This window comes from Theropithecus gelada, chromosome 4 (assembly GCF_003255815.1).
Source record: "Theropithecus gelada isolate Dixy chromosome 4, Tgel_1.0, whole genome shotgun sequence".
Taxonomy (NCBI): domain Eukaryota; kingdom Metazoa; phylum Chordata; class Mammalia; order Primates; family Cercopithecidae; genus Theropithecus; species Theropithecus gelada.
The window spans coordinates 3,106,259-3,177,232 of record NC_037671.1 but is presented as its reverse complement, the minus strand read 5'-3'; the positions used below and the strand labels follow the sequence as shown (position 1 = coordinate 3,177,232).

Genomic DNA, 70,974 nt, shown 5'->3' with positions numbered 1-70,974 from the left:
TCCATGTGGGCCCCCAGCACCCCGTGGAGCCCTCCCTTTTGCGTGTGAATAGATGATCCCTGCCTCAACTTCCCCTCCAGGGGCTGCCCCAGCTTGTGCCTCGTCTCCTCCACTGCTTCTCATCCTTCCAGGGAGCCAGGTTGGGCTGGGGGAGGGACGGGCCCACCAGGTGGGCATGCAGGTAGGTGGGCAGGTCCTGGAATTGGAAGGCTAGGCCCAGGGCCTGAGGAAGCAGTGAGAATTAGACGCTGGGACTGAAGTGTGAGGGACAGGCACCTGATGTTTCCATGAGAAGCGTGACTCAGCACTGAGCCAGGACCCCTGGCAGACAAGCCCAGGGGCTTCCTGCTCGGTCATCACAGCTGGGCTCAGGAGAAGCAGCCGAGCCCAGAGCAGAGATGGCTGTGCCGGGCTGGGCAGGGTGGCAGCCCTGAGGTCCCCACCAGGCTGGCTGCCCAGTTCCCTCTCCTAGCTTTGTCCCTCAGTCCTCCTGCCTGACCACCCCGTCCCTTCTGTCCACCGCAGCCTCCGGCCCCTCCTAGGCCCTTCCTGAAAGCCCACAGTGACCCCAGTATGTTCACATCACCAGCACATAGGACAAGCATTGTTTCATTTGGAAATCCCGGTGTCCTCTCCTAGAGGAGTGGACACAATGAGACCACATCTAGCTTTCAGCTGACTCTCAAAGACCCACTCTGACCCCAACTTCCTGTGATGCTGGTGGCCTGGAGTCATGGGCTGCAGCACGCCACGGAAACAGCCGTCACTGGCCGGAGACAGAGTGACCGCCCCCGGCCCCGCCGCCCACCTCCCAGATTCCCTGGCTGCTCCGGTGCGGGTCCATCTTCTGTGCCCCTGACTGACCACCGCCCCTGCTCTTTCCTACCCGAACCTCTGACTATAACGGGGCTGCTCTTCATTTCGAGAAAGATATTTCTGTTGCAATCAAACCATTTTTCCAGGGGCCTGAGTGCCACTGTGCCTGCATTTCTCTGACAACCGTTTCTTGAACAGTTCCTATGATGGTTTCTGGAAAGGCCCAAACCAGGGCCCTAAACAGAGTCTTCGATCCTGTTACCTGTCTTGGTTCCAGAGACTCCACTGCATGAAGCAATGCTAAAAACGCAGGAAACCAGAAGTGGCAGAGAGCGTGTCATTGGAGGTGTGCCCCACCTCCCTCTGCCTGTGTACGGCCATCCTGACGAATCCCCTAAACTATCGCTTCAAACCCCTAAAGGCTGGAGGAAGAAAAAAGCAAATGCCACCACGGTTGCCATCTGAAAAGCAAGAGCAGCTCTGAGAGCCTGTGTTTGTGAGTCCCCGTCGCCTGGCCCAGCCGCTCTCCCTCCACACCACGCCCTGCCCTCCCTAGCAGCATCCTCTCGCTTCCTCCCCAGTGTTGTGGTTTGGGCTTTGATTTCAAACTCACTCAACATCCATTCAGTTCATGTCATCAAATTCATTCACCACGCATTTACCTCAAGCCTGCCGCGCCCATTCTCTGGAGCTCCCTGAGGCCCTGCGCCTGCTGCCCCTCCCTACAGGGCCCCCCGGAGCCAGGCTTGCTCCCGGGTCCACACCTTGGTCCCTGAGGAGGGCTTGTCCGGCGGACAAAAGCACGAAAGGCCTGAGGACTGGGTTGCGGCGAGGGGCTCCCCTTAGTAAGCTGGGACCCAGGGCCCACATCGCTGTCCGCGTCCACCTGTGTCATTCACGCGATGCCCACCCCAGCTTTGCGAGCCGTGTGCTGCTGCACCCCCACTTCATAGACGATGAAAACTGAGGTGCCCCAGGCGCCCGGCCGATCAGTGGCACAACCTGGAACAAAGCCACAAAGACCCAGCACGGCCCTCAGGAGACAGGGTGTGCAGGACCCAGCACGGCCCTCAGGAGACAGGGTGTGCAGGACCCAGCACGGCCCTCAGGAGACAGGGTGTGCAGGACCCAGCACGGCCCTCAGGAGACAGGGTGTGCAGGAGAAGGTGAACCGGCAGTCCCGCCCGCACCCGTTCTACGCTCCCAGGAAGCTGCTCCAGTGCTAATGGGAAGATGTTCTTTGTTGTTGTTGTTGTTGTTGTTGTTGTTTCCTGAGACGGAGTCTCGCTCTGTCCCCCAGGCTGGAGTGCTGTGGCCAGATCTCTGCTCACTGCAACCTCCGCCTCCCAGGTTCGAGCCATTCTCCTGCCTCAGCCTCCTGAGTTGCTGGGACTGCAGGCGCCGCCCCCGCGTCCAGCTAATTTTTGTATTTTTAGTAGAGACGGGGTTTCACCGTGCTGGCTTTTGAACAGCATTTTGCAGCTCGTATTCCCTTCCCTTGGTTCCTTTTCCCCACTTCTCTGCCTTACTTTGGGCCCCCAGTTAGTGGGTTAGAAACTCTAGGAAAAACAAAAAGCTGCACAAGGAAGGGAAGGCCGCCCGGCGCCCCTTGGCCCTGCGGGGAAGAGTTTCCTGGTGCTTCAGGGACGTGGCCTCCCCGTTGGCTCCCAGCTCAGCGAGTAGACAAAGCCCAGAAGACTCGGTTATGGTCGCCAAGCAAAGCCCACATCATCAGCTGCAATTTGATCACAGACGCCCGTAGGCGTATTGGAGTTTCACCCCAGAAGGAGACCCTGGCGCTGAGCGGCAAGGTGAGGGGGCCTGTGGGAAAGGAAGGGGGATGCCATGGAGGGACAGCCAGCTGGACAGCTGGGGACAGCACTGTCACCATTGGGGCGTGCGAGGTAGACGGCTCTCGAGGGCAAACTCTCACTCATGGAGGACGTCAGTAGGTGAGACAATCAGCAGCCCAGGGCACAGGGCGCGCAGTCTTGGGTGGAATCCAGATGGAGGCAGTCCTGGGTCCACGGTCCTGGGTGGAGGCACCTGCAGGGGCACCGGTGGAGGGAGCCGGGTGCTGCTCTGGGGAAGGAGTGTCTGGGGCTTTTTCTTCTCATTCTAAGCCTTGCTGTGTTCTTTGACATTTTGCCACAGATGTCATTACCTCGACAATTTTTTACAAGACCAGTGAACACAGGACCAGAGGAGCTGGGTGCATGTCTTGGTTTCCTGTTTGGGCCACAGCTGCCCACCTGTAGTTAGTTAATGAATATCTTCCCCACGGACGCCCACACAGTTGTTTTGAGGCTCAAGGGAGATATTTAGATAGTTCCAAATCAGCCAGGGCATTTTCAACTGGTAGCAATGGTAGTAGTGATTACTGCATTATTATCATTCTTAGAACAGGGAGGGCAGACGTGAAAACCAGTCTAAAAATAAAAATACATTAAGACACTAATGAGAGCCATTCGACACCATTTCGATGGAGGGAGAATGTTTATAAGCGAACACCTGAGGCCTGCAGAGATGGCACCTGTATCTGAAAAGGTGCTGGTTGCAGTGAGGGTGGCTCTGCCCTCAAGGAGGCAAACCCACAGTATGTAGACAAAATTATTCAAAGGGTCACCCTGGACCCACTCACTCCACTTGTTGAAAACGTATTCCTTGGAAATAATTATTGATATGCATGCACACATCTAAGGGGGCCAACTTAAATTTCAACAGTGCAGAAACTAGTTGTAAAGTGTGGCTCTTGGCCAGGCACGGTGGCTCACACCTGTAATCCCAGCACTTTGGGAGGCCGAGGAGGGCGGATCACCTGAGGTCAGGAGTTCAAGACCAGCCTCGCCAACAACGTGAAACCCCCGCTCTACCAAAATACAAAAAAATTAGCCAGGCATGGTGGCGCACACCTGTAGTCCCAGCTACTTGGGAGGCTGAGGCAGGGGAATCCCTTGAACCCGGGGTGTGGAGGTTGCAGTGAGCTGAGAGGGCGCCACTGCACTCCAGCCTGGCGACAGGGCAAGACTCCGTCTCAAAACAAACAAACAAATGTGGCTCTTAGTCCTGCTGAAACATGCTATGAATACCCTGTTTGTTCCACTCTAAGTAGACAATACACCTGCATTTATACGATGACTGTAGCCATGTCAAAAACATGAATACAATTGGAAAGGAATAGCGGAAAGTAAAAGTATCTGTTGTGTTAGTAAGTGTGCAATAAAAGATTATTTTCTAGATTTTCACTCCTTCCTTCATTCAACAGCCATTCCGAGGAGAAGCAGCCCCTCCCTCTGAAGCTGAGGGTTAGTCCCGCGGTCCTTAGGGAGCCATCACTGTGCAGAAGGGACGGTGCCACAGCATTTTCCCCACCGTAACTTGAGAGGAAGAGTCTGGCCAGGAAACGTGAAGACAAATGGCTCTCCTTGCGATTAGGAGGCCATGGAAGTGGACATGGAGGAGACGAAGGACAGAAGAGGGGGACATTTCACAAAATGTGCAGTTAACTTGTGACCCATGTTTGCCCCGAGAATTTTAAGAAATGAATATACAAACAGGTTCCCAAATTTTTTATTGCATTGGCTGGGGGAGCTTCTGTGACTGTCCCCATTGTGAGTGAGTGTCTGGGTGGTGGAGTCAGTGGGGGAGGGCAGAGGGGCCTGCAGAGGGGCAGGGCTGCTGAGGTGCTGGGACATTGAAGTGTATCAACATCATAGAGGTCCCCACCACCGAATACCAGGAAGCCAGGCCTATGTCCTCCACTCAAATGCACCCCAGCCTGAGGGCTGTGGCCAGGGCTCCCTCCAGGCCTCCATGTGGAGGTTAACCTGGGGCTGGGGGAACACAGGCAGGACACACGAATGGGTCCCTGAGCTTGAACATTGACAATGCAGAGGGTGGGATGTACCAGAAATATCTGCTTTTCTGAGCCTAACACACGTCCCTGGGCCTGGCCCCTCCCGGGAGGGCTGCCAAGTGCACAGGCCATGTCTCCTCCATGGATTCTGAACCTGCATCCCACCTGCACCCCAAACAGGAGGTGACAAAAGAGGCAGCCCTTTCCCAGAGGCCAGTCCTGCCACCAGAAGCACGGTGGAGAGAAATGAAGAGGCCACTCTCCTTGAGACTGGAGGCGCAGGAGGGATTTGGGAGGGGACAAAAGGAATAAGTGTCAAGACCGCTTCGTGGGTCCCGGGTGAGCCGGGAAGGTGGGCCACCCTTCACCTGCAAAAGGCCCCTGTGGCTCTTGTGTGGCAATGGAGGGCTGTGGACCGCCCCGACTCCCAGAGCACGAGGGGAGGTGCCTGCCGCAGCCGCCTTCCACTTCCACTCAGCCTGCTCCCCTTTGAAACCCACCTGAGGGTGGGCCCTGAGCGGGGTTCAGGCAGGAGGTGTGTTGGCAGCCGGAGCTGCCCTCAGGTTCCACACGAGTGTCCTGTAGAGTGTGGCAAAGACAGGAGAGTGGGTGGGCTGCAGGGGAGAAGCAGGAATGCCCTCGAGCTTCTCTGACAGCGCCTCCATCACCCCTCGGCGTACCCTGTGCCAGTTCGTAAGTGTGCGCCTGGAGGTGATGGGGTCACTTCCTCTCACGTTTCAGCTGTTGAAGTCCGTAATGTGGCTGAACTTTCCTCAAAGAAGCCAGGGGAGTACAACTCACCAGAAAGGTTGTGAAACCTCATGCTTTCTACAAAGGGAAATCGATTTTGTCTTCAGTGATGGGAGGGGGGTGCCAAAGAGTAAAGACAGTGCCTCTGTGCTGTAAATAACGAGTTCACTCCTCTAGGCAGCTGTGGATGGGAAGGGATGGGAGGAGGTGGGAGGGATGGGAAGGGATGGGAGGAGGTGAGGTGGATGGGAAGGGATGGGAGAAGGTGAGGTGGATGGGAAGGGATGGGAGAAGGTGGGAGGGATGGGAAGGGATGGGAGGAGGTGAGGTGGATGGGAAGGGATGGGAGAAGGTGAGGTGGATGGGAAGGGATGGGAGAAGGTGGGAGGGATGGGAAGGGATGGGAGGAGGTGGGAGGGATGGGAAGGGATGGCAGGAGGTGGGATGGATGGGAAGGGATGGGAGGAGGTGGGAGGGATGGGAAGGGATGGCAGGAGGTGGGATGGATGGGAAGGGATGGGAGGAGGTGGGATGGATGGGAAGGGATGGGAGGAGGTGGGATGGATGGGAAGGGATGGGAGGAGGTGGGATGGATGGGAAGGGATGGGAGGAGGTGGGATGGATGGGAAGGGATGGGAGGAGGTGGGATGGATGGGAAGGGATGGGAGGAGGTGGGATGGATGGGAAGGGATGGGAGGAGGTGGGATGGATGGGAAGGGATGGGAGGAGGTGGGATGGATGGGAAGGGATGGGAGGAGGTGGGATGGATGGGAAGGGATGGGAGGAGGTGGGATGGATGGGAAGGGATGGGAGGAGGTGGGATGGATGGGAAGGGATGGGAGGAGGTGGGATGGATGGGAAGGGATGGGAGGAGGTGGGATGGATGGGAAGGGATGGGAGGAGGTGGGATGGATGGGAAGGGATGGGAGGAGGTGGGATGGATGGGAAGGGATGGGAGGAGGTGGGATGGATGGGAAGGGATGGGAGGAGGTGGGATGGATGGGAAGGGATGGGAGGAGGTGGGATGGATGGGAAGGGATGGGAGGAGGTGGGATGGATGGGAAGGGATGGGAGGAGGTGGGAGGGATGGGAAGGGATGGGAGGAGGTGGGATGGATGGGAAGGGATGGGAGGAGGTGGGATGGATGGGAAGGGATGGGAGGAGGTGGGATGGATGGGAAGGGATGGGAGGAGGTGGGATGGATGGGAAGGGATGGGATGGGATGGGATGGAGTAGGGTGGGATTGAAAGGGAAGAGATGGGATGAGATGGGATTGGAAGGTAAGGGATGGGAAGAGAATAGACAGTAAGGGAAGAGATAGGATGGGATGGAAAGGGATGATATAGGACGGGAAGTGATGAGACAGGGTAGGAAGGGATGGGATGGGATGGATAGGTTGGATGGGATGGATGGGTGGGAGAGGATGGAAGGGAAGGAAATGGAAGAGATGGAAAGGATGGGATGGGATGAAAGGGATGGAATGGGATGGGATGGGATGGGAGGGAAGGGATGAGGTGGAAAGGATGGGATGGGATGGGATGAGGTGGAAGGGATGGTAAGGAATGAAATGGAATGGGGTAGAATGGGATGGGAATGATGGGGTAGACTGAAAGGGAGAAGATGGAATAAAATGGTGGGAAGAGACATGAGGGGAGGGGATGGCATGGGATAGGATGGGAATGGAAGGGATGGGAAGGCAAAGGATGGGACAGGTGGAATGGGAAGGGAAGGGTGGGATGAGCTGGGATGGGATGGGATGTGATGAAACGGACGGGATGGATAGAAGGGATAGGATAGGATCAGAAGGAAAGGGGAAGGGCGAGGAGGGCAGGGGAGGGGAGTGGGGAGGAAGGGATGGGATGCCTGCTCCCCAAACGAGGGCCAGTCCCGTTAACTCCCAGCCTAGGAGTGGCGTCATGGGCTGGACTGTTACCGTCCAAGACCTTGCTGACATGCCCAGTCCCAGCCTCAACCCGAGAAGACAAAGACCACTTTCAGACTGGCCAGAGGTTTGAATAAAGGTAGTCCAGCAGGCAAGTGTGATATGAAAGGACCTCAGCAAAGGGAACAGGATGCTCGCAGGGAAGTTCAATGCCAAACGTGCCTTTGCAGACAGGACCATCGCAATGTTGGTACAAGACTGGTCCTGTGAACCACGGGTGATAGAAATAGAGGTGTACAGCGAGACGACGCAAGCGAACGTAGGGCTCGTGAGAAGGTGCTGGATGAATGCCAGGTACTTCTCTTAGCGTCCAAGCCACAGGTGGTAGATTAGAGTGTTAATTACTGTGGAAGACTTGGATCATGTGGCTGCACTGACTCTATCCCATTGGAACTCTCTTTCCACAAGAGCTGCTGCAAAACCCTTTGCTTAGGCTTCCTCCAGTTTTCACAGCATCACTGGCAGAGAGTGATCTTGTTACACCCCTATCAGCAGATCAGTAGGTCTCTCCTGGGAAATCTAAATTTCCGATGTTTTCTAGTATTGCGTGATGCTCTTCTGTTTGGCCATATTTTTGGACAATGAACATCCACGGAAAATTCTGAGTTTCAATGCAAGTAGACTAGTAGAATATATTTGGTACATTTATATCAGGAAATACTTAGATTTCTTTCTGGTAAATTCAGACGAATCTAAATAAAGCAAAATGACAGCTATTTAATACAATCCTGAGTTGATGTGTATGATATATTTATGTTAAATATTCTGAGACATATAAAAATTTTCTGAGACATATGTCTTTTAAGATTCATTTGTTTCTTGGCACAATGTCTGCGATTTATTCCAAAAGAATTCTAGGGGAGGGGCAAAGGGCAGGTCACGGATGAGACAAGGCTGGGGCTGGTGATGAGTATACGTGGCCATTGTGCTATTCTTTCTGTCAGTGCGTGATTTAAAAGTCATTTCATGTACACTTGGAACAGACAAGTTCCTATAAGGCATTAGAGCAATTCTTGGTCTGCTGCTGACAATGAAAAATGTATGATGAGATCAAATACCTGGTAAGAATAATTTTCACATGTTGTCCACGGCTGAAAAAAAATTATGTGCAGTGAGCTGGGTTTGACCCACAGTCCATCGTCTGCAGACTCCTGAAGTGATGTCAGAGAGAGACGAGCACGAAGTCAAGAAGGGACGGTGTGAGGCCCAGAGCCAGCCCACCGACCCCATCCGACAGCCGTCTCGCCAGGGAAATCTTGGTGTCTATAAAGAAAGTCTCACTGGAGCATGCTGACCCCTTCACAGAAAAAGTCTGCCACCCCCCGTGCTACGTGCTGTATGTTTATGCTCATTTGTTTGTTTTTATTTGTATCCCCAGCCACAGAGCAAGCACGACGAGGGCAGGTGTCTGCTTCTTCACCACTCTTCAGCCTGCAGAGATGAGATTAAGCACAGTCAGGCTACCTGGGGCAGAACTCATCCCCCTCATAAGCCGGGTGACCTTGGGTAACTTACTTGACCTCTCTGTCCCACATCTGTAAAATGGGAAGACCGTAGTACTTCCCGCATAGAGCTCTTTTAATGAATCAGTAAGTCAATGCCGGCCAGTAAACGACAGCTATGGATGTGTCCAGTGATTACCGCCCTCGTGGCAGCCGGAAGTCATGGAGGCTGAGCTCCTTTGTTTTGCATTTCTACAACTCAGTGTCCCTTCAGCCAGTTTTCCTAGATTTACCCTGTTTGCCAAAAAGAAAGAAGAATCCACTCTGTCCTAAAAGAAGACTGACTTCTCCCACTCTGAACAGGTTCAAATTGTGGCAGCTTTCATAGAATGGTGTTTTCTCTGCCTTTACCATCAAGGATTTGGGGGCTCCTGGGACACAAGTGCAGGGCCCCTCCCCGTGCACCCTGCTGGGTGCTTCCGCCAAGCACCTGTTTCCACCACCGCACCCTGCGGACACAGCCTCCTTCGGCATTCGGCTGAGGATGCCTCTCTGGGGAAGCCTGCCGCGGTGAGGCCGGAAGTCCGGTTCCCATCCTGGCTCTGCTACTGCTGCACTCACTTCTGCTGGGCATGGGATCTGTTCAGTTAACATCAAGTCTTCACACCTGTCTCCATTAAAAAACAGTCAAATCAGTGGTGGGAATGTAAAATGGGGCAGTTGCTGCGGAAAATAGTATGGTAGTCCTCAAAAGTGAAACAGAATCACGACCTGGTCCAGCAACGCCACTTCTGGGTAGAATTCTAACAGACGTGAAAGCAGGGCCTTGAGATATGTGCACACCCATGTTCATTGCAGCATTATTCACAAGAGTCAAAAGAAAGCAGCGAGTGTCCATCAACAGAAGAATGGACCCGCAGAATGTGGAATGACACGATACGACGGACAGTTACTCAGACGGCAAAACAAAGGGGATCCTAAGACATCCTACAACACGCATGGACCTTGAGGATATTTGCTGAATGGAATAAACAGGTTGTAAAAGGAAAAACACTGTGTGGTTCCACTTCTGTGAGGCTCCCACAGCCGTCGGATTCATAGAGCAGAGTGCTGGCTGCCAGGGGCGGGTGGAGGAGGAATGGGGAACTGGTGTTTGATGGAGACAGAGTTTCAGTTTGGGAAGATAGAAACGTCCTAGAGGATGATGGTGATGGTTGCACAACCCTGGGAACGTGCTTGATGCCACCGAGCTATGCACAGAAAAATGGTTAAAATGGTGCATTTTTATATTATCGTGTATATAAAAAAGCTGGTGTCTGTGCTTCCTTCATCTTTCTATTCCCTGCACCCAGCTGAGACCCCTGGTGCTGTCTCCAGGACTCATTCCAGAGCAGAATGAAACACATTCTCTTCGAACATTCACAGTGGTTTCCAGTGAAATTGACTTGGGGAAATAGCCAGATATTACTCAGGGTCCAGTCAGCAGGTGGTGTGTGGTTCGGCACTTGTACGTGGCGGCAAATGGATGCGACTGCCTGTGAATCCAGAAACAGAAGCTTAAACCTGCGACCGCCACACAATGCGTGCCCAGAAGGCAGCACGGCTGGTACACACAATGGGTGCCCAGAGGGCAGCACGGCTGGTACACACGATGCGTGCCCAGAGGGCAGCACGGCTGGTACACACGATGCGTGCCCAGAGGGCAGCACGGCTGGTACGGCAGGCATCTCCTGGGCCCGGAGCCGGGCATGGAGGCCAAAGGATGTGGACTCTCTATGGGGGCTTCCCAGCTCAGAATGAGATGAGGCTTGGCCTGTCCTGGGAGGGAACTGCGCTGGACAGGACAGAACTCAGGAGGATGCCACGTGGCGAGGGTGGCATGACGGCCGCTGATGGGCTGCCCCTCCAACCCCCCAGAGGAGCCCCTGGACCAGAAATCGTGCCTCTGCAACTTTGCAGGCCTCCATTGGTCCATTAATACCTCAACTGATAAAAACATTTCTTTCCCATTCCAACGCGTCCTAATCAAAAACAAATGAGACCAGCTTGTGGGCGGATTGCCTCGTGTTTCAGTTCATGCCAGTGGCTGAGGCCAAGGAATTGGGGGAAACCACGCAGCGTTTCTAATAACTGAAGAACCGCGTTTGACCTGGGCGTTTTCCCCGTGAAAGCCGACAGTCGATCAAGCCCAGTTTCAGAGATGAAAACCGGGCGTCGGCGGCGAGATGAGTCACAGCGCTCCGTCCCTCGCGGTGGCCCTCCTGCTGCCGTTCCTGGGCTGCTGCCTCTTCTTGCGTTTGTCTCCACTGCGCAGCTTGCCCACGGGGTCTCGGGCACCGCGAGGCCACTTTGTAAAGAGTGGATGGAGCATGGACACACACGCCTGGCATGTTCCTGCCGGGCCGCAGGGGACTGAGATCTTTCCCTGTGCTGCTTTCCAGCTCTGCAGTTAAGGTAATTCTCATTGGAATGGTAAAATGTTTATTCCAAGTGTGCGTCATCCAAAAGCTCGATGAAAATAGTCCATCTAAGACGAGTTAACCTCCCCCCAAAATGCCATCTTGTGTCTCTGACAGAATTCTGGCTCCCTTCCTGAGCAGTGGAGCCAGGGGTGGCAGTCCTGGCCCCGTTACCGTGCATTGAATTTTTAAGCACATCTTGCTGAATCAGCCATGACATCCCAAGCTATTTGTTGGTGCCTGGGGATACAGAACGAGTAAGATGCCGCTCTGGGTCTGGGGTGGAGGGAGGAGACCTGTGGGCCTCCAGGGACTCGGTGTGTCCCCGCACCATGGGCTCCGTGGTTCCACAGCCTCTCAGGAAGACTGTGGGGTCAGGAGGGCCCCGGGAAAGTGACTACAGGACTTTGCCTTTCCTGTGTCCTGTGCTGGGGGTGCCTGGCCACAGCTGAAAATAGGTTGGGTCCTGGCATTTTGAAACTTGCCCAGCAAGACAGAAACGCCAAGGGAAGAAACAGAACCGTGAAGAGTTTGGTGACAGACACAGAGACACTGACCATCTCCTCCTCCCTCCGTCCTGGCCCATCCCGTGGCCGGTCTCCGTGGCCCTGGGCCCTTGTTCTAGGTCTGCAGGTACTTGCTGCCCTTCACATAGGGAACATGCTGTGAAAGGAAACAGGATTACAGGCAAATGAAAGAGGAGGTAGTGGAGATGCTGGCAAAGTCAGAAGTGCACCAGTGTCGGGCTGGCCCCGGGGACCAGTGCCTGCCTTTGTCCCGGCAGAGCACAGCAGCAGCTGAAGTCCAGGCCCGACTCTGTGCTGCTCACACACGCCCTCAGCCTCCGCACCTGTAAGCAAAGGCGTGCGGGGTCTGGAGGCACCTTCCAGCCTGGCCTGCGGTGCTCAGGGTCCCGGCCGCGGCCTACTGGATGTTTACTTCTCTTTGCCGATCCTTTCCTGACCTGAATGAAATGAGGAGACTATAAAAGTTGTCAGTGACGTCAGCTTATTTCTTTCTTTTGTTTTTATTTTTTAAGTTTAATTTTGGCTCTTCTAGGAACATTATATATTTGAAACCAAAATGCTATGGCATTCCTCAGTGGGAAACCACTTTTTCTCAGATCCGAAGCTACTAAAATGCCTACTTTTGATGTAGGGTTTTTGTTCTTCTGTTTTTAAAAGGAAAGTTAGGTGCAGTAAAATTTACTTTTTTTTTTTTTTTCCAAACAAGGTCTTGCTCTGTTGCCCAGGCTGGAGTGCAGTGACATGAGCTCAGCTCCTGGGTTCAAGCAACTCTCATGCCTCAGCCTTCTGAGTAGCTGGGACTACAGGCTTGCACCACCATGCCTGGCTAAGTTTTGCATTTTTATTTTATTTTTTTAGTAGAAACAAGGTCTCACCATATTGGCCAGGCTGGTCTCAAACTCCTGACCTCAGGTGATCTGCTTGCCTTGGCCTCCAAAAGTGCTGGGATGACAGGTGTGAGCCACCGCACCCGGCCAGATTCACTCTTTCTGGTGTGCGTGCATCACATTGGGTAAGCACTACCGTAAGCGGTGCTGAACAGTCAGGACCCTCCTCTGCTGCCTGGGGCAGACTTCTCCCACCCGCAGCCCCTGGCGCTCCCTAATCTCTCTCCTCTGCTGTTACCATGTTTTGCCTTTTCCAGAAGGTCGTATAAGTGAAACCTACAGTAGGTAGTTTCTGGAGTCTGGCTTCTTCCACTTAAATGCACTGAAAATTAATTCATGCTTATGTGAAGGTAAGTTTTCATCTTTCTTGGTTAAATGCCTAGCAGCAGGATCTTTTGGTCAGCATATGTTTAACTGTATAAGAAACCACCAGGCCGGGCGCAGTAGCTCAAGCCTGTAATCCCAGCACTTTGGGAGGCCGAGATGGGCGGATCATGAGGTCAGGAGATCGAGACCATCCTGGCTAACACGGTGAAATCCCGTCTCTACTAAAAAAATACCAAAAAAACTAGCCAGGCGAGGTGGTGGGCACCTGTAGTCCCAGCTACTCAGGAGGCTGAGGCAGGAGAATGGCGTGAACCCGGGAGGCGGAGCTTGCAGTGAGCTGAGATCCGGCCACTGCACTCCAGACTGGATGACAGAGCGAGATTCCGTCTCAAAGAAAAAAAAACAACAACAAAAAAGAAACCACCAAACTGTTTCCCAAACTGGTTTTACCGTTTTTCACTTTCACCAGCAACACATATGAGAGTTTTGGTTGTTCCCTGTCCTCTGGGTATTGCCAGATTTTTTCATTCCCGTTTCAGCCATTCTAATAGGAGTGTGGAGCCCATTGTAACCGAACTTGAATTTCTGAAATGATGAATGGCATTTAACAGACTTCTATACGCCCATCTGCCATCCACATATCTTCCTGGGTGGAGGTTTATTTGCTCATGAAATATCCAAACATGCAAATGTAACAGGTTCTCCTCTGCCCACTCACCACTGACGTGGAGGACTGAGTCTTTGGCTGTTGGTGTGCAGCATTCCCGTGGATGCTTTTGTTTATTTATTACTTATATCAGTCACCACAAACAATACAGCTTGCGAGGCAGCATGAAAATAGAATATTTCCGGAAAAGCACAATGGAAATGGAGATTGCTACCCACCTTCAACATCTGGCTGTTTTGGCAATAATAGCCACTGGGCGCTGCTAGGTGGGAGAGAGTAGGGTAAGGGTTGAAAACTACTTGTTGGGTGCAATGTTCAGTACCTGGGTGATGGGATCCAACGCATCCCAAACCTCAGCATCAGGCAATGTACCCAGGTAGCAAACCTGCACATGCACCAACTGACTCTAAAGAAAAAGCTGAAATTATATATACATTAAAAAAAGACCGGGCTCTTCAAGTCCACATCTCCTGATATGCTCCATGAGCTGGCCAAGGCTGCATCGGTTCTGTTGTGTGGCCACACCCTGACTTTTCTCCTGTGGTCTCTCTACAGGGTTGGCTGGGATGTGAGTGTAATCTCTGGTTGGATGTGGTCACACACAACTGTCTCTTCTCGGTTCTTTGCAAAGCTATGACTGTTCCTGTGAAGGTGTGGTTTGAGGTGGCTGCTGGATTTGACCCTGACTTCAGGAAGTTAAAGGCAGGTGCTTATTCCCCACCCACCACCCTGCGGGAAGGACATGCCTGTCTCGTGTTGGCTTCTGCCTGACTGCCCGGGTCATGTGTTTTTGTAACTATTAAGGATGACTCCCGGGGAAATGAACAGAGGTGGCACCTCTGCATGGGTCTGAGGCTAGTTTCACTTATTTGTCTAGTGAGGGGTTAAGAAGACCAACGCCACGGCATTGGAACCAGTGGTTACCAAGCAGGTGTCAGCCATCCTCAGAGCACGTGTTTCCATGACTATCTAGGAAAAGAGGTGGCAGGAAGGAACTAACGGTCTGCCACCCCGGGAGACAAACCTGCTGGAGGCCCGGTGCTGGTGGTCAGCGACATTCTCTCTCTGTGGGAGCACAGCATGTTTTAAAGCTGTTTCAGATGGTGGTGATGCCTCTGCCAGAATAGACACCCATTTCTTGGTCTAATGTTGCCCCAGCAGAACTAGAAACCTTAACTCAATATCTTACTTTCACAAGACCACACGGCTCCAGGGGCATCCCCAGTCCTTAGAGACACGCCCAGGAGTACATTGACGGATGCTCAGTGCACAGGAAGCAGTAATAACAAAACATGGCAGAGCGGGAGTGTGACACCCACCACTGCCTTTCACCCCATTCGCCTCAGTCCCCACTTTCTGTGCTCACCTCTTCCACATACTTTTCTTCCCGGCTGATGTCCTTCTTTATCCTCTGCCTCCTCATTTGTCCCACTGTTATGGGACCTGTTTCATCCTGCCTGTTAGTCTACAGTTAGTTTGTGTGTCTGCTTCCTCCAGTGGACTGATGGTAAAGAGGGCTGCTGTACACTGTTGTCCGGGTTTTACGGTGCATAATTCCAACACACCATTCACACTGTGGTTGCTGTATGTGTATTAATAAATATACACATAGATGTGATATGTATACATTTATTAGCACAACTTTCTGACTGTCAGCAATAAAATTGGTTTCACAAAGAGGTGCCTCTGTCTAATTTGTACAAAGGTCCAGTCAGGCTAGTGATGGACCACGTCTTTTCAGAATATATATAGGCTCTATTTTTCAGAGTAGTTTTAGGTGCACAGAAAAATTATAGAGAAAGTACAGGGAGTTCCCAAATGCTGTCTCTCTCACCACCAGGAACCATGTCTTTTTAAACATCAAGCTCCTATATCCAAGCCCAATGTCTGCTACCCAGGAGGTTTTCAATCCATGTTTTTTAACACATCAAATTGAGTTACTCATAACCGATGATCTCTACCAGAAGGTGGTCCTGAATTACCCCGACAAAAATCTGAGAAAGGATGTATTTCCTAGAACCCCCAGAAAGAATGTCACTCAATCAATGGGTTCAGCGTACCCCTGTGTGCCAGGCACCAAGCAAGATGCCTCCTGGGGGTCATGGACTCTACGGGATTATGTAGGCCTCATGGGTTAGTGGAATAGGTATTTGTACCCTCACTTTTGGCTTGAGGAAGCCTGGGTTCCAGCAAGATAGGATGATGTCTGAAGTCACATCCGTAAGAAGCAGAGGAACCAGCATCAGAGCCCAGGCTGTGCCTCCTGACCAGAGGTATGTCCTCATCTTCACAGTTGAACACCACGGCCACTGGCCACATGTGACTACTGAGAACTACTGAGGGCTGGTCTGCACCGAGATATACAGGAAGTATGAAATGCGCACCGGGGTTAGTGCCAAAAAGAATACTAACTATCTCATTAATCATTGCTTTGATTGAGTACATACACGTTGAAAGGATAATATTAGATTATATAGATAGATAAAATTAGCAATAATATTAGATTATTATAATATAATAGATTACTAAAATTGATTCCACCTGTTACTTTGTACTCTTTTTGAATGTGGCTACTAAGAAATTCGCAGAAGCATTCTCATCTGCAGGCTGTACAAGTTTCTATGAGACACTAACTGCTAGGAGAAACTTAGAGAGAGTTTCCCATTCTGAAAGGGAAGAACACGTCAGGGACGCTGAGGACCTGGGCAGTCTCTGCTTCATCAGCCATCCAGCCCTGGGCCGGTCCCTTTCCTGCACGCTACCTGAGTTTCCTTCTTTAAGAATGTGGAAGGCTGGACTGGGTATGAGGCAGGAAGCTCTCTCTGGATGTCTGGTTTTAGGCACCCAAAAAAACATCATGCCCTGCTTCTTGTCCCTCCTAAGAACACAGCCAATTACCCTCGTGGTTTGTGGTTTAGACACATCACTGTCCAGTAGCGAAGATAATGGTTTTCTCCGGGTCTAGAGGAAATTGTCACGATGCTAATGCTGTTCCCTTAACCCTGAAGGGCACAAAGGCCGTGCTTCTCATCCACTGGGGGGACTGGTGGAGGTAAAGGAATCATCAGATGTAGGAGAGTCAACTGGCTTTGGTTCTTAGCCATTGTTAGCACAGCGTTCCTCTCCTACTCTTCATTTCTTTCTTGTGGTTTATTTCATCAATAGAGGACCTTGATGTAATCATTTCCCTGTAATTTGTAGATAATATCTCTCTCACCAAATATAGAACACTGCCTCTATCTGTGCCTTTTACAGGGAAGTCCTACTTTGCATGGAAATTAAACAAGAAATTAGAATTACTAATAATGACTTAACAGTTGAATGTAAGATGACTAAACGAAGAGAATAACATCATTGGCATAAACAGGCCGGATAACAAATTGTACCCATTGCAACATTTCCCCTCGGGTTCCAGCCACACAGCTTCCAGAGCAGGCGCCCTCTGTTTATACAGCACTCTGTACATTATTTCAGCTGCCTTGGTGGAAGCCAGTATCTAGAAAAAGCAAGGTGGTAGCCCCCCTGTGTGCTCTGCTCAGTTAACACCTGGAGAATTGTGTTTGATGTTCAGCGTTTTAGGAGCAGGACGCGGAGTGAAGGCCGGGCTTGCTTCTCTCCTGCAGTGGCACGACTCACTCAACGGAGTCTGCTCATCTTGGGATGAGGGACGGGGCCAGAGACCGTCGTCACTCCCACGGTTACACCACTCAACTGGTGTCTCATTTCCACATGACGTCTCTGGTGTTAAAGAAACCCTTCTCCACCCTGGGCGAAATGCGTGGGAGGGATAGTGAAGAGATGAGACACCCAGACCTCGTAGAGACCGTCCAGTGGAACTGAGGGATATTGGCAGCGGGCCAAGGGAGATGGGGACGGAACCTACCACTTGGGCTACCTTTCACTTTTTCGGATTTTATTTTTATTTATTCATGTCTCCCTGCCCCTGAGGAAGTGAAAATGTTGGGTTTCAAGAAGAGAAGGGTCAGCAGGAGCAGGAGAGCAGGGACGCACGCTCGAAGGGCTGCCGTGAGCAGAGGGGTGAGACTGCTGCCTCCCCTTGAGCCACCTCCTAACAGGTGCAGCAGGTGTCTCGGCAGGTAGAGGGCTTGGGACTGTGCTGCTGCTGGGACCCATCAGACATTCCACAGGTGGCGCGTCCGGACAACTGAGGTACCCTTGAGCCCTCTCCTGGCAGGGCTGCAGAGCCTGCAGAAAGGCGCTCTCACCTCCTACAGCTTCCAGGGGCTCGTGAGTCACGGGCATGAGGGCAGTGGGCGTTGACCCTGGCTACGCAGCAAAGTGGTCCCTAAGAAACAGCTCTTGCCCCAAGATGGGGACAGAGACACGCATATGAGCCCGCCGGGCGTCTTCCCCACTGAGAGCGGCTGCACGTGTGTGGCCACGTCCCTGTGCCTCGGTGCCGCTTCTCCCACGCTGAACATGGCTGCAGTTTATTGAGCACCTTCTGTGTGCTGGGCAGTGTGGGAGGGGCTTCCTGTTTTTTCCTTGGCTAAGCCTGTAGCAGGGCATCCTGGTTCTGCAGAGGAAACCGTGCACACACTAGCCCAGGCCCTGTCCTGCCGCCCCTCTCCACCCGGGACAAATGCAGCTCTCTCCACCCGGGACAAATGCAGCTCTCTCCACCCCACCGTCCGGGAGGCAGAGGCGGTCCTCGGGGAAGCAAACACGCCTGCACTCAGACCCTCAGCAGCTCCTTCTGCAAATGTGGTGCCCTGAGATGGCAGAGCCTTGACGGTTTCTCAGGAATCACCTGCCATGTGGGACCAAGGCAAAGAGGCAAGGAGAAGCCTGATTTGAAATAAATCTGAAGATGATGGTGTGAGACTCCTCAGATCAAGGGTCAGCACTGCGTCTCTTGGTTTGGCCAAGCAGGTGCCTGGTTGGGGGAGGTGGAGGTGGGGAGGCTTGGACACCTCCACAGCAAGGAGTGTCGGTGGCTGGAGAGAACCCAGTGGGTTTTCCCGCCTCCCAAGGCCAGTGTGGTTGGCTTCTCGTTCCCTGCCAGAGCCAAAGGAGGGGTTCTCCAAGACACACACAGAAAGCCTGCAGACAGCTGCACGCAGGAGTTACGCACACTCATCTCCCTGGCCCCAGTGTCTGAGAAGTGGGGAAAGATGCCTGGAGAGAGAGGGAAAGGGAGACACAGACAGATGTGGGGCAGCCGCCGTGTGGGGAGGCAAGAGTGAACCCAACAGAAGTCGCTGGGCCTGGCTGAGTTGGCCCAGCCCCAGGACAAGTGCTTTGGGCAGGGCCTGCAGGGACGGGACTTCCAAGAGCTCTCCTTCCATCCCTACGAACCAAGCTCCTGGGGAACTTTTCCTCTGCCTCACCCAGGACTCATTCAGGAGAGCCAGCCCTTGGACACCTCTGCCAGCCGGAGCTGTACAAGGAAAAGCTGTATTATAAGGTTACCAGAGAGGGAGAGGCCCAGTCCCTCTCCATCTCTGCTGTCCTTCCTTCTCACCCTGATGGCCCCAAGCTGCGAAGACCAGACGTGGAAGGAATGGGGAGCAGAAGAGCAAACCAAACCCACTCAGAATGTGCAGATGCACGGCTTGCAAGCCGCATGGAGGAGGGGGTGGGGCAAGCCCTGATGTGCGGTGTCTGCCCATCCCTGTGGTGTAAATACTCCGCCAGCTTCAAGCTGCCAGCCTGACGCCCCTGAACACAGGACTGGAAAAGTCTGCCCTTGAGCACACCCTTCACCCCAGGGGCAGGCGGCACACAAACCACCGCTGAAGCAGAGACGCTAGTAAAGGCAGTTGAGACATTGCGAAGTAATCAGTAGTTGGAGTATTTATTACCTTTGTTTCTAACATAATTCATTAGAAGTTTACGCAATGTATTTTTTATGGCGGCTCTGTTGAAAAACAGCAGAGAAGCTGACCCTTGGCTCTGGCCCCTGGGGCCCCCCAGCCCCGGCCTGCCTCGGCAGAGACACCCGTGAAGGGCGCTTGCATCCGGCCAGATCCTTCCCCTGTGCCTTAGAGCCCAGGGCTGCTCCCGGGTCTTTGCCGGCAGGAAGCCGCGCGGCCTCCTTTGCTCCTGCCCGCAGGGAGCGCGTGTGACCCCGGGAGCCCGGGACTGCCCGGCGGAGGCACACACGGGAGCGCCCTGGCTTTGAGAGTTTCGCTCCTTGGCTTCAAGACCAGCCTCAGGGGTCTCTGCCCAGACCCTCTGCCCGTGATCCTCGGCCGGACCCCCGGGACCCCCATCCCCGCTCCAGTCCCTCCCTGTAGCGGCCTCCGCATCCCACTCCCGCCGGGCTCCGCTCTGGGCGCCGGGTTCCCGCGGTGCCCCCGATGCCCCCGATGCCCCCGATGCCCCCGATGCCCCCGATGTCCCCGGAGGAGGCCCCGATCCCCAGGCCAGGCCCAGCGCGGGGAGGGCGGGGAGGGCGGCGCAGAAGGGAAGGCCCAGGGGACCCCCGTCAGCGGGGAGGGGGGACGCCCCGTCCGGGGCTCAGCGGGGAGGGAGGGACCCCCCGGGCCGGGGCTCAGCGGGGAGGGGGGACCCCCGTCCGGGGCTCAGCGGGGAGGGAGGGACCCCCCGTCCGGGGCTCAGCGGGGAGGGAGGGACCCCCCGTCCGGGGCTCAGCGGGGAGGGAGGGACCCCCCGGGCCGGGGCTCAGCGGGGAGGAGGGACCCCCCGGGCCGGGGCTCAGCGGGGAGGGGGGACCCCCGTCCGGGGCTCAGCGGGGAGGGAGGGACCCCCCGTCCGGGGCTCAGCGGGGAGGGAGGGACCCCCCGTCCGGGGCTCAGCGGGGAGGGAGGGACCCCCCGGGCCGGGGCTCAGCGGGGAGGAGGGACCCCCCGGGCCGGGGCTCAGCGGGGAGGGGGGACCCCCGTCCGGGGCTCAGCGGGGAGGGAGGGACCCCCCGTCCGGGGCTCAGCGGGGAGGGAGGGACCCCCCGTCCGGGGCTCAGCGGGGAGGGAGGGACCCCCCGGGCCGGGGCTCAGCGGGGAGGAGGGACCCCCCGGGCCGGGGCTCAGCGGGGAGGGGGGACCCCCGTCCGGGGCTCAGCGGGGAGGAGGGACCCCCCGATCCAGGGCCCTGCAGCGCCCGCCGCCGCCTGGAAGGGACCCTGCCGGCCGGAGAGCCCGAGGCCCAGCGCCAGGTGAGTTTCCCCGACAGAAAGTTGTGCTGCTGCTGCTGTCGGCTTCCCGTTGCGAAGGGTCCTCCCGGCCCCTCCTGCCCTGGTCACGGCCCCGCGGGCTCCTGGAGCTCGTCCCACCCAGCACGGGCCGCGGCCGCATCTCGCAGCCCCGGAGCCTCTGCAGCCCCCGCCCCACCCCGGGCCCTGCCCTGAGGCCCCTCCACCCACAGCCCCCGCTTTCCGGGGTTCCTCCTTCACAGCCTCCGGGACACAAGCAGCCGTCCTGGATGCTGGGGGCCGATCCGGGTCTCGGGCAGACTCGTGGGACTAACGTGCTTCATTCTCCACCTTGTTCCACTGCTGACTTCGTCTTCTGCGCTGCGAAGCGACTTTCTGAGGCCTCCCTCCTCCATCCCCAGAGGAGGCGGCATCTTGTGCCACACACGTCTCTTTGGAGGCCGAAGAAAGTCTGGAATCAAGAGTAAGAGGCACAGGGGCTGCCAGCTCCTCACCCAGAGTGTCCTGCAGAGCAGTGGGAGGGCAGGGACCCCGTCCAGCCAGGCCACAAGCCTGTGGAGCCGTCCGCAGCCCCTGCGCTCACCTTCCCCTCTTCCCTGGCTGTGGTCACCGGTGAGGGGAGACAGAACCAGCGCCTGATTCCAGGTGGGAGGAACCGGGTGGAAGGGGAGGGACAGCCCAGCACAGAGGATACGAAGAGCAAAGTGACCAGCCGGCCAGGCCCAGGTGGCCGCATGTGGCCAGGCAGCTCACGCTGCTTATTCTGCTTATTCTCTCCTTTAGACGGTTAAAATCTACTTTTTAAAATTTCAGCCTAAACATTTTTTAAAGTTTAATGTTTTGTATCGTGACCTGGGTCCTAAATGTAAAAAAGAAAAAAAAAAAAAAAAAACGAAAACCAAAACCCTGAATTCTGCTTTGCCATTGCTCGGGAACCTGAGGGAAAGCAGGCCACTTGGTTCTTTCATGAACCTTTAAAACACTGAGCAAAAGTGATGTGGTCACAAAATCACACGATGGTGAGTAAGGCCCGGTGCAAGGTCACCCAAGCAAACACAGCCACGGGGATGACTGAAATGTTCGGGCGCCGCTGAGGTGAGTATCTCAGCTCCAGTTGTTTGCATTTCTCGGCTTTTTTTTTTTTTTTTTTTTTTTTTTTTTTTTGCCAGGAAAAGACTCCAACATGTAATCATTTACAGAGGAGTCATGTTTCAGCAACATGGAAAAAATGTAAATCCATCTATGAGACTGGCCATGGACAGGGACTTTATGTTCCTTATCCAGAAGGAAGGCAGAATTTCCCCACAAAGCTGTGATGTGGGAAAGCATCCAGTCACCAGGCTTCAAGGAGAGATTTGCTTGCTGGAGATTTATGACTGATCACAGAAAATGGTTGGCCAGAGAAAGGAAACTCCTCCTTCTAGTCTATGACTTGACCTACTGATTAAAGTTACAGGGTAAAAATGAAGAAGATCTCCCCTGAAGTCAATAATCAATCAAGTAATTAACTCTTCTTAATTGATTAAATTTTTTATTCATTTGATAAGCATGAGGCCCAAACAGCAGATGCTAGGCACCATGGGAGACAGAAATTTGGTGTCTCTCTAAGGAGTACTACACCTGCCACAGGTAGAATCCAGAGGACTTCAGATGCATCTAAAGGCATTTTAATTCGTATTAACTATTTTAAAAAGATATTGCAAAATAGATTTATCACTGGCCCATCAAACTTGTGGCTTTTACACATTTTATTGCTTAACGTGATACTAAAGTAGATAATTAACTTTAGGCCAGGCACAATGGCTCATGCCTGTAATCCTAGCACTTTGGGAGGCTGAGACGGGCAGATCACCTGAGGTCAGGAGTTCGAGACCAGCCTGGCCAACATAGTGAAACACCATTTCTACTAAAAATACAAATATTAGCCAGGTGTGGTGGCACATGCCTATAGTCCCAGCTACTCAGGAGGTTGAGGCAGGAGAATTGCTTGAACCCAGGTGGCAGAGGTTGCAGTGACCCAGGATGGTGCCATGGCACTCCAGCCTGGGTGACAGAGTAAGATTTTGTCTAAAGAAAAAAAATTTAAAACCAACAGTCTTAAGAAAATAACAATACTGTTTAAAGTATTTTAAGAAGTAGTGTTTTAAATAGATAACAGATACTAAATGCATAATAGTCATCATGTTTTTAAATTAAACAATATTTAAATAAATAATCAATGAAAGTTTGAAGGCAGTGTAAATAGGACTAAAATTTAGGAACCACTGAGGTAAGAAGATACTGCCCTACTCTCAGAGGAGCTTCTAATGAATACTACGTTAGTCGTAGTCATAGCTGCTGTGCTTTAATTGTGTCCCCCACATTTCATGTGTTGGAAACTTAATCCCCACATTGATTTGCTGATGATATTTGGAGGTAGGGCCTTTGGGAGGTAATGAGGATCAGGTAAAGTCATCAGGGCGGGGCTCCCGTGATGGGACTGCTGGCTTCATAAGGAGAGGAAGAGAAACCTGAGCTGGCATGCTCATGCCCTCTGGCCATGCGACACCCTCAGCCATGCGATGTTACGGTACAGCAAGGAGGTCCTTACCAGGTACCAGTGCCATGCTCTTGGACTTCCCAGCCTCCAGAATCATAAGAATAAATTCTTGTCTTTATAAATGACCCAGTCTATGGTATTCCATTACAGCAACAGGCAACAGACTAAGACGATTCGTCGACATTTACATAGGATTAACTGTGCCCCAGTTAACTCTTAGTACTTTATCACCAATCCTGACAACTACGCTGTGAAATAGGTGTCCCGTTTCATAGAAGAAACTAAAGCACAGAGAGTTTTGTAGGATGAAGATGAAGCACCTGGGTAGGACCAGCCAGGTTTATATCCTTTCACCAACACTCGCTCACCACGGGACCCTCACGAGATACCTCCCTGTCCTCTGTGCCCCCGTCTGCAAGGTGAGAAATGAAAATGCCTGTCTCCCGGGATTACTTCCGGGATTACAGGAGTTGACACCTGGCAGTGCACTTAGCACCTCATAAATGTTAATTAGACCTTTATGCCTAATCCCAAACCCTTGGTTCTTCTCCTTTCTTTGTGGAATAGGCTTGTTTTCTCTGCTCCCATTCTCTTTCCCCACCTAAAGAAATTGACTCCCGTCTGTGGGATGGCTCTTTGTTTGACTCTTTTCAAAGAGGCCAAGCATCTTAGAAAGTCTGGGTGTGATGCTGGAGGGCTGCTCACCAGTGGTGTGGATACAGGTACACCGTGTCACCTGTCTGACTCTGTCTGTCAATGCTGGAAGGGAAGGCAGGCTGGCATCAGAATTAAGAGATAAGGCTATGAAACCAGAAAGACCTGAATTTGAATCCTGGCTTTCCCTTTTAGTAGTTGTATACTAGGGTAATGGCTTTACACTCCTGGGCCTCAGTTTCTCACCTTAAAAATGGAGAATGAAAATATTTCCTTCTTGGAAATGTCCTGCTCATAGCGTCTGTCTCAGTGTTTGCTGTCCTCCTGCACCCACCCAGAAGCTGTGCAATTCAAGCTGGCTATCCCTGGAAAACGGGGAGGGTAAGGAACATGGGGAGTCTTCAGAAGATGTTTGTTGAATGGATTGTTTTTAAAAAATCAATGTTCTTCAGAAAATAGCAAATGTTGCTGAGGATGTGGGGAAACTGGAATCCTTGTGCATTGCTGGTGGGAATGTAAAATGATGCAGACGCTGTGGTAAACAGTATAGTGGTACCTTTAAAATATTAACTATAGACTTTTCATCTGATCCAGCAATTCCACTTCTGGGCATATACATGAAAGAACTGAAAGCAGGGTCTTGAAGACCCATTTGCCCACCCATGTCCACAACAGCGTTATTCACAATAGCTAAAACACAGAAGCAACTCATGTGTTCAGGACAGATACATGGATGAACAAAATATGGTCCACCCATGCAATTATTTAGCCTTAGAAAGAAAGGAAATTCTGACACATGCTGCAACATGAACGAACCTGGAGGACATCATGCTAAGTGAAATAAGCTAGACACAGAAGGACAAATACTGTAGGATTCCACTCCTACAAGGTGTCCAGAGTAGTCAGTTTCATAGAGCTAGAAAGTAGAATGGTGGGGGGGGGGGTAAAGGGGCCAGGGAATGGGGAGATAGTGTGGGATGGAGACAGGGTATCAACTTGGGAAGATGAAAAAGTCCTGGGGATAGAAGCTGGATATGGCTGCACAACAATGTGAATTACTTAATATGTGAATTACTTAATATGTACACCTAAACATGTTTAAGATGGTAAATTTTGTGTCATGCTTATTTTCCACAAATAAAAAAGAAGAGTCAATGTTCTTCTCCTTCCTGTCTCCAGGGAACCCCAAATGCTGACATTAGCATGAGGGGAAACAGCAGGGCCAAAGGCAGAGTCAGCCCTTGCTGTACAGAGACTGTGATGACTGAGGAAGGGCAGGGACTCAGGAGGGTCCCAGAATGGGGGTGAGAGCGAGAGGGAGGTTCTCACATAGGGGTTGGAGGTGAGGGAAGGAGATCCCACAATGGGGGTGCCAGTGATGGAGAGAGGTCCCCACATGGGGGTGGGAGTGGGGAAGGGAGGTCCTGAGTTGGGGATGCTAGTTGGGGAGGGAAGGGAGATCCTGTATTGGGGTGCTAGTGGGGGATGGAGCTTCCGCATGGGGGTGCTGGTGGGGGGGGAGGTCCCCCATGGGGGTGCTGGTGGGGGGGGAGCTCCCGCATGGGGGTGCTGGTGGGGCGGGAGATCCCCGCATGAGGACTATGGTCGGGAGGGGGGTCCCCACATGGGGATGTTGGTGGGGGAGGGAGGTCTTGCATGGGGGTGTTGGTGTGGGAGGGAAATCCCATGTGGGGGTGCTGATAGGGGAGGGAAGTCCCACCTGGGGGTGGGGACGAGAGGTCCCCCACGGGTTGGGGATGAGAACGGGTGGCCCAGGGAGTTTCCGCATGGGAGGGTGGGAGTGGCAGAGGCAGGTTCACAGGCCGGGGGTCCCTGCATGGAGGCAGTTGCAGCCAGAAAGCTGAGAGAGCGTTCATCCACAGTGTCATAGCTCAGAGGACAAAGAAGCCTCTTGGGAAAGATGAGGTAGGGGAAAGCATATCAAGGGGAAATGGCAGGAAGAGAAATTAATGGAGACAGTGCTGGGAGACGGACCCTGAGCCCCTGAGCCCCTGGTCCCTGCACCTCCTGCCCCACCCCCAGAGCTCTGGGGACCCCACAAGGCAGCTTGAGAAACTGGAAGCCCACCAAAAAATGTAAAGGACATATCAACTAGAAAGATTACATTTGTGCTTTTCTCCCTTTCTAGTAACAACATATGTGGTCTCAGGAGAAATTTTGAAAAATACAAAAATGTACACAAGAAAATTAAAGATCTCCATAACCCCACATCTCAGGGGTATAATTTACACTGTTGAATGTTCTTTTTTAAAAAATTCTATGTATGAGCTCCATAAAATTTAAAAAAGATATCACATTGTTTTGAAACCTGTTTCTTTTTACTTTACAAAGTAACAACCATTTCCCCATGCCATGAAATACTTGTATACTGCACAATTTGTAAGTGGTTCTATAGCATTTCATGCCATAGGAGGGTCATCACTTAGCCAGCATATTATTGGACACCGTTGGACATGGTAGACATCAAAGTTCACCAGCTGTGCCATTTCCTGAGGATTCGACGGTGCTGACTATGAGCCAGGCGCTGCACCAGTACTGGGTGTTCACTGGAAAGCACAGTTCCCTTCCTCAAGGGATTTATAGTACTGAAGACAAATTAATAAACAATTACAATAAAGAATAGGCAGTGTTATGCTATGGACGTGGTGGCAGAAATCTAAGTCCATAGCCAAAGTTTTAAAGAAATATAATTCATATTTTCTTTAACAATATAATTGTTCATTTTAAGCTCATATTCGACTAGGGCAATGCAAATTCAAGTTCAGTTCACTTTGGATCCCTCTCCTTCCCTTGAGCTGGGGCTCAGTTTGGCATCGCTCCCACAGAGCCAGAGCCTGTGGTGGTGGGCAGGGGTCTTGTCCTCAGTGCAGTTTCTGCTCAGACACACCCAGGCATGCCCACTCTCTGGGCCCATAATCACCGATCCACGCAGGTTACCATGGAGTTATCCTTCAGTCCTGCCCACCTGGCCCCTTCGTAACCTGCGGTTCTCACTGTTCCTTCCCACAAACTTTTCTCAAGTTTGCTGTCTCCTCAAGGCTCTTCCCAGGAGGCAGAAGATCGTCCCCCTTTATCAGGGAGTGGCTGAAGTCTAAACACGCATTTATTCCATCCTCAGCGAGCACTCGCTCTCCCTTCCTCAACCCTCAGCGTTTTGCTTTAGTCTCAAGTAGCAGGCCAGGAGGGGAAAGGGGCTTAGCTTCCTCACATCCCAGCCAGTTTGAGTCCTGAGCGCCGGTGGCCCAGCTGCTTGGAGAGTAAGGAAAGGGGAATGACATAGTGGGGGAAATTGTTTCTCAATACAAGTATCACACTTCGAAGTCCCAAACAGAGGGTGGAAGAAGAAGTGAAGCAATGCCTGCAGAAGGGGAGTGTGCCACAGCCAAGACCTGTGGGAGCAGACTGGCCAGGGGAGCAGAGGCAGAGGCAGAGGCAGAGGCAGAGAGCAGAGAAGGAAGGAGTCTTTGAAGACCTCCTAAGGACAGATGTTTTGCCAACACGCTACCAGCCTGGCAGGAGGAGGGGTCACTGAAAAGACCGGGTTGCCTTCAAACACCATATAATTCATAATGCTACACTAATACAGAGAATATATGTCTGCCTGGGTTAATTTAGGTATAGCCTGCCCAGAGCTCCTTTGCAGAGAGATGAGATAGGACCCAACATGTCTTTCTCACCTAGGGGAGCACTGGTGGCACACTGGAACAAGCGTGTTTAATTGTCAGGTGATAATTGTTTTCAGGAAATCAAATCTAATACAGTCAAACTTGTGCTGCAGTTACAAAACAGTTTAACTATGAGAATAAACACTGGTACCTGAAAGATACATAAAATTACTTCAGAGTAATCTCAAGGGCTCAAAACCCTTTGGAATACCCTTTTAGATATACCAGTTGGTATATTATTTAAAGAAAAACTTGCTTATGTATGTATACTGACTTGAGTCCACCTATATTTGTTGAGCAAATGGAGCCCCGAGAAGAATGATAAGTTTATTTTCCATTATTTCTATTTCATTATGAAGGAAACCAAAATACTTCTTCCAAAAATATTGAGGATTATTAAGTTAAACATACTGAAAGTGCGAGGAAACACTCTGCCTCTACCTCTGTTTGCCTGATGTCAGGACATAAATCCTTCCTTACCAGAAATCGGCCCAGAGAAGGCATCGGCAAGCCCCAGAAGAATCTGGGAACAAGTTTTACTATCTTTCCACATTTTCTCAGTCTTCAAAAGACTGGAACTGCTCCCTCCTTTGCTTTGTCTCTGTGCTAAGATTTACTGTTTTTGTTAAAATGCTACTTAAGAAAGATTCCTCATCTACTCTGCCCTGAGAGAGAAATACATTTGAACTGAGGCCTTCTCCTATGTGATGGGTACAATATTCATCAATAAACCTCTGCTGGCTTTTCTCTTGTTAATATGACTTTCTTTCCAGGAAAGTGTCTCAGGTAAGAAAATATGAGCATTGAGAAAATAAATCATATTTTCTTTCCTTCAATTTGACAACCACAAAGGGACACTTTGCTCGCACTAGGGCCAGTGGATGCAGATCTGAGAGATCTGACAGAAACCAGCAGGAAAGGGTAAGGTTTCTTACCAATGTCAGCTCTTCACATCTCTATTTGTAGTGCTCAGTTGAGAGGCGAGGGTAAGAGTTTTTTTTTTTTCCTTCATTTCCAAATTCAAATTAATAGGAGAAAATTATTTGTATAAATTAGCTCTTAGATATAGTGACTCTGGTGTTTTTATTTTTGCTTATTGGTTTAAATCACTTTGAAATAAATTAGACTGGTTATATTTAAAATAAATTTCTTTTAGAGAAGTTCACTTTAAATCACTTTGAAATAAATTAGACTGACTATATTTAAAATAAATTTCTTTTAGAGAAGTTCATGTTTCAATTGCCCGTAAGTCATTGCAAGATTGACAAAACGCTCTTCAGCTTGATTCTCTAAGCCTTTCTCAGCCCATGGAAGATGTTAATCTTACCACGTTTTTGAAATGTTATTCAGGAAATTAATTAAGCAGCATTCGAGCAGAGATTGGATTTGACACAGAGTTAAAGTTCTTTAGACCCACTACCAAATTGATTTCCTTAGTGAATACCTTAGCTTGGGAGAGAAACATTTATACATATTAGTTTAAATGGCTTGTTTTAATTATTTATATGAGTCTTGACTTTTTGTGGTACCCATTGGTAATCCTTTCTACCAGCATGAACAGCTTTTGATTTCCTCTCTTACAGATTGTCTTCTTTATTCGTCTATCTATGGACACATGGGGTTGTAAGGCCTTTGCGTACTTTGTCAGATGAGAACCTGAGACCCCAGATAGAGGTGCTAACAAAATTTTCCTTTCTTAAAGATACCACATGACCGGGCTGCAAATTTTTCAAACTTTTATGCTCTGCTTCCATTTTAAATATAAGTTCCAGTTTCAGGTTATTTCTTTGTTCACACATATAAGCCTAAGCTGTTGGAAGCAGCCAGGTCACCTCTTAAACACTGCTGCTTAGAAATTTCTTCTGCCAAATACCTTAAATCATTGCTCTCAAGTTCAAAGTTCCACAGATCTTCAGAGTAGAGGCTCTTTGCTCATGAGTAACAAAAGTGACCGTTACTCCAGTTCCTCATTTCCGTCTGAGACCTCCTCAGCCTGGCCTTCATTGTCTATATCACTATCAGCACTTTGGTCACAATCATTCAGCAAGTCCTTCGGGAGTTCCAAATTTTCCCTTATCTTCCTGTCTTCTTCTGAGCCCTCCACACTCTTCCAATCTGTTATCCAGTTCCAAAGCCACTTCCACATGTTCAGCTATTGTTATCACAATATCCCACCACTGGTACCAATTTTCTGTGTTACTCCATTCTTGCACTTCATAAAGAAATAGTTGAGACTGGGTAATTTATAAAGAAAAGAGGTTTAATTAGCTCACAGTTCTGCCAGCCATACAGGAAGCACAGCAGCATCTGCCTGGCTTCTGGGAAGGCCTCAGTAAACACATTCATGGTGGATGGTGAAGGGGAACCAGGCGTATCTCATAGGGCAGGAGCAGGAGGAAGTGGGGGAGGTGCCTCACACTTTTAAACAACCGGATCTTGAGCACACTCACTCACCATCATGAGAGCAGTACTGAGAGGATGGTGCTAAACCATTCACGAGGGACCACCCCATGAGCCAGTCACCTCCTACCAGGCCTCACCTCTGGCCTTGGGGTTTACATTTCAACATGAGATTTGGGTGAGGACTCAGATCCAGACCATACCCTATGGATATGTTATTAATATGTGTGCCAAAATTGTATGAGATTCCTAAAAATCTGTTTTGGTATATGTTGTCAGTTATAATTACGGGTATTATGTTAAATTGTTGTAGGCCACAGAAAGTAACCAAATTTCCATGTCAGTTGTGCCTTTAACTATGTCCATTTTGTCTTGTTATTTGCTACTAATTGCTTTATTATGATAATTTTTTCTAAAAGCTGTTTGCAGATCCTAAAGTGTTATGTCTTCAAGAAGGTTCATAGAAAGGACTGCAAGAAGTACTCTTGAATACAGGTTCCTGACAACTTTGACACCATATTACTGGAGTCCCTATAAATTCCCAGAATGCTAATGAAAAAAAAAAAACTGGACTCATAAAATTACTAACCCCAAATCAAGCAAAACAAGAATTACAAGAAACTAAACCAAGGAAGGACTAACATGATGTTTTGTGACTTTTTTTTGTTTAAAACATTGCTGATTCTTTTTATGTTTTCTTTCCATAGTTGAGAAAACGTTTTTTTTCCCTCTTAAGTAGTCTATGGCTTTACGGTAATTTTGTAAAGTATATCTTTGTGCACAAATATTGAAACATTTATCTTTTTCTTTACCCAAGCCCTCCAGGATTTAGAAACTATATGTGAGAAATTGTATTTTTATGGCAAGATAGTTATTTGCATAAGTTCACTAGGAATCTGCTCTCTTCGGATTGGAATGATTGGAAACACAGGTTATATCACCAAGGCTAGGACTGGGATGTCAGTTTTTCAGATATCACCGGACTGCTTTAAGGAATGAGCATTAACTTTAAGCAACCAATAAAAACCTTGAAAGAACTGGCCTGGCACTTTGTTCTTGAACTATGTGGTGCCCTTCCAGCATTTCTAGCCTTGCAGTAAATAAATAATGTCATTCTCTGACAGGCCCAGGAACCTCAAAAACATTTTGGGGACCTCAAGAAAAAGATTTTAGCCAGGTATCTCAGATAAAATATGTTGGTAAGTCTGTGGCACAGTTTCCTGGCCTGGAGAGGGTTTTAGTGTTCTAATCTAATAAAATTCTTTACAAAAAGTTCCAGCAAATCCAACTTAAAAAGAGCTTATATGTTAAAGCACTGTTCTTGCTGTACTTAGGTAAATGATCAGGTTAAATATAATGACACTAAACTTATTTTTTTAAGTAAATTGGACTTACTTTGATTATCTTTGGTAAACAGGGAGGTGATTGTAAAGAGAAAAATTATGTTTCAGAATAGCTATATTATAGCTGTTATTAGATTCTAGCTCTGTCCATTGTTTCAGAGTTTTTAAAAATTATCTGGACTGAATCCCGAATTTTTAGTTTCCTCTAATACCTGCTACGGTTCTTCAGACTAACATTTCCAACTTTCTCCCACTTTTCTGACTTAAAATTACCAAAAATTAAAACCGTGCCTTTCCCGAAGCCCTGCAAACTAAAGCTGGATAACTTGACATAAACTTTGGAGAAATCATCACAATTTATTTACGCACAAAAACTTCACTGGAACATCTGATGCAAACTATAATCCAGAACAATCTGTCAGATTGCCACCGCCTGTCCACTCCAACTTAAATTGTTTGAACCCAAATCTAGAAATCTCAGCTGGTTGCTCTCCAGAAACTAGCTTATAGACTGCTTGAAACATAGACCTTTGTTTTCTTTTTGTTTCCAAAGAAATGTCTCCGATAAAGTACCTGTTTGCCTACACCATATGGAGACCTAACTCTGATGGAAACCCGCTTACACCACATCTGAAATGGGATGCAATGATTTAACGGAACTGACCTATTTTCAGGACTGAAAGACTGATACAATAAGAGATGGATCAATGCACCCAAACGCGTTGCTTTCTACTTGTTCCAAACTGTGTTCTTCTCCTGCTTTGCCAAATCTCTTATCTTAAAACTTCTAACCCAAGTCTCTCCAAAACTACCAACTTAGCTTTTAACATGTGAAATTTCTGAAAGTAAAGTTTCAAGGGGGGACTGAAGGAAACCAAAATATTTCTCCCCAAAATACTGAGAATTGTTAAGTTAGGAACACTGAACTTGCAGGGAAGCGCTCTGCTGAAGCCTGTTTTCCTGAGGTCGGGACGTAAATCCTTCCTTCCTGGGAACAGCACTTGCTAGAGAAGGCAGCAGTGGAATCTGGAAACAGATTTTCTACCTTCTCTCATTTTGTCCCTTTTAAAACTCTGGTGCTGCTGTCTCCCTTGTGTTGTCACTATGCGAAGACTTATTGATCTTTGTTAAAACACCATTTAAGCAAGACCCTTACGCCGCTGCCTTGAGAGAGATACTTTTGAACTGCGATCTCTTCCACATGATAAGGACAGCACACACCACCTGCTGACTTTTCTGTTAATCTGACTTCTGTTTTCAGGAAGGTGTCTCAACGGAACGTACGAGGGTTTAGAAATTATATTTCCTCTCCTTTAGTTACCATTTAGCAAAATCAAAATTATGCTAATCTCCTATTCTAGGGGGGTTCTAGATCCAAACTACAAACTTTTGTGACAGCTCCATGTAACCTTCAGCTGCAAGGATTTTAGCACCAGCAGCTCTTTGGGGTTTTCTGCGGGACTGGAAGAGAGCAGGTGCACAGGACAGCTCCAGCCATGTAATCTGCTGGACTGGAAGAGAGCAGGTGCACAGGAGCTGAGCCATGTAATCAGTAGAAGCGATGAAGCTGAGAAAGGAGACTCCCTTGCCTGGCTGCTCAGAGAGAGGAAGAGTTTGGAGCTGAGGTCAACAGCAGACGTACAGATCCCCAGGGGTTCCATCTAAATCCTGTTCTCTTTACCGCAGTTTTCCATTCGCTTTTCACATTTCGAATGTTAACCTATATCCCTTCTTTTTAGCAATGACCAAAATCAGAGGAGCTTCGAATAGAAACAAAAGAAAACATTAAAAAAAATTCCTTGAAAGCCCTAAATCTTTTAAAGTACAGGTAAAGGAAGAGGAGGCAGAGGCCAACGGGAGAGCAGGACGATTACTCTTCACAGATGCTCTGTGCGGGAGGAGCCGCCCGGCACTGGGGCAGCATTTGTCTCTTCTACAAGGTGAACACGTGGAGGTCTGATTTCAGGGACATATACAGCTGCCTCTCCGAAGGAGCGTAACCACAGGAGAAAGTGCTTTAACAGCTATCAGGATGCGTGTTTAATAACACACACACATTCCATAACAAATTTTTAAAAGTTTTTATTTATCTAAAAACATAAATTTATCAAACATATCAATTTGCTTTGCAGAGCAATTTACATAAAAATTCACAATGTATACCAACGGCAGCATAGCATTGACCACCTTAGTTTGTGACGCATTGCTGCCTACAGACCTCAGCAACACAGAGCCAGTATGCGAAATTCAAGCTTTCAGCTGGGGGTCTCTGAGGTCCCACCTGCCAGCAGTTCATTCAGCAGAAAGTGGGGCACAGGGGGTGCTGAAGAGGGGGACGCAGACCCCACTGCCTGTTAAGTCCCATCTATCTCAGAGTTTGAAACAACATGGGAATTTCCATGGGAGGAGGGTTGGCCTGCTGGCCTGGCCCTTCTCTCACATCCCCTCTACTTCAGCTACATTTCTCAGGCATGTTCCTTAAAGCTGTGAAAATCAATACAAGAAAAACTGACCGTTACTTCATTAATGTAACATGCTATAAGGATCTCAAGGAGATCCACCGACATTGAGGATCTGTCTCAAAAACGGGACAGGTAAAACATAACATGCAAACCGGTGCGTAAGGTCTGGCAGCCTTCTTGCACCATTCAGACAGACGCAGATGGCCACGGAAGACGTGGGGAGATATGCAATACAAATAAAGAACTTAACCAATCCGAGAGCTTTCAGAAAAACTTTCACCGGTGGGGGAATGGGGGCATGTGACTGGGGAGCAATGAAAGGAAGCTTACACCGGATCTGAATTGTTACTAGAAAAGTAACTGACACGCACACACACAGTGGCCTTCCTGGTGGAGCATCCGCAAAGCCAAGAGGCGCGAGCACCCAAGACGCCCAGTCGCTCCACCCTGGGGCTTGCTGCCGTTATGCCCTCACCCAAAGACCATCATTTTCAAACACCAACACCCACCTGCCCTTGGCGGTAATGACACTGTAAGGGCTGCTCATTCCACGGTAGGGTTTTACGTGTTTTCTCACCATGGCGCAGTCTCTTTTTAGCTCATACCCACTAGTCTAGCTGGGTTTTCCGCAGGGCGACGAACTCTCCTGTTTTCGCTTAGGACGGAGAGGGCTTCCAAGGTTTTAACGGAGCGGCTTCCAAGGCTTCAGTTGTAAATGAGTTGGTCACTTGGTTCTCTACAGTGTTCCAGGAGATATTAATGACTGCTTGAGGTTCTCCTAATATACAAAATCTCACGAACAAGACATCAACCAAGAAATGCACCTGGGAGACACGTACAGTTTTTCCATGTGACCCAATGCTCTTTAACATGACAAGGTCCCCAAACTCTTCAACAGCGTTGTCCACTGAGTACAAACTGAATTCTAGTTTGCCAATTCCACTTTATCAAGACAAGGAATGAGGAAGCTGTTCCTTTTCAGAGTCCTGAGACAAGTGCTAGGATTCCCAACCCTGAGTATTTCACAGCTAGTTTATTCCCTAGGTCATACCCTGGACCACTCAAAATTTTAAAAAGTCAACAAACACATAGATGTGAAGATAAGAAAGGAGGTAGTGGCCCCAGCCAACAAGGATTTTCCAGAAAATTCAGCTCCACTGTTAAAGCAGCACAATATGTAAAAACACAAAGAAGAAGTCACAAAGCAACTGAAATGGGGCATCCGCTTGGAGAATTAAGAAGACAAGATGCCCTTTAGACCGACTTCCAAGACAGCTTCTTTGAAGTGCTGTGTGGGGTTCCTCTTCAGCGAAGAGGGTCACAGGTAAGGGCCCCGTGAAACAGCAGTTCTTAATATCATCTTTACCTTCCCTTAGGATAATATACCCCAAAACACTTTGCATCTATAAGATGCATACATCACTGCAGTTCACGAAACACAGTGTGCCCCCAATACGTATCCGTGTTGCATGGCTAATGAAATGTCAAACCCTACTGGGTACAAGGCAGGGGAGCTCCACAGCAAGGCCTCTGCGCAGAACGAGGTACATCTTCACTGTTAGCTACGAAGAGCACGGCATGAAAGTGTGTGCAAGATGACCCCATGAGGTTTTCTTTTTAAGTTTATGCGTATTTACAGAAAAGTGGAATGTGTTGGAAGAGTAAACACCCCTGCTTGTAGCCCCTTTGAGAGGGGAGAATTTGAGCTGGGAATAAAGGAGATGCTTTTTATTTTTTGCTCTTCTCTACTGTTTGTCTTTTCTGTAGTTAATACATATGACTTTAATATTAGAAACTTTTTAAACATTAAAAAATGATGTTTCAGTGCTCACTGCTCACTAAGCTTGATAAAGGCTGAACTGTGTCATGTATGGATACAGCAGGCACCTATTTTTTTTTTTTTTTTTTTTTTTTTGAGACGGAGTCTGGCTCTGTCACCCGGGCTGGAGTGCAGTGGCCGGATCTCAGCTCACTGCAAGCTCCGCCTCCCGGGTTCACGCCATTCTCCGGCCTCAGCCTCCCGAGTAGCTGGGACTACAGGCGCCGCCACCTCGCCCGGCTAGTTTTTTGTATTTTTTAGTAGAGACGGGGTTTCACCGGGTTAGCCAGGATGGTCTCGATCTCCTGACCTCGTGATCCGCCCGTCTCGGCCTCCCAAAGTGCTGGGATTACAGGCTTGAGCCACCGCGCCTGGCCAGCAGGCACCTATTATGTGCTTGTTGAATCCATTTAAAATACCGATTAGAAAAGCAGGACTGCCCTTCTGAGAGCTACACAGTCTGCGGACTCTGGGAGTGATAGGAAATATCCTGCAGCACGAGAAACACCCTGGGGGAGACGCCCCCATCTACACCGTTGTACTTTCTCGAAACCACAAAAATGTTTTCCTTTTTTCAGGTTGGCTTAAGCAAGTGGAGGTCTTTGGGATTCTATAAATAGATGCATTTGTAAAAAGCCAAGTAATTTTAAGACCCTGTCAAACTATAATTGGCGTGAGGAAGCACAGAACAGATGAAAGAAGCAGAAACAGCCCACTGGGTGTGCAGCTCCGCAGCCAGCTCCATCCTGCTTCCAGGGGCGGCTCCTGGCAGTGCTTGCCAGCCTGCGCGTCCCGGCTCCTCCTCCTTTAGTGTCACCGTGGCTGATCAGTGCACAGCCAAACAGACAGACGAGAGTGGCACAGAGGAGGGGAACAGACAGCTTAGTACTTGGACAGAAGGGCAACAGTTCAGGTAGTAAGATATATGCGCCTTAATTTCTTCTTCTTTATGAGAAGAATTTTAGCATTTCTAGAGAATGAGGGACAAAAAGACACAGAAACAAGAAAACTTCACCGTCACTTAGACATTACTAGATAAAATAGTAGGACAGACAAAAATGTCCCATCCAAGAGGAACTCTCCTGTTTTTTGGCACAAGAAATTAGTAAGTTTACTAACTGACTCCCAGGGAAGGCCAAGGAGAGAAGCCCGTGGGAAGGAGGGCGGGGCAGAGGGGCCCACACCAGGAAACCACTGGCAGGTGGGGAAGGGGCCTCCCCCAGGCTACAGGCACAACTTCAGTCAAAGATTCCATTTCCTTCACTCCGCAAGTGTCCTCCACAAGAACTGCAGCTCCTACATACATTAATACATTTCTTCTATGTGTGAGGCTTCTTCCGTTTACACCTTACTTCCCTGAGAAATGGTACAGACACGCCTGCAAGCAGTCATCGCTCCAGTCAGTGTCAACACTGAAAGGCAAGTGTTCTCAGTCCTCCGGCAAGACCTAGTCTACACCAAATTAAAGAACACACTTCAGCAAATGTAAACACATCACGGGGCCAATTTTCACAGCGATCATCGATGACGGCAGTCTACAGAGCGCAAGAAGTGCAAAGCCACCTTCCTTTCGGAATAAGCTCATCTGCCAATCAGATGTCACTGATTTTCCACAATTGTCTGGCGGCAATTCTCCTCAGCTACTGCACTGAAATCTTCACTTCTGAGTTCCTCAAAACAGCAAGAGGGCAGTCAACTGGATGCTTTCACTAAAGTCAAATATTTACAATGAAAATCATCTGTGTTGGGTGGGTGCAGTGGCTCAAACCTTAATCCCAGCTACCAGGGAGGCTGAGGCAGGAGAGTCTCTTGAACCTGGGAGGCGGAGGTCGCAGTGAGCTGAGATCGTGTCACTGCACTCCGGCCTGGGAGACGGTGCAAGACCCTGTATCAAAAAAATAAAATAAAAAATAAAAACAGAAAAAAAAAAAGGAAAAAGAAAACCACTCATCTTGACATTTTTCATTCTTGAATGGAGGAATGGCGGATAGATCTGTGGTAATCTTCTGGATTGCTGATGTGTTCCGGTAAATCGTAGCCCCTCAGGAAATGTCCACTGTTTTGTTGAGCAAAATAATATAATTGTCTGGCGAGCAGAGGTTCTACCTTTAATAAGAGATTTTTAAAAAGACATTACTGAGATATCCCGCAACTGGCTCACTATTAAACAGCGCTCAGATTCTAAGGAGACGGTAACGTAAAGCCCCAACTTACGTCCTAGAACACATCAAAACATTTCATATATGGAGCCATCTAAAGAAGCAATTTTTTTGTTAGTCCTTCCATAGATCAACATGTAAAAAAACAGCCAAAGCGACTTAATTCTGGGTTAAAGATGTTACTTTTAAATCAGCTGCCACTTAAAATGTACATTTAACTAAAACTGAATCAAATCAAGTAAAGTGATTAAATTAAAAGGAAGTCTGAGGTAATCTCAGGGTAATTTAGGCCAATGATTTTGTTTTTCCACAACTGCAGTTTGAAAGAAACAAGGGCTCATCCTGAATGATTTGATTTCTAGGTAATCGGTAGCGTTCTAAACCAGAGGTAAAAGAAATAAAAAGTAAAGTTAAACAACAACAAAACTATCTTGTGGAAAAAGAGAAGTTAACTGGCCTCAAATTTATCCCGTCTGGTTATTAGCATGAATCACGCTCACCAAAAAACAAAAACACCTTAACGTTCAGCTTTTCCTGAATTTACAGCATCTAAGGCAAGCTGAATGCTCTCCATCAATCACGATATTAAAGTCTATATTTTATATATAGCGACTTAAGCAAAACTTCTGAGTACCTGAAATGAATTAAATTAATAACTTTTAAAAGTGGAACTCATAGGTGTACATGTGTGTTTATTCATTTTACGGATCTCACAGCCTCGTCTTCAGGATGACGGGATCATCTGGGGATCCATCTTTCCCTGACTTAGAGGATGGCAACTTCATCCAAGTCAACCTTAAAATTGGACTGATGTATAGCTGAGCTGATGATCAATTTCTTTTGTTTTCTTTTTTTTTTTTTTTTTCTTGAGACAGAGCCTCACTCTGTCGCCCAGGCTGGAGTGCAGTGGTGCGATCTCGGCTCACTGCAACCTCTGACTCCTGGGTTCAAGTGATTCTCTTGCTTCAGCCTCCTGAGTAGCTGGGATTACAGGTGCGCACCACCACACCTGGCTAATTTTTGTATTTTTAGTAGAGGGGGGTTTCACCATGTTGGTCAGGCTGGTCTCAAATTCCTGACCACGTGATCCACCCACCTCGGCCTCCCAAAGTGCTGGGATTACAGGCGTGAGCCACCGCACCTGGCCGATCATCAACTTCTTAAATGCTGCTTATCAATGCCTAGTTTATTTAGTCATTTAGCAATTCCTGTTGTTAACAACATATCAGTTATGATTTCAACAATCATAGCAATTGTTAAGTCAATCACTGGAGAGAACTCATGAGAAATCCTCAGTCTATGGGATTACACATTGGTTGGTGGGTTGGTCTTTGTTTTTAAAATCAAGAAGGGGGGTTGTATGTTCAAGATTAAACCATGTTTCATTTCAGTTCTCAATGAGAAACAGCATCAGAGCTACAATATGATGGGAATTTTGATGTTAGGGGTGTAAGTTTTACCTGGTATTGCTCACCATGCAAGCCCATTAATGACGCTTGCAAGTACGTAGCAATGTGAAGTTTTCTTTTTTTTTTTTTTTTTTTTTTTTGAGACGGAGTCTCACTCTGTCGCCCAGGTTGGAGTGCAGTGGCCAGATCTCAGCTCACTGCAAGCTCCGCCTCCCGGGTTCACGCCATTCTCCTGCCTCAGCCTCCCGAGTAGCTGGGACTACAGGCGCCCGCCACCTCGCCCGGCTAGTTTTTTGTATTTTTTAGTAGAGACGGGGTTTCACCGTGTCAGCCAGGATGGTCTCGATCTCCTGACCTCGTGATCCGCCCGTCTCAGCCTCCCAAAGTGCTGGGATTACAGGCTTGAGCCACCGCGCCCGGCGCAATGTGAAGTTTTCAAATTCAAAAGTCTTAAGGGTTCAAGGTTCTGTTTTCCGTGGCAAATTAATGCTTCATGTTATCTATAGAAACCTTTTCTCATAAAAAAGAAAACTAACCCTAATCCTAACCCTAACCCTTTAGCATTACTTGCCACAGTTGAACCCATCTTGAACCACACTAGAGAACATTACGAGGGTCTGATTTACTTGCATTCCTTGAAAGATTCAGCCTCTTTCAAATATCATATGCCCAATAATTAAATAATTTCTAAAATTCCAGAAATAAAAAGCTGGGAAAAGCTTTTCCACTGAATGAAGACCCACTAGCTAGACAGCATTCTTAGAGCCATCTTAGCATGGAGAATTTTAAAGGGCAGCTTTGACCATCAATCTTTTTCAATCCCTGTAAAATGGAAATATGACAACTTTCCTGAAAAATAAAAAAGATGGGGAGAGAGGCACCCTCCACTGAGGCTGTCCTCCCTGGGTCTTTGACGAGCAGATCTCAGGTCTGGGAGGAGCACGTGGGTCCTCAGACTGTGCTGCTTGCTGGACCATGCTTCCTCCCTCATTAGTTTAAGGGTTACGCTTATTTTTCCAGGTCATTTGACATTTACTTTTCATTTGGGACTTTTCTAAATGAAACTCTGCCCTTTACAAAGAACAGGAAGCCACTATGGTGTGAGCGTAACTGAGGACTCACGTGAGCTGTGATGAGCTTCCTTTGCCTCTGAGGGTCTGGAAACTCCTCTCCGAAGCACAGAGTCACCTGGAATCGTGGCAGGGAGCGGCCGTGGTGAGCAAACGCTTGCAACTCTGTGGAAGCCCACAAGAAAAAGACCATGTTCAGAAACCCTCATCACCAAACACACCAGGTTAAACAGGAAGCAAGAGCTTACTATGATTCTGAACATGCAAGAGGAATGAGCCCTCTTTACTTCCCTGACTAGGGCTCTTGATGTGAACATCTCAGATACAAAATAGCATGTACGCTTTTTCCCCAGGGCCCTCGGTCTCCCTCGATGCTTCAAGAGGAACTAGTCGACAGCTAAAGCACACTGCTTTGCAGCACTGGGCCCACGAAGATTCAAAAGGTAGTAGACCGCAGTGAAGTTGGGAGATAAAGGACGAGAAACATAGTCACGCAATGGCAAAAGACTGATTTATGCCATGGACAAGTTTTCCTTTAAAAAATCAGAATGTTTTGACATCCTGGGATCATTTTAAAACCTCATCCCGTCCCTACAGAGCCCACACAATCCAGTGTCTGTGCTATTGCGGATATCCACGTAACTCAGGCACCACAGAAAACACGTAACATCAATGTGGTGACTAGCACCAGCCCTCGGCAGCTGAGTCCCGCTGTCACTGTGCCTGAACTGCGTGACTCTGACTAGACTCGTGCCTATCTCCAGGGACAGAACAGTAACTTGACCTGAGAAGGGGAGTGGGGCAGCCCCCTGGCCTCCGGCTTGTGGATACACACAAATACCTCCTGAAGCCACCACACCTATCCAAAAGATACGAAACGGACTGGAACATTGTTGGAAAGACGAGTGCCCATCCCCTGACTTTAGCCCATGCCCCCTCCCCGTACACAAGGCAAATCTTCTGCCTGTACCTACAATAAAATGTCAAGCCTGCAAAAGAAACCAGTTGACACAGGAGCTGCTAAAGCTTCTGCAGAACAGATGTGTCCCTATCAGACACACACCCTCGGGCCGTGCCCCGGGGCTGTCCCTAGTGCTGTGCAGACCTGAATAGGGAGATATCAGAGATCTCCACTGTTCTCTTCAACTGAACAGAAATTTCTAGCTAACTTACAGGACTGCTTGACTTCCTGCTTTTTTTTTTTTTTCCAGAATTCAAATCAAACCCAAATGACTTAGTCAGAATGTGTAAAACACATTCACACTGCCATGATCTGAGACTACACCTACACAGGCTAATCAGAATGGCGAGGTGGCACAATTCTCTGAAAAAGCCTGCCTCCGACCCTAGATAACATGCGAGCGTTTGGTGGGAATCCTTAATTATGCAGACGCTGGTCGGCAAGGCCGCAGTTTTTACGTTCACAGCATCCTCCTTGAACCTCAGCGAACACGTCGAGGTGAGAGGCTGCAGTGGGCACAGAGCACAGCCCTCGGTCACAGAGGAAGGAATGAAAACCAAGACCAGCTCTTGCGCACAGATTAATAGTAAGTTCTAGGCTTGCAAGTCCACAGCCCCAGGACACTCACAGGCGTCCGCCCCCGCCTGTGCCTTCTCTCACGCAGTGCACCTGTGACTCAGAGTGCACCTTCCAGCTCAGTCACCATGGGGGCTCCACCTCCCTAAAAACGCCTGGCAAGAGGCACTTGGAGAAGACTGTGCCCGTTCCTTGTGACACCTTCATTAGAAAGCCCTCACCTTGTGGCATCTTCCGAAACCACTGGCACCAAGGTCCAGAGTCTTCAGAAATCCAGGCCCACTGGGCCTTAGCCTTCCTGGCCCATGTGAGCTCTTCCAGACCCCAAGGCAGACACAGGAGAGGCTGACGGGGGGTCTCCCCAGTCGCCCTTCAATTTCCTTGGTTTCCCCATGGACTCCACGCCCAACCCCAAGAAGGATGGGACCGCCCTGGCCGGGGACTGGGGATGGTGCTGCCCTTAGAATGAGAGGTGTCCAGCCCGAGGTGACTTCCTCACCTCGGGAACCTGCACAGTTCTCCCTCTTCCTATTGTCAGCCTCTGTGTGAAGCTTAGTTATCTTGTTATCTTTTTTTTTTTTTTGGCGGTGGGGGTGGGGGCCGGAATGGACTCTTGCTCTGCCCTGCGAACTGGAACACAATGGTGCCATCCCAGCTCACTGCAACCTCCGCCTCCCAGGCCTCAGCCTCCTGAGTAGCTGGGACAACAGGCCCGCACCACCACGCCCGGCTCATTTTTGTATCTCTGGTAGAGACGGGGTTTTGCCATGTTGGCCAGACTGGTCTCGAACTCCTGGCCTCAACTGACCTGCCCGCCTCAGCCTCCCAAAAGTGCCGGGATTACAGGCACGGGTCACCGCACCCGGCCTGAAGCTTAGTTATCTAGGGACACATTTGCTTTGGGCACCAAAAGAAAATCTGGATGAGCTTACACAAATGTGGGCCACTTACGCCCAAAAGCAAGAGCACGTACGTGTCCACAGTGCCAGGGCACAGAGGTGGGTCCTGTTTTTATTTTAAATAAGTGAAATGAAGAAGCACATTCAAGAAATGGGGAGGCACAGGAAAAACCAAAGACACAGGAGTTTCTGAAGGGGCTTGGGAAGGAACAGGGCTGGGAAAAGGCGGAGGAAGAGTTGGCGGTGGGGTGGCAGGTAGAGCAACTCCCTCCCTCGTGGGAGGCTCCCTCCACCTGGACAGCCACACGAAGCCTGGGAGGAAGCCCAGCGGGACAGGGCCAGGGGCTTCACAGAAGCCAGCCAGAGCTTCACTGAATGGTCATGAAATCCAAGGGAGAGAAACAAAACTCACTGGTTCTGAAAACTATGCTTAGAAACGTTCATATCACAGAGCCCACTCATAGCACTCTCCTGTAACTTCTCCTGTGCAGAACCAGTACGGTCCGCTCCACCCTCCGTCTCACTCGTGGGGCGGCATCTGCATGAGGGTGATCCCTCTCACAACCAAGAATGTTAACAATATGCTTCTAACCTTTATGATTTTTCTGGGAATCTGAAAAGAGCCGTCACATCAGCAGACGTGTTTGTTGAGATCACAGTGCAATAAAACAGAACTGTGTTAAGAGGTGACTGTTGAAAACCAGAATTGCAAGAGTACAGCCTGAGCCACCGTCCACCTGGACCATCTGATCCGGACTCTCTGCCCTCAACGGAGCCAGACAGAAGATCTCGACTGGGGCCAAGCCCCAAGCCCGGTGGGCGCCGGAGTCAACAGGAGGAAGACCTCAGCCTGGGGTGAGAGGGACCCTGTCCTTTCTGACCCCTGTGGCAGGCGGGCCATCACCACCTCCGTTCTAACAGAATGAAGTGCCTCACCTGACAAAAACTGCTGCGTGTCAAAGAGCTTGCAGGTCTGGTCTCTCTCCAGCTTGTTGGGCCGGTCGCTGCACAGCGCCAGGGGCCCGTCCCAGTAGATCCGGCTCTGGCAGAGTCTTTTCGCGTAGAGCCCGTCGGGGGCCATCCAGAGGACCACGCCCCTCTCCAGGTGGCCCAGCAGCTTCTCAATGTTCTTCCTCTGGCCATTGTCCTCTGGGTAGGGGAACAGGACCTGGTCCAGGTTGCTGGCGTCGTAGGTATGTCCATGGGAGATCCGGCAGCCCTCGGGGCTGGACGTGGTCAGCTCCTTCACGAGGATTTCCCGGTAGTACAGGCAGATGTGCAGCCGGCAGTCTGCAAACACAGAGCTCCGGGGTCAGTGCTGGGGGCCGAGGACACCAGCTTGAGGCCAGCGACTCCACAGAGCCAAGCACCTGCGGTGGAACTCGACTGTCCCACAGGCTCCGTGGAGGAACAAAAGGTTCTGGCGTGCAGGAGGCCTGGGAGACGCCACATGCCCTGTTTCCCCCCGAGATCAACACTTAGAGAAATCCCGTGGAAAAAACCCATTTAATTCGTCTAAACCAGCATATTTCAAATGTATGTGGCCACAGACTCTTTTTTTAAGGGACGAGTGTGTCTCTCATTAATTTTCTGGAAAAGTAAGTTGAATTCATGTTATAGATCATCACCATTAAGAACTTACTAAGTCTTATTGTGAATGATGATGATGATAGTGGTGATGACATTTAAGTCATGTGTCACTGAATGAAAATTCATCTTTAAGCAAATCAGTTTTTACTTTGGTAAGAAATGAACCCTAAGTTTAATTTCTACTAGCAAAAAATATGACAGTGTTTCAGAAAGAAGCAAGTCTGTCCACAAACCTGAAAGGTCCTCAAAATAATAATATGACATCATTTAGGTAAAAGCAAGTGTGTGTGTGTGTGTGTGTGTGTGTATACATATATGTAAGTTATATATATAATTAGGTGCCTATTTATGTCTATATAGTTTATATATAAACATACACACACATATACACATTAAAGGGTAAGTACTAAGGCCTTAATGGTGATTTCTGGGTGGCGGAATGTGACGTTTTTATTTTCCATTCTTGTTTTTCTGATTTTTAAATTAGTTTTCCACACTGGATATGTGATGTTTTTATCACAAAATTAATTCTTGTGAAAAGAAAGAAATTAATGAGAAAAATGCTCTAAAAGTTCATGTAAAGTCTGCTGAAATTCCCACTGGGCTTTGTGTTTAAGTTTGAAAAGAACTCTAAAACTCTCTGAAACTTTAAACAAGATGAATCCATTTACAAACGTTTGGCTGATTTCAGAAACCTCTTTGAAACATCGCCCCTGAGTTGAAAGAACCAAGCTAGGTTTGCATAAGCTCCTCAGCCAGACTGCAGGGGAGCGGCACAGACAGGGGCAGTCGCCACTGGGAACTGTATGGGACCCCACAATCAGTGGGAATCACAGTTCTCTAACAAATGTGCTCATGGCTGATAATTAATCTGTAGTATGCATACCAAAAAAAAAAAAAAGAAACCCACAAAACTGTCTTACTCCTCAATAGCAGGTTTTGAGACTTAACCCACATCACTGTCTCAATTCTCTGCTTCAACACACGGAGAACGAGTCAGACAGTGCGCCCCGAAGAGAGTGGGTGTTGGCCATTCGAGGTGATTCTCGGGGCAGGTTTCATTTCATTTAATGTCATCAGAAATCACGAGGTTGCAGAGATATAAATAGCTGTTTATTTCCTACTCTTCAGGCACCCACACAAGTCTTAGGTGTTCAAGAAAAGGGTTTGAAAGTTTCTAAAAACAAACACAAGCCTTCCTGCTCAGAAGCACCTCCTCCCAAAGGGCATCCTCGGTACTCACGAGCATCTCAGAAAAAAAGGTGCAAGCTTCATTCAGAACTAGAAAGAGCGGGCAGGTAAAACTCCAGCCCCCGTGTGCAGCCGTAGTGCCACAACTCTCGTCTCCCTGAAACCTTCAGAATTTAGTTAGTATTTTTCATCACTGATTTTTAAAGATGCCAAAGGGCAAGATGAGAATTCCAAACCTTAAAAACAATCCAAAATATTATCTAAAAAATGAATAGACATACAGCACATATGCTTGGCAAGTCTAAGGGTGCCTTTTTTACAACAGGTAAGATCTCTATGATGCAGGACTTTTTTTTCTTTTTTTTTTAAATAAAACTTAAAAATCAGGTTGAATCCATATTTGTTTGCAAGCGACATGAAAGACCAAAATGTGTATTACTTTTAGGCATATCAATGCCGTCGAGGGACCAGAACTAATGTCCCCAGGGAGCGGAGGAGGACTCATTTGTGGCTCAACCCGGAAGGATGATCAGCCTCTCCAAATGACAAGCCCTTCCACACTTCCGCACAGAGAACGCTGGCTGGAGAGGGGCCCTTGGTAAAGGAAACTGGAGTGTTTGCACATTCCTGGAAATTCGGAGAGGTGCCAGTGACGAAGCCAGAATGACTCCATTCAAGCCAGTGGCTGAAACCGTCAGCAGAACCACAAGCAGTGATGCTGGGTCTTTCCAATGGTGCTCCTAGTTCACTCTGGTCACCTCACGCACAGGATGTGTCCACATCTACTCCAGACCCCGGGGGAGCAAAGCAAGTGTCTAAAGTCCCACTGAATCTGCCCAAAGATGACAGAGCTGGCGGCAGAGGCTGGCCTCCTGCGGTGCCTCCAGAACCAAACCCTGCACTCACCTGAGAGCGCCAAGGCTTCGGCAGACCTTATGCTTGGCTCTGTGGGGATTCCGGGAGCCTGGGACTCAGGTGGGGCACAAGCATAAAAGGTTCCTGTCACCTGGCAACCTGCATTTGCAAATAAAAGTCAGATGATGTCTAGACAGAGAGTCCGACGCACTGCAGGGCTTCCTGGGGTGTGTGTGTGAAGCCCGGGAAGGAAGGGGCTGGCGCCCAGTCACCTTCCCGCCCACTCCCAGCACCAGCGACTAGCAGGGCACACTCTTGTGAGGCAAAGACGAGCCGGAGACCAGCTGGAAAACCAAAGCTGAGGGAGAAACGAGCCAGTGCGTGGCTTTGAAAGGAATCTTGGAGCGCCCTCTGTAACTGACCCACAGGGAGGCTGAGGCTCAGAGACAGATGACGTGATTTGTCCTTGTTCACAAAGCGGGTTCACAACAGAGCTGAGAGTTCAGGTCCACTTGAGTTTGTGCCGAAGAGCCCAATTTAAAAAGTAACAAATTGTTTAGTCCGTGTTTATTTTGCTTGTCTCTTGTGGGTTGGGAGAAGACTGAACCATGTTCCTGAAGACAATGTTGTAGGAAACATGAATGGAGGAAGAATGTGGCATAGAACACCTGATCTTACTGCCGCTTCATTTACTGTTACCAATGCTTCAAGACAGGTCTCTACCTATTCCATCACTTTACACAATTCTAGGCATCGCCTCTTTCCCATGGTCACTAATTCCACAGAGCCAGAGCACTGAACACAAGTCTGAATTTCAGGAACTAGTTTTATGTCAGCCGATTCCTCCACTACCATATTGGAAACCAGCCCTTGCTACAAATCCCTCTTGAAAAGCCAATCCCACTGAATTCTGGGCTTTTTTGTGAACGTGCCACTCAATACAAACATTAAATAGCGGTACACTACTTCACTACCTGCAGCCAAGGATAACCTGAACGTGACTGGGGGAAAAAAGGCCAAATTGCAAAGGAACAAATATTCCTAAAACATCCAAAGGGTTCAATGTGTTGACCCATCTCAGGACTTCTATTTAAGTAACTAACTGAAAAGTCCTGAAAGCCTGAGTTGCGGCATTGTGAGATTCTCTCTGCACCTAGCTAATGAGTGCTTCTGCGGATGGAGCTTATTTTGATATCTGGGGAACTCCTGAGGGCAGGGGACCACATCTAATCCAGAATCAGGAGTCTCTCTGGGACCCAGTGGTAGGTAGGCACCTGTAGAGACGTTTTATGTGTTTGCCCATGGTATTTTTCCATTCCTTTTTTAGTATCACCTCTAATACCAACAATAGCAACAATGAACACACCACTATTCGAGAGAAACATACCAGCTCAGTAATCTCCCAGCATCCCTACTTATTATCTACAAGCTTCCACGATCTCTTCTATATATAAAAAGTGCGGGACTGTTTTCCACTTCCTGGGGTGATCTCTGTGGCGTTTAAATAAGATCCCATGAAGGGCAGTGCCTAGCATGGATCCTGACAGTAAACTTGGCTGTGGGATGCCACCATCCCACAGGACTGAGAAAACCCTCCTCTCCCCTGAGCTGCACACGCAGCCTCCAAGAAGGGGAAAGAGCTTTGGTGCTGCCTAGGACAGACCAGGATTCACCGTGGCCCATGCCCAAATTAGCAGTTAGTTCCCTGGTAACCTCCTTACCATTTTCACAAGCTGGGCCTTGCCAGTGGTGGCCGCGGGGTCCGAACGTTACAGGACATTGGTACGGGATTTCCGGGTGCGGCTGATCTGGGACATAGTCCCTCCAGCTTCGGTCAAGGGGTGGCATCACGTAGTTGTGAACCTGCTAAAGGAGCACAGGAGAGGCTGAGATAAGAAGCACTGGCATTGAGACGGTGGGTAGGGGGGTGCTCTTATAGCCTCCAGACTCCTAAGGGAATCCCTTATTAGGCTGACAGCCGAAGAATTTTATCATCCAAAAAGACTGGAGGGAATCGTTCATCACACTAGGTGGAAACACCACGGAGGATCATAAAGGACAATGGAGACACTTGTGCTGTTTCATGTAAAGCTTCGTCATATGGCTAAACCTGGCACCAAAAGTACCACAGGGGAATTTGCCTTCTTTTACCCACCAAAGTGGATGAAACAAGGCTGTCATTCACATCAAGAAAGCCTGAAGAGATCAGCTGCCCTGTGGTTTCACATGATAAGGCACTACTTCCAAAATCTTCCACTTCCACAAAAGAGCTGTTTCCCAGAAGACCTGAGGAGCATATTCCAGCAGGCAGACACGCCCAAGCCTCCCCTACTTAAGACCCACACCAATGGCAGCGCCATGTGGAAAGAGAGGCATTCGTTCGGTGACCTGGGGTTTCTCTGGGGGGTTGGACCAGCGACAGCAAATGGCAAGTTCTGCTGTCTGGGCTGCTGTGGTTCTCTGGCCACGTGGGCAGCTGGCCCGCACAGCCTCGCCCTCAGGGAGCCCAGTGCCCTCCCCCATACCTGGGCTGGGAGCGAGGGGTAAGGCGTTGTCATGGTGTAGGGGTGGCTCATGGACATCTGCGGGTCCTCCAGGGTGAGCTGCTTGGCTCCTACATGTTTGAGGAAAAGGGAAATGGCACAAAGTAAAAACAGGAACTGACCTAACTAAATGTCAAATCTTGTAAAAATACCTGAGCATTTAATTCTTAGAATGCATTAACACGGTGTTGACAAATAAGGTATTTTTCAGCAACTCCCTTGGGAAGTTATTTGTTCATGCTATTAAACTGGTTTTTTTCCTGCAAGGTCTGAGTTGTACAGGACAGGCAGAGAAATACAGGACCGATGGCATGCGAATGTGCCTTGTGACATGAAGGACCCCGCCAGCCAGATGTTTCCCAAGCGAGGTCACCTGAAGGATTTGTTCGGGATGCAGATTCCTGGGCTCTCTTCCAGACACACTGGTCAGAATCTTGAAAAGAAGGGTCCAGGAATCTGACTTTTAATAAGCACCTCAGCTGACCATGTTACACTTTAAAAGTTGACCGTTTTATTACCATGAATGGTAATGAGATATTCCCCTCATTACCCCTCTTCTGCAAAATAGTTACTCACTAAAGACTATTAGATAAGTAAATTTTAACAAGTTATCCAGGTTTCCTTTTTTTTTTTTTTTTTGGAAAGACTAACTGGAAAACACATATTCAATGCACACACACCCCCATATACGTTGAGGCATACAGTGTGATTAATTCCCCTATGCTAAACATCACAGGAACTTCAGCTTGTGACCCGCATAACCCAGGCAGGGAGGCTGAGCCTCACTGTGAGGCAGAAGGCAGGCAGGCAATACAAAAGGAAGGCTAGAAAGTGATGCTCAGAATGAAGTCAAGGTGCCTCAAGGATCTGGCTGCCTCTGTTCTGTGACCCAAATTCAGGAAAGCCCCTACCTTTTTTGGCTCCCTCAGGAACAATCCTGTACACTTTGTACGGGTCCGAGATGTCCAGCTGGCTCCGCTCGACCAGTTCCTCAAAGTCATTGCTCTTGTTCAGAGCACACCGTAAACGAGTCTTCCAGGTAGGAGGGTCCGGCTTGTCGATGCCTTCTCGGAACTTTCCTTTAAATAGCGCCCAAGCCTGGTGGGAAAGAAGGAAGAGAATGCAAAGTCAAAATACAGGTCTGGCTTATTAGTTTTCTCTTTGGAGACAGAGTCCTGCTCTGTCGCCCAGGCTAAAGTACAGTGGCACGATGATAGCTCACTGCGGCATCCTGAGTTCTAGGGATTCTCCTATCTCAGCCTCCAGAGTAGCTGGGCCCTGGGCCTACAGGTGTTCACCACCACACCTGGCTAATTTATTTTTACGATTATTTTCTGCAGAGACAGGGTCTCACTGTATTGCACAGGCATCCTTCCACCTCATCTTCCCAAAGTGCTGGGATGACAGGTGTGAGCCACCACGCTAAACCCAAAAGACAGATCTTTTGTAAGGAATCTTGAAATTGTATTTCTAAAACAAAGAATGGCACGTAGGTCCTTCAGATTTACACTGTTGCTCAAAATGTAAACTGAAAGACCCCAACTATCCTCTAGGAAAGTGATTTTCCATCTTGGACCCTATCACCGCCAAGCCGAAGACACATTTTCTGGGTATTTAGAAAAGGCAGAGTGAGATGCGGAGGCTCCTTGAGGGGGCTCTACCCACCCAGGGTCTGAGTGTGCCTGCCTAGGACTCAGGACAGCTGTGGTGTGAGCTGCCGCCCACAGGAGACATCTGGATGGCCGCACAGCTGAGGCACTCAGAGCAAATTCAGACCAAATTCCCGGAGGAAGTCCCCTGCCCCTGCTCTGCCCGCAGGTGGGGGCTGGGCCCAGACGCACGGTTCTCCGGGTAAACTGCCTTAGGGGAAACCAGTCCTAACAGGGACACAGGTGTGTGCGCAAAGGGCAAGGGAGACAGATCTAGACGGAGGCCCTGAGTTCCAGAGCGGTGGGGGAGGTCTCCAGAGACTTGGAAAGAGAGAGACAGAGACACGCAGAGAGAAAGACAGAGGTGGAAGTTCCCGCAGAGCTAACAGGAGAGAGAAGAGAGGCTGAGCTCGGGAAACACACGCAGAGGGACTCAGAGAAAAGCAGCGAAAGAGAAACAGAGACAGACGCGGTGAGAGACACGAGCACAGGCGCGGACGCGCCGCGAGAGACGGAGACCCACTGACGGAGGAGGCAGACAGGAATCCGGGGAAGCGTGGGAGGCTTGCGTGGACACCGGAACACACAGACCAACCACCAAAACCCTCGGGCCCTGGACTGCCCTTCCCCAGGCCCGGCCTCCAGGGGTTCCCCTGCAGGCTCCCCGCGCTCAGGCCTGGCGCCGGCTCCCGTCCCCCTAGAAGCCGAGGCCTCCTCTCCTCCTCCCGTGGCTCAGGCGGTGCCACCCGGTGCTTCCGCTGCCCGCCCGTCCGCCCCGGGGGTGCCCTGGGCTCTACCCCCGGACCCTCCCCTGCGCCCCCGCCGGCTCCCGAGGCCGGAGACCTTGAAGAGCGCGGCGTCCTCCTCGCGGTTGTAGTCCTGCTTGCCCGCGTGCTTCCAGGGGATGCGGAAGATGCTCTTCTCCTCGTTCTCCCACACCAGCCCGGGGTACTTGCCGCTGTCGATCTGGTCGATCAGCCACTGGCGGAGCTTCCCGTTGCCGCAGCTCACCGCGCTCATGCCGAACTCCGCGCCTCGGCCGCTGCCCTCCAGGTTCATGCCCCGCGTGCCGTCCGCGCCCGCGCCCGGGGTGCTCCGCCCGCTCTGCTCTGCGCTGCGGGGGGGACAGCGGCCCTTCAGCCACGAGGCGCAGCGCGTGGGTGCCCCCGAGGCCCCGGAGTCTCTGAGGCTGCGAAGCGCGCGCGCGTCAGGGTCGTCGAGGCCCCGGAAGAAGAGGCACCTTCGCGGCTGGCCCGGGCGCATCCCCTGGGCGGGCACAGCCGTCCGCCTTCCGAGCTCGGCCCCCGCGAAGGCCCCTGCCCGCGGCTCCACCTGTGCGCTCCTGGGACGCACCCGCGGCCCAAAGGCTCCCGACACGCGCCGCCGGTTTTGCACCCTCTGCCCTCCAGCCGCCCCCCCGGCCCCCCGTCCGCACTCCCCGGTAGCTCTGGCTTCTCCTCGCTCACTCCCAAACCCTTTTAGCCCCGTCCCCGCGACTCTGTCACTTTCCACGCCCCGGGACCTCGCCCGCGGCCGGGCGTTCCAGGGGCGCAGCGCCGGGCTCCTCCACCCTCCGCCTTCTCTGCTCGCACCCAGACCCTTCGCCCCGAACAGGGCCCCATCCCCGCCCAGCCAGCGAGGACCGAGTGGGCTCTGCAAACAAGTGGCGGCGACGCGGGGGCTGCAGCCCAGTGGCGGGGATTCCGCGCGCAGAGCGCCCGCGCGACCCCGGAGCAGGCCCGGGAGAGCGGAGCCGGGCTCGGGGCGACCCGAGTGTGCAGCGCGTCCTCCTCCTGCCCTGGCGGGCGAGGCCGCGGTGAGTTTGGGCCCCCTGGGAACGGAGAGCAGGGGAAGGAGCTTCGGACCGGGGTCCACAGGCTCGGCGCTGTTTCTCGCGGGCAATTGTGCCGTCTCGCGTGGGTGCCTTGGACGGCCCCGCCTCAGCCACTCCTGGGCCCGACAGTCCCGTGAGCTCCTCCCGTCCAGCCTGTGGCGACCCCAGCGCGGGAGCGGGGAGAGCGGACGGGGCTGGGGCCGCGCTCCGGGAGGTGGGAGGTGGGAGGTGGGAGGTGGGAGGTGGGAGGTGGGAGGTGGGAGGTGGNNNGGGGGGAGGTGGGAGGTGGGAGGTGGGAGGTGGGAGGTGGGAGGTGGGAGGTGGAGCCCTGGAGCCCTGGAGCCCCCGCTCGGCGCGGATGGGGGGAGTCGGGGTCCGGGACCGGGCGCGCTCCCTGCCCGCCGCGAAGCCGGGTACCCCGCGCTGCCCTGGAGACGGAACCTCCGGCTCGCGGTGCTCCGTGGCATCCGCCTCGCACCCTCCTCCGGCCGCCTCCAGCCTTACCTCGCCCTGGACTCGGAGCTGAGGGCAGCGGTGGGTCGAGCCCGAGCGGTGGAACTGAGAGCGCGAGGTGGGAAAGAGGAACTTTATAGAACTGTCCGGGGCGGGGCCTGGGGCGGGGCGGGCGGCGGGGCCGGGGCCGCGGGCTGGAGCCGGGCCGGGCGGGGGAGCGCGGGACCCGCGTGAGTCCTGGGGTTCCCGGTCCTGGGCGACCCCCGCGCCCCCGGAGAGCGCACCCCCGCCCCGCTCCGGGGACTGTCGCTCGGGCCGTTGCCCGCGAAGGGCGAGGTGCGACGTGCGAGTCTCGCCTTCGCCCCGGGAGCTCCGGGGGCCGCTCAGTCACCCACGACGTGGCCGGGGCGGGAGACGGGGCGGGAGTCCGGTGCGAAGGGGCCGCGGCTTTGCAGAGCGCGGAGCCCGGGGCGGAGGAGGGGCCACGTGGAGCTGGAGTGGAGGCTGCGGGGGCGCCTGGCGAGGCCGCACCGAGAACCTGCCCCTCCGCGGCGCTCGCTAAGAAGAAATAGGAAATGCCTCCCGCGAGCGATCAAGCTTGATTCAAACACTGTCTGCGCGCCTGCCGCGCTTCCATCCCTTCGCGTCGATTAGGCTGGCGAATCCAAGTGACTCAGACAGTGCCCCGGCCCCGGAGTTTTAATTGTCTTAGCATGAAAGAGATGGCGGCGGGGAGAGATCCCCAAGGATCCAAGTGCTTAATCACGTCCAGACTTCAGTCCACCTTAAAATGATGTGGTTTTAACCTCAACCTGGAGGAAAGCGGTTTCCTAGTGGGGTGTAAAAGCCCAAAATAGGCCGGGCGCTGGGGCTCACGCCTGTGATCCCAGCACTTTGGGACGCCGAGGCGGTGGATCGCCTGAGGTCAGGAGTTCGAGACCAGCCTGGCCAACATGGTGAAACCCCGTCTCTACTAAACATCCAAAAATTAGCCGGGCGCGGTGGCGGGAGCCTGTGGTCCCAGCTGCTTGGGAGGACGAGCCACGATAATCGCTTGAACCCGGGAGGCTGAAGTTGCAGTGAGCCGAGATGATGCCACTGCACTACCCTGGCGCGGCAGAGCAAGACTCCGTCTCAAAATAAATCAATAAGTCATAGTCCAAAATAGGAATCATACTTAAGTGGACCAGCGATTTTACATCCTTTTCCAGGATGTCTTTAATCGCAAAATTAACCCCCCGAGCTTTCACCCGTTGAGCTTTCACCAGATGGTCTGGGATGCTGAGTGTGTGTAGTTACTTCGCATTTTCAGGTAAACCATCAGATCACTGGTTTCTATATGATTTTAGACCATCACCACCGTAGGTCAACTTGCAACTTTTGAAAAGCTTCTGATTTCACTTGTTTCTCAGTTTTTGTTTTAATCTTATATGATGGGCCAATGTCTCCTAAGCAAAGAAGAAACTAGGTTTAGGCGACAGCAAAACAGGTAGTGAGGCATGGACAGGTGTGCTTTTCCTAAAACCAACAGACATTCTCAGAAATTAACAGGATGCCATTTTTTATTTCACCCCAGTAAGTTTTCCATTACCAAAGTCTATGTACTAAACAACAGGGTTTTGTTCCAAAAAAGTTCTGGTCACAACCTGTTTTTCTTCCTTTCCTTTCACAGATTTGTTCATTTGACAAATATATTTTGAGCACCTACTACTTGTCAGGAACTGTCCTAGGCACTTGGAACACATTAGTGAACAGAGCAAAGATCGTTGCCTTCTTGTTGCATTATATTTTAGTCAATGGTTACCTTCCCCTCAAACGTTCAAACGTACCAGAGAGGAGTTCGCTAAGGATAAAAATGGCAAATGTTTGCACTTTGGTACACGTGTCCTCTGCACCGGGCTTAGTCATTTTCAACATACCCTCCCTCACTCATCTACATCCTCCGCTTTTAGTTCAGAACAACAGTCATTGCGTGAAACTGAGCCTTCACACCACTACCTTGTTTTTAAATGTAATTGCTAATCTTCAACGCCATCTTCTGGTTTACTCATTTGCCATATTGATCCACTAGAAGTTATTTTTCTTAATGATGATGTGAATACAAATAATAAAATATTTTAATCATTAAAACTCTGGATGGCCTCATTACCCCTCAGGGAGGCAGTGACCAGGTGGCAACCGGCAATGCTGACCAAGGACTTTTATATATTAGTCATGATTGAAACAAAAAATGGCAAAGCTTCTCAAATTGAAAAGCTTCCCCACCAAACTCTCACCCCCTCCACACACTGGGACTTGATGAGAAAATCAGTGTTCCTTAGTAAAAGGCTGGATATTTATCAGCAAGTGACACAACTTGCTGAAAAGCAGAAACTAATAGGAAATCAGTTCATTAAATGTGTACCCAAAACAAAGGCTGACCATCATATTCCTTGAGGAAGTTACTTATTTCAGTGACTTATCCGTATGTTGAGGTTGCAGTCAGCACACAATCTGAATGGAGAATTTCCATTTTCAATTTCACATTTATCATGGAGTCTGTAAGAAAAGCTGACTTTACCTCAGTTCAGTATTTTAAAAGCCAATCTTTAAAATTACACATTTGCATGCAAGAAAAATATTTTAGAAAACCCATCCTACACACACACACACACACACACACCACACCACACAATAGATTCTTAAAATCTTGGATAACACTATTTTCTCACTAGTACGAATTCACTCTTTAAAAGGAGGGGCTACAATTTGTTAAAAACAATGCAGCTGTATCCGTGAATAAATATAAAGGGCCATCATTTTTAATTACCAGAAAAAAATCAGGAAAATACTGAAAGTGTTATTTTCATGTAATTTGTATAGAATATATTTCTTCTCTAATCGTCTTTGGTTGTATGTGTTTGCAAATCTAATTATTGGCCATGACACATTGCATGGCCAAAAGATAGTCTTGTTGGGGATTAAAGAAGTGCTTGAGTTTTCAAGGCTGTGAGGCCTTAGGACAGCCATTTCACCAAAGTCCTACTTCTGGGTGTACAAGGAGGGTGGGGGTGTCCCTGACTCCCAGCAGGGTTTATTGTGATGGTGAAATGATGCTTTGCGCAATGCCTGGCACATCGTCATGTTCAACAAATCAGGGCTTTTGTCACTTACTAAGCACCTCAGTACTTAGGGGCATCTCACAGACTTTCACTCATTTGGACCCCAAACCAAACCTGGCAGGCAGGGAAGGTGGGATTCAGCCCAAGTGTAGGGAGAAGGAAAGAGACTGAGAGAGATCCAGACGGCTGGCCCAAGGACACAGCTCTGAGGAACTGTTTTTTTCTGCTTGTACACAGGGATTGGCTGCCTTTGGCATGACTATTTCAGCATCAGCCTCTGAGCGCAGGCTGTCATACGAGGGGGCATTTTTCACTCTGGCGCTGGCATCGCTGGTCAAGTCAGTGTGGGCAAGAAAGTCTTCCCTGACCCTGCGAGGTGGAGGTTGGCAGCACGTGACCACCGAATCCTCGTTTAACCCTAAGTAAGTGTTTCTCTTCTTTCTGTTGCAACTTAGGATCATTAATGGCTGCCTCGTGGCCTTTTTGGTTATGGTAAGTTCAGACTAAGGAAAGCTGCATTTTTTTTAAGCCATGGATCTAACCATTGACCTTCACTTTATTCTTCTTCACAAGGCTAAATTCACTTTAGGAAATGAGCGAAAGCCGGTGCTGCCTCTTAGCCACTCTTCTCGAATGTTTAATCCTCTGGGGAAAAAAAAAAATCTAACCTCCTAAGCTATTTATACCAGAGAGGAGCCGGGATGGAACACTCTGGAAATGAGATTATATTAGAAATCCTCTCACTGCACACTCAGTTTAAAATAATTGAATGTTCTTTGAAAAGTGATAAATTCTTTGGTAATACAATACAGATCATAAACCTGGATTTTTTCATGTAGGGCTGTATACATTTTCCTAATTTAATTTGCAGAATGCCTTGAGTGCCTTCAATGAGAAAATTTGCAGAGCTTCGACAGTAAGCATTCCCAGGACACAGGGTGTTCAGGACCAGCCTGGGATCTCTTTGAGGGCACAGTTAGTAAGCAGGGCTTTTTCCTAGATGCAGAATAGAACCCACTTGCAGGCTTGTAGGAAATGAGGCTTGTGATTGTAAGCGATTACAATCGATTACGATGAGAAGTCAAGGATACGAGGCGAAGTCGTCGCCTTTCCCTGTTTACAAACAGCTCTTCCGTTTTCGCCTCCTCTTCTTGCCAGCATTCTAAGAAGAATCCTGGCAACACTTCCCTCCTCTCTGACGTGTCATGCTCTCTACGGAAACAGTGACGTGGCTTTACACAGGGCCCACTGACACTGCCAACTCCTTAACCAAGCCAATGAAAATGCAAATGGTTTGCAATACCTTTGGGCATTTTTCTGAAAACTGAAGCAAGAGGTGAAAGGCAAATGGCTTTGTCTAATTCCACCCATTTGTAACAGCTCCTAATGTTGGGTTATTCTAAAGTTTATCAACGGCTCTTGCAGCGAAACTTTGTGAAACAGCATACCGTCACTTGTCACATATAAGACTCTGGGCATGCTGGATAGAGGAGTGTATCCTTCTAGAAAGGTTAGATTATGCTGTGGTAACGAGACCCCTGAGATTCTGGGGGGTTACTTTTCTTTCAAATGAGATATCCATGGCAAAGCCACGGGGATCCGGAGCATTCCTGGCCACCTGATGGAGAGAAGGATACGGGAGAAGCATGTGCTGGCTCTGTTAGTTTCTACCTGGCAGTGAGTCACATGGCCTTGGCTCATATTCCCCCGTAATAAGGTAAGAACTACAGTAAAGGAGGAATTATCCGGCCATAATGTGGGTACCATCTGAGAGAGAACAACGGCCAGGAGGCCTGGGAGGCCTCGAGGGTGAGACGGAGAGCTCTCAGATGGGCAGGTGCATGGGTGGCAGAGGAGGGAAGGACAAGCAGGTATGGGGCTGAGTGAACGTGCTTGGCGGGGGATGGGGTGGTCGGGGAGTCAGGGGTTGCCGGAGGGTTTCCAGGATTGGGAATGACACAGGAGTCCCCCGTATCCACCGTTTCAGTTACCTGAGGGCAGCCTCAGTCCGAAAATGTGAAATGGAAAATTCCAGAAATCAACACTTCGTGTTTTAAGTTGCATGCCATTCTTTGCAGGGTGGTGACATCGCGCAGGGTCCCGCTTCATCCCTCCTGGGATGTGAATCACTGTTTTGTCTAGCAGACCCTGCTGTATATGCTGCTGGCCCATCAGCCGTGTGGCAGCCATCAAGCCGTTAGAGGGCAAGTGCCATGCAGGAAGATGTTAGACAGACAGCACATCCACAGCTTTCATTACAGCGCATGGTCATCATTGCCTGATGTTATTATTAGTGTTGCTAATCTCTCACTCTGCCTAATTTATAAGTTACACTTTATCCTAGCTATGTGCGTACAGAAAAAAGCATAGTCTATAAAGGGCTCAGTACTATCTTCTATTTCAGGCATCTGCTAGGGGTTTTGGAACATACCTATCCTCTGAGAATACGGGGGAATCCTATTGCCAAGAACCTCAATAGAGAAGTGAGGAGGAGGAACAAGTTTACCGGGGACACAGGCAGAGTGAGAGATGCCGTCTCACCGTCCATGCTGAGCTAGTTCTCCAGCAGGCATTGGGAAACACAGAACTGTCAATCACCTTTGAACCGTGACATCTAGAAGCAGTGAGGGGCTCAGAGTAATAAGCTCTAAGCATGACTATGGCTTGCCTCTTGGGTCAGGCTTTTGTTGACAATGATCCTAGTCCTCCCTCAGCCCTTAACAAGGACAGTGGCAGACTCTGAGATGGAGGTTAGCGTGTATTCTTAGGGAGCATGCTTGGTTGGAAGTCAAGGGGAAGGGAGCAGAACTGGCCAAGAGGTGCCTGTGATGCAACGCCAAGCCAAATGGACTCCAGTCAATGCTGCAGAAAGCTCTGGAGCCAGGACGAGCCTGTTCCAACATGGAGTGAAGGGATTGGGCCCCCACACCCTGACTGAGCTGGCACTGGGTGCCAGCTGCCTCTAGAGGAGACGTGACCTGGGACGGTGGCTTTCTCCAGCTGGTGCAATCGCCACAGAAGGCCGCCTGCTGAGAACCACCTCCCAGGAGGAGTCCCAGTGCCCGAGGGAATGAACCTCTCACTCCCAAGTGGGAATCCAAACAGTGCCCAGCAACATCCACCCAAGTCTACAACTCGTTCTGCTGTGACCCATTTTCTCCCATAGCTCCTGAGGGCAGCTCCTCCTGGTTCCAGTGGGCCTCTATCCCTGGAGGAGGGTTGCCCGTTTTAGCAAATAAAAATGCAAAACTCCCAGTTAAATTGGAATTTCTGATAAACGTTGCATAACTTGTTTTAGTATAGGGATATTCCATGCAGTATTTGGGATGTACTTACACTAAAGAAACGACTTGTTGTTTATCTGAAATTCAAAACGCAACCTTATTCTGGAGAAAACTCAGAAGAGGAAAGCTCGTGGAACAAATTCCAGCCTCAGCCACTGCAGCTGGAAGCCCAGTGAAGACTCCAGTGCCTCCCACTCTGTCCTTTCTAGACGCTCCCACCTTTCCTCAACAGCTCAGTGGCCAGACCCAAGCCTTCATCTTTGAGGGCTTTGAACTGGTCACCATGCCCCTCCTGGTCCAGGGGTGCTGCATCTCCACATACCATTTTCCATCAGTACACACAGGGAGAGCCAAGAGGTGCCTGGATGGGTTGCCGGGGTCCTGCCCCATTGTATAGCAGCAGCTCCACACCTCTTGATGACCAGGTCAACATGAGCCTTCTTGCTGCTAAACTCCACCCAAGGAGCCTCCCACAGGCCTCCCATAGCTTAGAGTCCAGTGCACCCTTGCTGTGTCTCCTGGAACCTTGCAGAGCCCAGATTTGCAGAAACGAGAAGCACAAATTCCCCAAGGGGTCTCTGAGAGTTTTGGTAAGTGGGCCACTCCTCACCCCCACCTTGGCTCCTACTGAGGACAAGTCCTATGTGAAGGCTTCTGACCCAGTGTGCGAGCTCCATCCTCCCAGCCCTTCTCCCGCAGCACACCCTGGCTGCACTTCTGCCTGGCTTCCTGTAGTCAGTGCTGTCTCACGTTCCTGGGAGTCATCCCAGCCGTGTGTTTCAGCATCTCCTGGGGCCTTGCTGGGTGCTCAGGGCTGTGTCCCAGGAGCATGGCCACAGACTGAACCGGTCTCTCTTGTATGAATCCGTGCTCCCCACACCTCCTTGGCCCAGCACTCCCAGACCCCAGGACCATGAGTGCTCTCCTGCATCCTACTGGCATCTTTCCTTCAGACACAGCCCCATTCCTCCTTAGCATGCCCACCTGGTCCCCAGCTAGGCCGATTCCCCAGCCAGGTGGATCCTGGGTGGAAAGGGGACATGTTTTCTTCCCGGAGAGAAGCCTCTGTCTTGTTTCCAAATCAGGGTAGCACAGCTCTGAGGAGGAGGGGGGTCCCAGAGTTCCCACAGTGCTCCCAGCAGCCCAGGGCATACATCCTTCTTTCCTAAGTGCTACCTGGGCACAGGCTCCCAACATGTGCTGCAGGGATCTTTCGCAGGGCACATCTCCTGGGACGCAGTGTCTTCTCTGTGCAAGTCAACCATTCATTTCTTTTAACTGTGATGCATTAAGCCCGTGCCTCCCAGGCTTGGTGGATGGGTCAGGAGTGGGGGAATGGACAGCCTCAATATGAAGTCGTTGCACCTCTGAGGGAGAGAAGGGTTGGGAAGGAAAGACCCACACGTCGCTCAGCAAACCAAGCACGATGCGGTAAGGCTGGTGGGAGTGTGTGAGGAAGATGTAACATGCAGTGACATCTGAGCAGAACGTTGATGGAAGAACTGGGCTTCTCTAGGCAGGGCAGGATGGGAGATAAGGTTGGCTCCTTCCTGGCAGGAGGACGCTGGGCAATGACAAATGGGCCAGGAACCTGAGGCCTGGGTCCCAGGCTCCTCTGGGTTCTGGGTGTGGAGTCGTCCTCTGGCTGCTTGGGAGGACTCGGGAGGGCATTTTGGAGCGGGAGCCGCTGAGTGTGCCTTTGCTCCTTGCTTTCCAGGGGTCAGAGCAGCGGCGGGAGAACGAGGGTTCAGGTGCTTCCCAAGCGAGAACAGATTTTAGCCAGAGGGTCATTAAGTTAATTTCAACATCAACATTAGGTGACTCGTCAAAAGTCCTCTTTCAGCTTCCCTCCACATATATTTAGCTTTAAAAAGTTGCAACATTATCTTCTTGCTAATGCTCTGAGGCTCCCACTCGGGAATGCAGCTGATGTTTCCTGTTTCAGAAGCGTGAGCGGCTACCCAGGCCAAGTGGGAGGGCAGTGCCACTGCGACAAGGCCTGAGAGGTCTGCCCCCGACGTGTCCTGCAGAGCCACAGATTCTTTTGGGGTGGGCACCTTCACAAGTGTGACGTGGAATCCCCGCTTTGAACCCTTGAACTTGAGTGAAGGGCTGTGGCCTCCTAGAACTTTCTGGGCTTCCCTGGGGGCTCCCCAAGGCACTGCGGCATTGCAGTACCACAAACCCACGCACTCAAGTCCAGACATTTCTTAGGACACAGGGAGTGATGTGAGGCCTGGCCCATCTGATGTGACAGCCTGGCCCACTCCACTGACAAGCTCTCCTTGCCCTTCCCACTCACCGCACAGGAGGTGCAGAACCTCCATGCGCACCTGCCCACCAGCGGCAGCCTGCTGGCTGTGAAGCCTCCTCTCAGACACCAGAGGCCGTGCGATATATTCAGCCATGGTTTCCTCAATGATTTCCCGCTATAGCCTGGTGGGGAAGAGAGGCAGGCTGTAAGATTTGGCTTCGGAGATGAGCACATCGACATGGGAGAGGTCATTTGGAGTTGCTGGATGTCAATAGAAGCGGGGAGCACGGGCAGACCCGTCTGGCTCAGGTGGGCTGGGGAAGCTAAGCTACACAGACGTAACCAGGCTTGTGTTTGCACAGTGCAGCCTCCGCTGACTCCTGGATTCACCCCCTCCAGTCTTCTCCCCACTTACTCCCGACCCTTCACATTGGCCTAGGCCTCTGCCCCACTCGCCTCTTAGCCCACTTCCCTCCCCATGGAGAACATGGAGGCGTGAGATGCACCTGTCGGCTGCCCCTCCACCGTCTCCTGCTGCCTTAGAGGAGGGTCCTGCCTCCCTGAGGCTTCTCAGGGTGGTCCAATGAGCAAAAGAAGGAATACCTGGGGGCACCACGCAATGCTTATTCTGTGGCCCTTGAAGCAGCCATTGCAGACAGGCCCTGGTGCTTGTTCATGCACTAGGTGTGGCTCAGTCATTTCATCTCAAACCTTCCGAGTTCTGGGAAGGGTCAAAGCAGAGAAGTGAGACAAGGGAGGCACCATGGCCCTGCGGGAGTGGACGTGCATCCTGCCAGGGGCATTCAACTCACAGGACAGTCTGAGCATTGCCCAGAACGTGCTAGCATTCCGGAAAGGTGGATGCTATCGTCAGTGTTTTGCATAAGGCATGTTGGCCAGCACCCAATAATGGCAGCAGAGGGTTTCAAGAGGACAGTTCTACCAGAACCATCCTGAGTCTTCCATGAGATGTGAGCCTCCTTCCTGCTGAGCTTGTGAGCACCCTGGCTGTCCTCTCGCCACCCCTTCTTGGTGCCTTTGTGCTGCGGGGCCCTCCACTGGGGCGGGCTGAATCCTGGCTGTCTTTGCACACCCCGAAGCCCGCCGGAGGTCCTCAGTGGTCACTGAACTAAACAGCGTCCCTCATCCAGTTCAAACTGAAATTTCAGTTATGAAACTCCCTTCAGAAATTCCCTTTCTATTCTGAATGTTGTGCTTTTTCTTTCAATTCTTTGCAAAATCACCAAAGCCAGGAGGCAGTGCATTGAGAATAAATCCATGGGCTAGGCTTTTCTCTCTGCTCACTGAATTTAGCCTCTGTTTTAATTTGGATCTGCTAAGTGTAAATGGAGCTAACTTATATCAAATATAAGATCCCAGGAGTTATGCTGTGCATGTTTTAATTACGCTTCTTTGGCAGATGCATTTTGCTTTACCTTGAACACTCATGGGTGGCTGCAGTCTCTGATGAGACCGTCACAGTTTCACAAATTAATTCTTCCAGGTTCCATCTGCTCATCAAGAGTGGACTGCACAGAACTTTTGGGAAGCTTAAAATGTTAAATGTTGCTAATTTGTGATTTATGTGAAGGTTTCATTTTATGAGTTATTTGCCTTCCTTTCGGGGGTGAAGTCTACTCTTTCCTGACTTCTTTTTATACTGTCTGTAGTAAAAAAAAAAACCCCTAATACATTCTTCTCCTCTGCCAGTCTGGTTTATGCATTATAAACCACCCTCCTTTTTTAATTCATGGAAACTTCCGAATTCCATTTGAAAATCAAGTTCAAGTTCCAGGTGCAAAGTTTAGTTGCAGGATGTGATCATTTCGATATCCCTGTGAAAACATGAAGTTGATGAGTGTGTATTTAGTGGACACTGTTTTCTTGCACTGGCCTATTGAATACTTTTCAAGGAAAGTCTATTCTTTGAATGTCGACTTATACTCAGCTTCTGGCCTTGGCGGCACCATCCTCAGCGGAGGTGGGGCCCGTCGCCTCCCCAGCCTTTGATGGTGAGGTGTGGTGGATTCTGCTGTGGTCTCCCATGGCAGGAGATTCTCAGGACTCAGGCACTGCGGGGCCATCTGGCATCGGAAGGACACTTGAGAGTTACAGAGAATGCATCCCTGTGGCGTCTGAGCGAGATTTCTCTTGGCTTTATTCATTCGTATAGTGGAGGTGGATGTCCCAGCATGCACTGCGTAACCATTCGTGTGGTGGAGGAGGATGTCCCAGCGTGCACTGCGTAACCCCAGGAGGGACTTTACTTTTCCAGGGACCACAAACCCTGTGGTGTGACCAGGTGTCTCAGAGAAACATAAGCAGGAGCCATGCACGTCCTGCTGACGTGCCGCGCCCTCCTCCCCTCCACCTGCCATGCTGTGGGGTGCGGGGCCACTGCCCGTCCACGCCCTCCTCCCCTCCACCCCTCCTGACTAGTATCCCATGCTGCACTCCCCACGTGCCAGCAAACACTTCTCTGCCTTTTTCTGAGTCCCTGCTCCGGAGTGGTGCCCTGGCCTGTGAAGTGAGGGGACATTCTACTGCACATCCTCCCTCCCTTCTGGCGAGGGGGCTCGCAAAAGCAGGACTTGACGTTGGTGGCGTTCCTCTTGCAACGGTTTCCAGCTAGAATCGCATCGTGAGTCTGGACGAAGCATTGGTTTCTTCTCAGGTTCTGTGATTTCTTTCAACCCAACAGCTTTTGTGAGGCACAGAACCAAGGTACTGAGGAAGACACAAGGATGGCTAGGACACGGAGCCACTGTGAGGGGACACGCACAGTCCCTTGGCCTGGCACTGGGGGCACGTCAACTCACTTGGGGTCAGTGTCATCCTCCAGGGCAGCAGAAGATGGAATGAAAGACGATGATGACAAAATGGAAAGGGGGATGAGGCAGCTGGGGGAACTAAAGGAAGCATCACAAAGAAGGCGGCGTTTCACCTGAGCTTCGAAGTCCTGAGATTTCAATCCATAGAAGCAGGAATTCTAGGCGGAGAGCCCAGCCTGGCAGTAACTCCTCCCATGTGAGGGTGGAAAGAGCAAGTAGTCTGGGCGGGGGTGGGACCCAGGGCATCGGGGCCAGAAAGGAGGTTTGAAGCCCATCCAGGAGGACCATGGGGAGCCCCAACGCCAGCGAGAGTCCGTACTCCACGGGCAGGTCACTGGCTCTTCAACATCACCGGATGTCAGAGTCACTTGCAGGCCCCAACCAGCGATCTGGCTTCAGCCAGTGGACCCAGAAACCTGCATTTCCATCAGACAGCTGTGAGATTTTGATTTATGGGATCTGAGAACCAGTCTTTGAACAGCACAGTTGGAGAAAAAGGCGGCTGAGGGAGGCACATTCGACACTTTGTGCCAGGGGTTCCAGGCTGGACTGGAGGCGCAAGAGAGCCCCAGTGAAAGCACTGGGTGCTGCTGGGCCAGGGCGGTCCTGGGAATCAGGGAGGGTGCTGCTGAGGAGGGCTGTCTTTGCACACCCCGGGAGGCAGGACTCCAGAGATGCTGAGTACCAGGGGCCGTGGTGCCATCGCTGGGGACAGGAAACCATGACCGAGGAGTGGCATTTGGGATGGAAGGTAGCAAGTCTGGCTGCGAACCGGCTTTGCAGGGCCAGAGGGACGTTCAGGAGGACTGTCCTGTAAAAAGCAGCTGGAAGTTCACTCCCAAGCGGGCCAGGTAGGTAGCTCGGCCTGGGTGTGTGAATATGGCTCTCATGGGCAGACACACAGGGAAGAGAGGGCTCATGACCTGTGCAGAATGCCGGGGGCACTGAGGTTAACAGCAAGCTTCTCTATTTCCGGCCCCAGACGTCTCAGGTTAGGGCCGAGGGGAGGTCAGGAGGAACTGGGTTTCCTCTGACCGTAGCGCTGATCACTTCCCTGCAGCCAGGCTTTCCTCAGCACAGCTTGGAGCGGCCCTGGGTGGGAACAGCGAGTAACTTCCTGTCCAGGCTGCTGGGCTTGGAAGGAAGGGCCGCAGGTGTCCATGCCTGTCAGGCAGACCCACGTGGGAGCAGCCCCGGGAGGAGCACGGTGACCGGGGCAGGGGGTGTGTGGGTGGAGGGGCAGGATTGTGGGTCCCTTTCTATGAGCACAGCCACTGCAGGGAGGATTCTCCCCAAAACTGGTTTTGAAACATGAAGCCACATGCTGGGAGGAGGTGGCTCAGCCTGGCACCTATTTACACACTGAGGCCTCCAAGGAGGTCAGAGGACTCCACGTAGCCGTCACGTCAGACTGGCATTCGGTGACAAGCTGCAGAGGGGCCAGCCTCGTATCTGGTCTGCAGCTGACTTAGTGGGATTCTCTGCACCAGCCCTCTGATTTTCACAGAACCCAGCGGGGAGCTGAGGCAGGCACTGTGATTCCATTTAGAGAGAGCACATGGAGGTGGATGGGTTGGTAGAATTGCTCGAAGTCAACAGGAGCAGCTGGGGAGTGAGGACAGCCCCTGCCACACATCTCATCAAGGAATGAGCCCAATGCGATCAATATAGAAAACATTTTCAGCCTCAGTAATAATCCCTGTTGGATGACTGCCTGCTCCCCGCCTTCGTTAAGGTCTTTACTCAAAGGCTGCATGTCGGGGAGACCCTCGGTGTCCCGGGCACTCGCACATCTCAGGCGCCTTCCCTTCTGCCACAGCACCTCTCTTCCTGTGCTGGCCAACCTCCGCCTCTCGTTTGCGGCGTTCGTCTCTGGGAGTGCCACGTGGGCTGGGGCCTCGTCTCTCTTGCTCTCTGAGACTGCCGGTTCTAGAACTGTGTTTCCGCATATTAGATTTCCAAATAAAATCTTTTTGAATAAATGAATAAAGGAGTGAATGATTACTAAAAAGAAAAAGCAAATTCACACCCGTTTACATGAGAACACACAAGACGATAACCATGCAGCTGAAATGCACATGCTTCCTTCTGGAGAGTAATGGGACCGTTCTTTTGCAAAGATGTCCATCTCAGCGTTGGTTACTGTAAAACTTAGAAATATTTTAAGTATCTAGACATGGGGGAGCAACTAAATACGCAGTGGCACATCTACACAGTTAGGAAAACTATATGAAAATGTTGGTTAATTTGGGGAAAACGCTTATGATATGAGGTTAAGGGAAGAAAGCATACGCAAAATTGCATGCATGATAGGATCTTAACTCTGAGAAAACTCCACAAGCCTCGGGGAAATCCCCAACGTGTTACCAACATAGGTGATGGGGTCACACGTTACTGGTATAAATTGTTCTGGTCTCAACTTTTTCCCTGAATTTTATACTTTTGGGGGGATAAACATGTATTATTAGCAAAACCATATAGATATTTTCTTAAGAACAGAAAACACACATTGGGATTGACGAACCATGTTGATTTATGTCAAGCCCTAGGACAATATCTCTTGACCTTAACTTTTTTTCAAGCCCTCCCTCTACGCCAGTCTTCCATTCTCCTCCTTTGCATTGTAAAACGTATTCCTTAAACACATCTTGACTCTGTTTACTTATTTTCATGTTGATGCCTTTTCTTGTTGTTGGTTGTTTTTTTGAGACAGAGGTTTGCCCTGTTGCCCAGACTGGAGCGCAATGGCACCATCTTGGCTTACTACAACCTCTGTCTCCCAAGTTCAAGCAATTCTGCTGCCTCAGCCTCCCAAGTAGCTCGGATTACAGGCATGCACCACCACACCCAGCTAATTTTTTGTGTCTTTAGTAGAGATGGGGTTTCACCATTTTGGCCAGGCTGGTCTCGAACTCCTGACCTCGTGATCTGCCTGCCTTAGTCTTCCAAGATGCCTTTTTCTTAATTGCTTGAAATGTGGCTTTGGTTGAAGCTTTTAGCGGGAAAACACAGAACCCCAATGTCAAAAATTTGAAGATGATGTTCTGGGCTAGATGTTTTTGGGAAATACAAAGATACATGACAGCATGGTTCCTCCCCTCAGTGAATTTTCAGTTGAGTAGTTCTAGTTCGGTCTTTACCTTGGAGGAACTACTTTTACCAAAACCACCAGTGACATTTTCCTGGCAAAAATCCAATGGCCTCATCCCTTTTCTGAGCCTCTGGGCCTCTCGGCCTTGGGCAAGGCGACGGTCCCCTCCTCATGTTGCCTACCCATTGTGGGCTCTGGGGCTGTTCTGCACACACAGTCGTTCATGACCTGCTGGGCGTCTAGCCGAACTCCTCTCCTCCTTCTCAGAATCTCCAGGCCCCACCATGAAATTAATCAACCCCCGTTATCTGACCAAAACCCTGAAAGATCTTTATCATGACACCAGTTGTTCTCCTAACCTTGGGCCCAGTGGCCCAGCTGCCCCCTTCAGCCCAAAAAAGATAAACAACAAAAAACAAACCTCACTGCTGCCTCTCACGTCCAGCCTATTCCCATCTCCTAATGATTCAAGCCTCTGTCTTTGGCAGAAACAGGCAAACGCCCATCCCAGTTCTAATTAAACCACAGCTTCCTCTTCCTGGACGGGGCCTCTCTGGCCCCTCACCTGCAGCGGGCTGCCCAAAGTTGTAGCTCAGAATACACGTAGTATCTACGGGCACTTAAAAAAGATATTTCCTAACCAAATGGAAATTGTTTTGTAATGTAATTAGCATCTAAACACAGCATAATATAATTATATCAGCTACTTACTTTGGTCAGAAAATCTTCCTTTTATCTATTTTAATTGAAAAGTCAACATTGTATATATTTATGGTGTACCATATGTTTATATGTGTACACACACGTTGTGGAATGGCTACATCAAGCATGTATACATAAACTCCCCTTTTTTGTGCACTGGAAATACTTAAAATCTACTCTTCTAGCTACTTTCAAGTATGTGATTCACTGTCATTAAATATAGTCACCATGCTGTACAATGGCGCTCTTGCACTAATTCCTCCCATCTGACTAAGATTTTGTATCCTTACACCAACATCCCCCTAAGCCCCTCTCCCGCCCCGGTTCCCACCACTGCGCTACCTCCTATGAGTTGGACGTTTTTAGATTCCACATGTGAATGAGATCATGTGGTATTTGTCTCTGTGCCTGGCTTATTTCACTTAGAATAATGTCCTCCAGGTTCATCCATGTTGTCACAAATGACGGGACTTCTTTCTTCGTTGAGGCCGAATCTTATCCCGTGGTGTATATCTACCACATTTTCCTTATCCGTGTGTCCACTGATGGGACACTAAGATTTATTTTGGATCTGGGCTATTGTGACTCATCCTGCAGTGGGCCTGGGAGGGCAGACCTGTCTTCAATACGTTGATTTCAATATCTTTTGGACATACACCCAGTAGTGAGGTTGCTGGATTATATGGTAGCTCCATTTTTAATCTTCTGAGGAGCTTCCACACTGTTTTCCATAATGGCTAAACGAATTTACCTTCTGACCAACAGTACACCAGGGTTCTCTTTTCTTTGATGGACATGCTTTTTGATCTTTGACTTGTGCATTTCTCCTTGTAAACTCTTATTTTCTATTCTATCTTTAAATTATCTTTAATAGAACCTAAATAGTGCTGTGCACAAAGTAAGTTACCCATCAGGCAAAGGAGAATTTAGACAGTTTTTCAAATAAGGCTGATTTGTAAAAACCTGCTATTAAAGATAAGAAATGTTGGTCTGCATTACCCTAACTGTCCATGGACATTGGCCAGCCTCAGCTGCCTTTTCCCTCTCCACTTCACTCGGCCCCTTTGGTGACCGCACTGCTATTGCACATTTTACTTGGTTCTCAAGGTTTCCACATGATGCTTCATTGCTGCCAGGGTTTAAAAGTGTCTTTTTTTTTTTTTTTTTTTTTTGGGTGGAGTCTTGCTCTGTCACCAGACTGGAGGCTGGAGTGCAGTGGTGCGATCTCGGCTCACTGCAACCTCTGCCTCCCGGGTTCAAGCGATTCTCCTGCCTCAGCCTCCTGAGTAGCTGGGACTACAGGCGTGTGCCACCACACCCAGTGAATTTTTGTATTTTTAGTAGAGACAGGGTTTCACCATGTTGGCCAGGATGGTCTTGATCTCTTGACTTCATGATCTGCCCACCTCGGCCTCCCGAAGTTTTGGGATGACATGTGTGAGCCTCCACAGCTGGCTAAAAGTGTCTTTTTATCCTAAGCCCTTTCACTTTATTCCACAGAGGAGCTGGTCAGTAGCGTCTTCTTCACGGTGTGTCCACGAGCTGCCGCGTCTCTCATGCTCCTGACACTCTGGCAGTTCTAGCCAGTTACTCTGCGGATTGCCTCTCTGTTGGGTTTGTCTGAGCTTCCTTCGGTTGCATTGAGGTTAGTGCATGTTTGGCAGGAATCCCACCGAGGGACATGTGTCCTCCTCACTGCCACGTGTCGGGGGGATGTGATGCCCGTGGTCCTAGGGGTGGTACCGTTTCCCTGGATCACTTGGCAAAGGTGGTTGATGCAGGATTTCTCCATCAGCTGCGACAGCTGCTTCTCAAAGCCTTGCCCAGTGGTTTCAGTGTCCACCTGTGGCTCCTGCTGACAGCAGTTGCTGCTGTGAAGTTTGCCTAGTGATGATTTTGTATTTTTCTTATTCCTTCCACAATCATTAACCCGGATTCTTCTATGAGGAAGAACCGTCTCTTCTCTGTTGTTTATTATTTATTCAATTATTTATTTACCTCAATCTGGACTTATGGATATTCATTTTTATTCTGTGGATTAGAATCCATTATTCTCATTATTTATTTTGTTGCTCAAATTGCTCCACTTTTGGCCACTGGAAGCTCCTTCAGGTTAGTCACGTGACTTCTTGACGCATTGCTTTCTTTTTCAAGCACCTCTTTATTTTCTGGCCCCATAAGATGTCTGAAGCTCCTCTGGTATTTTCCCTGCTACAGCCCAAAGAATCAGTCACTTCTCCATGAAACCTATACTCACATATTTTAATCCATGTCACAGTCAGTTGCATTTGAATCCACTGGAGATGCTGGCCCCTGGAGAGCAGGGAGCTGGTCTCTCTGGCCCTGGCTGTGCCCACACTACCTGGAGCAGCCACTGACACACGTAGGAGCTCGCCAGTGTGAGGGGAACAAGCAGAGCTCGGCTGACTTCTGTCTCCCTTGGTGGCTCTTCATCCCTCAGCAGGAGTACTGGTGCGCGGCCAAAGAAGGAATTGGTGGCTTTGAAGCAATTCCAGCTTCTGCCAGCCTGGGGAGCCTAAAACCAGGAATCAAACCTCAGTCCTAATTTTTCTAAAAATAGCTTAAAGAACCAAGGTTCAGGAAAGCTAAGTTGCTCTGCAGAGCTGAACTCAGGCTGCTGCAGCGGCCGGGAAACGGACACGCCGTGGGGCATGTCAGCTGGCGTGTCACCGGAAGCTTGGTATCTAACGTGCAATCCTTACATGGACTCTGTGGAACCCACCGGCATGCCTGTGCCAAATTTATACACGAACAGTCGAAAGCCAGGCGGTGAACCGCTCCGGCCCCCAA

General features: G+C 50.2%; 1 protein-coding gene across 2 annotated transcripts; it reads right to left on the bottom strand.

Annotated features, from left to right (window-relative positions):
- Positions 1-34,590: 34,590 nt before the first annotated feature.
- IRF4 (interferon regulatory factor 4) lies at positions 34,591-53,001 on the bottom strand. Of its 2 annotated transcripts, XM_025382432.1 has the most exons (9): positions 51,457-51,991; positions 49,876-50,062; positions 48,947-49,035; positions 48,143-48,287; positions 46,473-46,580; positions 43,722-44,075; positions 40,402-40,514; positions 36,098-37,817; positions 34,591-35,779 (listed from the first exon to the last, which is right to left on the bottom strand). In XM_025382432.1, exons 1-8 carry the CDS (start codon positions 51,874-51,876, stop codon positions 37,674-37,676), a joined length of 1,560 nt encoding a protein of 519 aa, XP_025238217.1. In that variant the 5' UTR covers positions 51,877-51,991; the 3' UTR covers positions 34,591-35,779; positions 36,098-37,673. The 2 variants fall into 2 exon arrangements, with proteins under 2 accessions (XP_025238217.1, XP_025238218.1); XM_025382433.1 differs by lacking the exons at positions 34,591-35,779; positions 36,098-37,817; positions 40,402-40,514 and adding an exon at positions 52,952-53,001 and having other exon boundaries at positions 42,889-44,075; positions 51,457-51,727.
- Between the last annotated feature and the right edge of the window lie 17,973 nt (positions 53,002-70,974).

Excerpts from the sequence above, each read along its gene's own strand:
- IRF4 (XM_025382432.1), bottom strand. The coding sequence starts at position 51,876 with ATGCGCCCGGGCCAGCCGCGAAGGTGCCTCTTCTTCCGGGGCCTCGAC. Across the intron at positions 44,076-46,472 it reads CGAAGCCTTGGCGCTCTCAG|ACTGCCGGCTGCACATCTGC; the intron begins GTGAGTGCAGGG and ends CTGTGTTTGCAG. Across the intron at positions 37,818-40,401 it reads GGAAGCTCATCACAGCTCAC|GTAGAACCTCTGCTCGCCAG; the intron begins GTGAGTCCTCAG and ends CTCTTATTAAAG.